This window comes from Arachis hypogaea, chromosome 20, assembly GCF_003086295.3.
Source record: "Arachis hypogaea cultivar Tifrunner chromosome 20, arahy.Tifrunner.gnm2.J5K5, whole genome shotgun sequence".
Classification (NCBI taxonomy): Eukaryota; Viridiplantae; Streptophyta; class Magnoliopsida; order Fabales; family Fabaceae; genus Arachis; species Arachis hypogaea.
In genome coordinates this window covers 138,769,374-138,840,328 of record NC_092055.1, presented here as the reverse complement: position 1 = coordinate 138,840,328, position 70,955 = coordinate 138,769,374, and the positions used below count along the sequence as shown (strand labels likewise).

Genomic DNA, 70,955 nt, shown 5'->3' with positions numbered 1-70,955 from the left:
CATTCTTTCTTCGAAGACCTCCAGTTGCAGCCTCTGCATCGCCAATGCTAGGACAGCCACCTCGTTGCCGCTGTCGTAGCTGCTGTCGTAGCCACTGCTAGGTAGGTGAGTCGCCATCGAAGTTCATCTCCTATCCCCTGTGTTCTCATCTTCTCAAATAAGGTAAAATGACAACGTTTTGTACCTACCAAGCTTGCACAGCATCCGTAAACAGAGGAGACCAGATCCGTTGAGAGAGAAACAGAGAAGACCAGCGAGACAGCTCCGAGATGGTGGTGATGGTGGCGACGTAAACCCAGAGGTGCGCAAACAGCAGCAACAAGCCAACAACGCAACCCTCGAAAAAGACCTGGCGGCGCGATTGTGAACCGTGCGAGACTTGTAGACGCACCTTGTTCGTTCGGAATCTTTGGCGGTACTGTTGACGGCAGGAAAGATTGGAGGATTCTTTCCCTTCTCGGTTAAAATTTTAGGGGAGAGGAGAAAGGGACTGGATTGAGTTAGAATTGCATTTGATTACTGAAAAAAATGAAATTAGATTTGGGTTAAGGTTGTATTTTAAATTTAAAGGTATTTATGTAATTTTAAACATTTTTATTTCTACTTTTATTTCAAATCAAACATAATACTGAGACTTTTCAATCTCTATCTCTTAATTTTAGTCTCTCTTTTAAACACTACCTAAAAAAATATTATCAACAAAATAATTTTTGAATAATTTAAAAATACGACAAATATTTATTTCCTTCTTTAGTTTCCACTTTCCACATCCAGCATGGCGTTGGTTGTTACGTGGATGATGCAATGGATCATTTAAGAACACAAATATTACGATATCAAATACATTTCTTGTGTTGGCAAAAGACTTGGATCAGCATCTGCTAGAGAGAGCTTATTATACAAGCAATTAATTAAGGGACGAAGTTCCTATTGTAGTCGCATACCGAAGATATTCAACGATTTCCTCAATATTAATAGAGATACTGATCCATCTTATAGCGGATATAGTATTAATTATATCTGTCTTTGCATGCCCAGCTTAAAGATAAATACACAAAGGATAAGTGAACAACTGAACATAACATGCATATTATGTAATTCTTTTTAAGTAAATATGTGATATTATTTTAAAAAGTTTTAACCATGCATTAACTATGCATACATGATATATGTATATCATGATTGCTAATTTTCGTTGACTTATAGACACTTTGATGAAGAAAATATTTATAACTAAACTTGATTTATTTACATTTATAATAAATATAAATAGAAAAATAGAATAATGATTAATTATTTGTGATTATTTTCAATGTTCCAGAAAAATTTTGATTTTTTTATTATTTTGTGTCAAAATATTTGATTATTCTATTATAAAAAAAGTTTGATTATTGGTAGTTGATTATGTTATTAGAAAATATATGAAATATGTATAATATATACATAAATATATAATAATTAATTTTTTATTTTTATAAAGTATTTTTAATAAAAATAACTAATTTCAAATTTACGTTATTTCCCAAAGAAGTCTATAATAGTTCTCAATTTTCGCAAAATAAAAATTATATAATCGTTTCAAGATTACTGGGGCCTTCTTTGACTTTGGGATGCAATGCATGTGTGAAAGATGAAAGAACAGATAGCCACATAGAACTTTCATTAAAAGAAAAAAGGAGAGAACAAAAATAATATATATATCAATGCTTTAAGATCAGACCAGTATAATTTTTTTAATTAATAATTAATTATTAATATTTAAAAATATTAGCTAAAAATATAATACTGGACTATTTAGTTAAAGGTATTGAAATGTTAACCACAAATACTAATAACCAATATAATCTAAAATCGTTAATTTTTTCACATATATTTAAATATATATATAAAAAAAATTATTCATACATTAAAATTAGTCACTAATATATTTATATATAAATATATAATTTAATTTATTTTTAATGTATATTATATTTTAACATATATTTTATACTAGTGAGTAGTGACTGATTTTAATATATACACGCCTTATAATTGCATATAGAGATAACCCCTAATGATGAAGAAACTTCCAAGAGAGGCGAGGATGCCCGGGATATGATGCTTCAAAACACACGAAAGAATATATTATTTATGGACGAGTTCAAGCATTAGCCTATGTTATCCAAAGAAACGAATAACAACAACAAAAATTCCATTCATCACAATTTCAACATAAGTGGGTCCATTAATGTGGATGTAAGTCACCTTATGATTCAATAATTCATATATAAATAAATAAATCCCTTCTTCTATGCCATATCCCAATAACACGACTACAAGTAACTAAAACCCATCCTCAAAGCAAAGCAAAGGAGCACTAAAATTATATGCTCTTTAATAAAATAAATTCATATAATTGAGGTCTTTAATTGCAATTTGCAAGAAATTAAAGTACTCCGTAATGGATGCAGCAGGAGGAGGTGCAACAAATTTGAGAAACGTTTCATCTCCAACTCCGTACCTGTTTGGTGGCTTAGCATTCATGTTTGGACTCATTGCAATGGCATTGATGCTTCTAGCTTGTTCTTATCACAATCAACAACATTCTTCATCATCTACCGATAATACCTCGCCGGCAAAGACAACAACGGGAATGGAAGTGGAAGATTCGGAGCCTAAGATTGTTGTTATAATGGCTGGAGATAGCAACCCTACATACTTGGCCAAGCCTATGTCATCGTCCACATGTCACACTCAAGAATCCGTTTAGAGCAACATGTTTTCATCGATTGCAATTTGGATTGTCCCTGTGTGGCCGATAATCCGATACGAAAATTGCACAAATTACAGTATCGTGGCTACATGAAGATGTCTTTATACATCATTGCTATAGTACAACGATTCTCTTAGGAAATTAATTAGTAGGTGTAGCTAACTTAGAGTCAATTAATTGAAAAATAAGTTTATTAAAAAAAAATTATTATCTTAATTTTTTGAATTTTAAAATTAAAAATAAAAATTATTTTTTAATTAGTTAGCTCCAAATTGGTTACACCTTAGTTAGTTTTTTAGATTTTTTTATAATATAAATAATGAGTTATTGTATATACAAAGACGAATTCGAATCCTTATATTTATTTAAGTGGATGAGTGAACGGATTACATTTTCCTTTAAAATATACCGATGACAAAAACTATCTAACACACGGCCAAAGAAGTAGAATACAAAAGATGAAAAAATTGTATTGGACATATATTATTTTTTTATGTAAATTTTTTGTTATTTTTTAATTTAAATGTGATTTTTTAATTTGTATTATAAAATCAATGTGATTTTCGTACACACATGTAAATTAAATAATTGAAATGATTAGGAATGACAAAAGAAATTCATATTTGTAAATACCTATAAAGATTACCTGCAATGAAAATACTAACAGGATCATAAAATTCTCATAGAGACAAAAATTTGCCCCGCGAATAAATGGGGACGAGGTAGACATTAAGGTATTCGTCCTATGAAAATCAGCGAAATTTTAGTGAAAGTAAATTTATTGAAATACTCTTATATATATAAGTTATGTTAGTAATTCTAATTTATTTCATTTTAATTATATATTGAAATTTTTATGTGTAGTTATTATGTTAATTTGTGTTTATTTTAATATATTTGTTTGAATTGTATTAGATTTTATTATGGTTGTGTTAATTTTGTTTTAAAAAACTTAAAATTTAATATCCATGAATATCTGCAAGTATCCCTATCTCTCACGGAGATAAATAAACGACATTTTTTTTAATAAAAGAGCTCAACACAATAAAGTGGAGCGACAAACAAGGAATATTACGACATGAACAAATATGAAAAAAACTTACTTAATGTCATCTCCAACATAGTCATCAACAACAAAAAGGATCTAAATTACTCCATTCTCTAACACTGTTTAAAGATTTCTAAATAAACGACATTTTATTAAACGAAAACAAAAATAAAGAAAAATCCCATCTTTATAAAAACCCATGGCCATTCCTAGAAATAATAGCCTTTAGATGTTTTGGTTATGCTGGATACGGTGTAAAACATAATTGGTATATCACAAAATAAAACAGTAATAAAGATGAAGGGTTGAAATTTTTTTTTGTCGCCAACCCATTTTTACTTACAAAATCGTCCATAAGATTTAACTTAGTTTTAAAATCGTCTATTTTTACCAAATTTTAAATTTTTATTCCTAAAATACCCCTAACTAAAAAAAATAAAAAGAAAAAAGAAAAAAAAATGGGTTAAGGGGGAAAGGAATCACACTGTGGGGGGAGGGTTGGTTTAGGAAAGAAGAGCGGGAAGGGAAGGGGAAAGGTCATCGCCGCTGTTGCCGCTGCCGTTTCTTGTCGTTCGATCCTTGCCGCCGTCCCTGCTCCTCATCGTTCAGTCCTTGCCGCTGGATCTCCCGCGAGAGTGGACGTCGCGCGCCGCTCGCTGTTTCTGCTCCTTCTCCTCGTTCGGTCGTCGGTCATCGCTGCTCCTCGCCGGTCGCCGCTCTCCTCATCCTCCTCGCCGGTCACTCGCCGCTGTACTTCCTAGGGTTCCAATTCTTCTGTTTCTTCTATTAATTATATTGTTGAATTTTTTTATTTGTGGATTTGTTGATTTGTTGATGCTTCTGGTTGTTTCTACTTCTGGATCTTTTGTTGTTGTTGTTCTACTGATTCTATTATTCATTGTTGTTGTTATTCTTCTATTTCTGGTTGTTTTTATTGTTGTTCTTCTTCTGATTCTATTATTCATTGTTGTTGTTGTTCTTCTGCTTTTGGTTGTTGTTTCATTGTTGTTGTTTCTGCTTCTGTTTTAGGCTTTTAGCTTCTACTTAAGCTTTAGCTTCAACTTCAGCTTCTGGTTGATTTTGGAAAAGAAAGGGGAATGATATTTTCGTCCGAAACACGATTTTAAAACTAAATTAAATCTTAGAGATGATTTTGTAAGAAAAAAAGGTTGGGAATGAAAACTTTTCAGCCTCTACCTTATATACCAAAATCGTACTTAACCTTAAAGATGAACGAGGGTGAATGAAAAAAGAGGTTTTTTTCTTCGAAGTAAATAGTTTTTTATTTTTGATATATTAAGTTAATTCTATTCGACCTTTTTTAATTTTAAAAAGTAAATTATTCTTGTAATATGTCACATTATTATTAAATGAAATAGATTGACTTATAATGATCAACTTAAATTACTCAAACTCAATCCAACCGGAACATCAAAATCTCACTCATTATGCTTGAAGATAATGAACCGTAGCGCAGATGCACAGCGTACGGACCTCACGACCATAACATGGTTCGTGCTGGACAAACAATCAGAACACCCTGAATCGCGCGGTGACTTCACCATCTTACTCGATCACATTGTTCTTGGTTGCAATTTCCTCTGCTCTTTTGTTAACAAGGAAGTTTAATTTATTTTCTAATTCGCTCTCATTTCATTTCATGTAATTCCGTTTCATTTATTCTATTATATGATGATACTTTACACTTTGCACGCTGATCTTGCCAAACTGATTGGACTTGCTAGAGAGACTAATGTTTAGGCAATTATATATAAATTTTGTTGGATTTGCATTTTATTTTCATTTCAATTTTAATTTCATTTTATTTATGTTCTTTTGATGCCTTGAACACGAAAAAGTGAAGAGTATAAAAAACTTGATGTGATTTTCAACGAAGTCTTTATCAAGACATGATAAACAAACTAACTTTTTTTAATAATCCTAAGACATTTCATTATTCGAACTCGGAACACTTATTTAAGAAATCTAATGAGTTAACCACTAAACCAACTTAACTTAATTATATACTTATATTATAATATATAAATATTTTTTGTTGTGGTTTTTTTTTTTGTTGCCTTGTAGATAGGCCCAAACTAAAGACCAAACAAACCATATTCAACTACATTATTAACCCAAAAAACTACCTTCTCAACCCTGACAAAAAAAAACGTCTAAACCAAGTATTCCAAAAGCCCCAAAAAGATCAGAAATTTCATTTGCTTTTTTTTTTTCTTTTGAGCAGGTTTCCAGTTTTTGTTATTTATACATAATTTCTATACTTATCATCCAAAACTTTCTATATATTTTCAGAAAATATCTATTATTTAAAAGAACAAAAAGATAATAACTTTTAGAAAAATTAGTTTAAACTTCTTTATAGAAATATTTGTTGACCCAATATTTCTCCATGTTTTGACCTTTGCCCTTAAGTTTTAGGTGTATATGAAAAGCATATTTAAAGAAAAGTTATTCTCCATTTCTATTTTTCCCCCTTTAAACTAAAAAAAGAAATAGAAGATATTAGAACAGAAGTAAAGACAAACGCGGAATCCTGAGAAAACACAAAAAAGCAGAGGCTCCTTCTTCGTAACATCATCATCTCTTGCCGCCTCTACTTTCCGGAGAAGGCTAAGGCAAGTAAGCAACAAAAAGAAAGAAAAAACAAAATAAAGCAACTTAACAACGAGCATTCATATTCTCATTTTCGATCGACGTTCCTTCCTTCTTAATCAATAATTAGTTAATTACTACGAAGTTTCCCTAGCACTCACCATGTAACCATGTACCATACCGTACTTGGAATCCAAACATTTTTCTTTTGTTTTTTTGGTGACAAACATTTTTCTTTTGTTGCATACGGTATCTTTAAGTCGGACAGATAAAAAATTATTGGTTATAAATTTAAGTTTTATTAAGAGTTTGTTGTTAGTTAATAGATTATTATTTATAAAAAATAATATTTAAATTTTTGACATTTATTTAAATAGACGAATGAATTGTTTAAATTCAAATTACTTGAAAAAAATTTGTTCTTAAATTACAATAAAAAAAGTATCACCAATTAATTTAACACTCGATTAAGACTATCTAACTATCTGTGTCAAAATGATTCTTGTCAATATAAACAAATGGTATATATATTACAAAAAATTAATTATTGAATCAATAATTATATATTTATATATAAATATATATTTTTAATTTATTTTTAATATATATCATATATTTTAAATATATTCAAATAACTAATTAAATTACTTATTTTTTACCTACATATAACATAATTGGTCAAGATAATTGAATGTTGGATCTCTCTTGAGACTACTTGTTTCCAACCTTGCAACTAACTGCCTGGATAATTTTATGTGATGATCTGGCTAATAATAATATCTTGGGACATCATCATCATCAAAGTTTTGGTTGGGTGCGACACCAATAATAGCCTCCCAAAAGAGCACTTTTTATTTTTAATATGGAGAAAAGTATAAGGTGATACAATGTTATGGAGAATAAAAGTACTTTTTCTGCATGTGGTATTAGAGAGTTGAAATTGAATCGAAAAATTTAAAATAAGGAATTTGGACGATCCAATTAGAGAAAATCTACAAAAGAATATTTTTTTAATAAATTCGGGTCCGTTTTGATTAAAAAAAAATCTAACAACGGAAGATTCGTTTTCATTTTAAGAAAAAATTAAGAAAACAAAAATTGTAAACGAAAAATCCGTTTTCAGTTTAAGAAAAAAAAATGTAAATAGAGTCCGATTTAATTTTAAGAAAAAAAAAATCGGACGGCTCATGTACTTTTTAAACACGTTTTGAGTTTTGAGTCTTTATCACTTGTACTTGCCAATTCTCTTTTTAAGAATTTGTCGTACAATTTTGTGATAGAAATAGTGAAAAGACTAGGAAAGTAAAAGGAATAAATTTACATATCTACCAAGTGAAAAGATAAAATATTTTTTTGTCTTTTAAATTTGATAAAAATTTTAAAAACATTTATTAGTTTTATTTTATTTTAATTTTATTTTAAAAAATTTTAATTTACATTAAATATATCTTAACGACTAATTGTTCAAAAAATTTAAGATAAATTTAACAATAATTTTATAAAAACAACTCTCAATACAAGTAAATCAAATATAATTTTTATATATTATTATTATATTGATCTTAAATTTTTTAAAAATATAACTGTTCGAAATATATTTGATGTAAATAAAAAATTGTTTGTACAAAATTAAAACCAAATAAAATTTAGAAATATTTTTAAATTTTTTAACAAATTTTAGAACAAAAAAAATATACTTTATCCTTAAAAAAACAATGTTGTCAAATTTCTTAGATGTTCTATCTAATTTTGCATGTATTCATATATTCCGAAAGTAGCTACGTTAATTCATGAATTTATTTACAATTTTCGGAGTGATTGGAAATTCCCCTCGAAGAAAATAACAAGAAAAATAGATAGTCATATTAAAAATATTATTTTAATAATTATTATTGTGAAAGGAGGAGTACAGTTATTAATATCCACAGAAGTGATAAATATAAATATAATACACTATAGAAGAGTAGTAAAATATTACAAATTAAGCGTTTAGTTTAGAGTGTAATCCTTATATGGTATCTAATTTTCCTTGCAACAAGTTCAGTCTAAAGAGGAATTCTTAGTCGAACAGAAACCGAGAGCATATATAATTATATATACACACATGTATTTCATAATTCATAGTAATATAAACATCATAGCAACAGATTAAGCTTCGGCTATATAGTTCGTTTTTCATAATCGCTTAATGGTTAAGAAAATATAAAACATAATCTTCGTTTAAAGAAGACGTGTACGTGACGGTAGATGGTCAAACACAGAAAGAACACGCCATTGCATCTGCTTGGAAATGAGTCATCAGGTGACATATCTATAAAACCCAATTGTTTATGATCCAAATTTCATTAGCCATCACACACTAAACAAGTAAGCATTGGTAACAATAGTTTCATTCTTCAATTAATTCCTTGCCTTCTAGTATATACTGTATAGCCTTTGTTCTTTCGATTTCTCGTTGTTCTTGAATTTTACGGATTTGAATGAGTTTACTCACAAACATGGAGCGCATTGAGTCATTATTCAACGCACCAAACACCAAGAAAAAGTGGCACTCTGCTTTCTTAGTCATATATTGTTCTCGAGCCCTCGCGTCACACTTCACTCTCAACAACAAAACCAAACAAAGGAAAATCAATCCTTCTCCATCATTCACCGTCATTGATTTGAATCCGCAACAACCCTTCGCAATTGATCAAACCACCCTAACCACCATCGTCAAAGAAAAAGACCATGCTACCCTCAAGAAACACGGCGGCATTGAAGGCATAGCTAAATCCCTTGAAACCGACATCGAACATGGCATCAAAGGCGATGAAGACATGTCACGCAGACGCCACATATTCGGCTCCAACACTTACCCAAAGCCACGTTCTAAAAGCTTCGTTCATTTCGTATTGGAAGCTTTCAAAGATGTCACCATTCTCATCCTTTTGTGCTGCGCAGCGCTTTCTCTCGGCTTCGGAATCAAGCAACATGGACTCAAAGAAGGTTGGTACGACGGTGGAAGCATCTTCCTTGCTGTGTTCATTGTCATTTCTCTCTCTTCCATAAGCAATTTCAGACAGAATAGGCAGTTTGACAAATTGTCTCAGCTCAGCAACGATATACAAATCGATGTGGTGAGACTCGGAAGGCGGCAACAGGTTTCGATCTATGATATCGTCGTCGGCGACGTTGTTTGCTTGAAGATCGGCGATCAAGTCCCCGCCGACGGGCTATTCGTCGACGGACACTCGCTGCGAATCGACGAATCAAGCATGACTGGGGAGAGCGACCATGTGGAAGTTGGAAAGGTTCATAATCCGTTCTTGTTCTCCGGAACGAAAGTGGTTGACGGTTACGCGAAAATGATGGTTACTTCCGTTGGAATGAAGACTACATGGGGTCAAATGATGAGCTCGATTAGCCGCGACGTTAACGAGGAAACGCCGTTACAAGCTCGCCTTAACAAACTAACTTCATCAATCGGAAAGGTTGGTTTGGCAGTTGCTTTTCTTGTTCTTGTTGTTCTTCTTATCCGTTACTTCACGGGGAACACAAAAGATGAAAATGGAGTGAAAGAGTTCAACGGGAGCAAGACTAAGTTCAGTGATATAATGAACTCTGTCGTCGGAATTGTGGCTGATGCAGTCACCATTGTGGTTGTTGCAATCCCTGAAGGGTTGCCGTTGGCGGTTACGTTGACTTTGGCTTATTCCATGAAGAAAATGATGGCGGATAAAGCTATGGTGAGGAAGCTCTCAGCGTGTGAGACTATGGGTTCTGCTACAACTATTTGCACAGATAAAACAGGAACACTCACACTCAACGAAATGAGAGTCACAAAGTTTTGGATGGGATTAGAACCTGTGTTGGAGAATGCGTATTCATCGGTTGCGCCTTTTGTTCTTCAATTGATCCAGGAAGGAGTGGCTTTGAACACAACTGGTAGCGTTCACAAGTCGAAATCTGAATCCGATTTCGAGTTTTCCGGTAGTCCTACCGAGAAAGCGATCCTCTCTTGGGCGGTTTTGCAGTTGGATATGAAGATGGATGAATTGACGAAAGGATGCTCCATAATTCAGGTTGAGACCTTCAACTCGAAGAAGAAACGGAGCGGAGTTTTGTTGCGAAGGAAATCGGACAACACGGTGAATGTGCACTGGAAAGGCGCTGCTGAAATGGTACTGAAAATGTGTTCAAAATACTACGATGCTTCTGGAATTTTGAAAGATCTTGACAGCGAAATCATGATGAAATTCGAGAACATCATTCAAGGAATGGCAGCTAGTAGTCTTCGCTGTATCGCTTTTGCTCAAACGGAGGTTTCAGATTCAGAGATAGAGGTTGAAGACGGAGAGGGAAAAGCTATGGTGAAAGAAAATGGATTGACTCTACTAGGACTAGTCGGAATCAAGGATCCGTGCCGGCAGGGGGTGAAGAAGGCGGTGGAGTCTTGCCAGAACGCCGGAGTAAATGTGAAGATGATCACAGGGGACAATGTTTTCACTGCAAGAGCAATAGCAACAGAATGCGGCATACTGAGACAAAATCAAGACATGGCTGGCGCGGTGGTGGAAGGCGAGGAGTTTCGCAACTACACGCCGGAGGAAAGGTTAGAGAAAGTGGACAAAATATGCGTGATGGCGAGATCCTCGCCGTTCGACAAGCTCCTGATGGTAGAGTGCCTAAAACAGAAAGGTCACGTGGTTGCCGTGACAGGGGACGGCACGAACGACGCGCCGGCACTGAAGGAAGCTGACATTGGACTCTCCATGGGGATCCAAGGCACAGAGGTGGCGAAAGAGAGCTCTGATATTGTGATTTTAGACGACAATTTCGCCTCCGTCGTAACGGTTTTGAGGTGGGGAAGGTGTGTTTATAACAACATTCAGAAGTTCATACAGTTCCAATTGACCGTGAATGTTGCTGCACTTGCAATAAACTTCGTGGCGGCGGTGTCGGCCGGCGAAGTTCCTCTCACGGCAGTGCAACTTTTATGGGTGAATTTGATCATGGACACGTTGGGAGCATTGGCACTTGCAACGGAAAAGCCTACTTTGGAGTTAATGGAGAAACCGCCGGTTGGGAGAACAAAACCTCTCATAACAAACGTGATGTGGAGGAATCTTATGGCACAAGCTTTGTACCAAATTGCGGTTTTGTTGACTCTTCAGTTCAGAGGTGAGTCTATCTTTGGTGTTACTAAAGGGGTTAATGACACTCTGATTTTCAACACTTTTGTTATGTGTCAAGTTTTCAATGAGTTCAATGCAAGGAAATTGGAGAAGAGGAATGTTTTTAAGGGGTTACATAGGAGCAAGTTGTTCTTGGGGATTATTGGTGTGACAGTGGTACTCCAAGTTGTGATGGTTGAGTTTTTGAAGAAGTTTGCTGATACTGAGAGGCTGAATTGGGGGCAATGGGGTCTTTGCATTCTTCTTGGTGCTGCTTCTTGGCCAATTGGTTGGGTTGTGAAGATGATTCCAGTTCCAGAAAAGCCATTTCTTGATTTCCTGAGTATCAAGAAATGAACAAGAGATTTAGAAAGATGAGAACTAAATCATTATATCTATTTATTTATTTCATTTTATTATAGATTCTTTATTCTTTTAAATAAAGATTTCCTTGTATATCATTTGATTCTTTAATTAAAAAATTGGCATTTCATAGCATCAGTTTTGTCCGCCAAAATAATTTGCTTCGATAAATGGGTTGCAAAATGGTTTAATTTAACTCATTTTAGGATATATAACTCCTTGGAGCACGTTTTCTTCCTAAATAAAATAAAATTCATTTTCTATCATTCAGAAATTCTGACAAAAATTATGTAACGTTACTTTAACTAGTTTGAATAAAATATTCACATCGTACGCAAAGGAAAAAAATGGTTCTGTTCACAAAATAAACACCCATGCCTTAACTACATGTTCCATGGTAAGATCAAAGTATTAGAAATGTAAAAATAACTCGCAAATCACACCTCTCAAAGGTATTAAACAATATGATTCCATAAGCAGAGTTTCTCAACATTAGAACAGTCTACCGCTTATGGTGGGTGCATAAGTGGTGCATGGATCACATGGTGAAAGAGATTTTGCAAGCTACCTCAACTTGCAAATCTCAATTCTGTTGCATAACATAACCGAAAGATATTTTGGTTTCGTCTCTCAACTTCTCAAGAGATTATTAATTCCTCGTGGCAAATTACAAACTGCACAAGTTACTGAGAAAGGTTGATATCTATTATTTCCAATCACCTTACTCCTGTTCATCAGATTACATTTTCCTTATTCTGTTAATTCATATGCAAATATTTTGGTTAGGGAAACTGTTGCTTTATGCATAGCATCTAGTTTTAACCAAATAATCAAATACAGTTGCCTTTCATGTTTGCTAAATTGATGGAATATTCTAACCATGTTACGAGTATATAAAAAATCAACTACTAAATTAGTTATTGATATAAAAAATAAATTAAAATATTAAATAATATATATTTATATATAGATACATAATGAATAATTTGGTGATTTATTTTTTATTTACACATAGCATTAAAAAGTATTTGTCATAAGGCCTTTTATGTTTGATGCCCAATAAACACTTTGACATAAATTTAGCATTCTTTTAATTTTACTAGGTAAAGTAAATTTTTTATTCTAAAATTTGTCAAAAATTTTAAAAATATTCATAAATTTTATTTTATTTTAATTTTGTCTCTAAAATTTTTAATTTATATCAAATGTATTCTTGGCAGTTAATTTTTTAAGAAACTTAAAACCAATTCAATAATTCTACAAAAACAACCTTTAGCACAAGTTAAATACAAAATTTTATCACTAACTTGTAATTGTCAAGCATTGTTGTTATACTACCAAATTTGTCTTAAACTTTTTGAAAATTTAGTTGTCAGCAGAGATATATTTAAAGCAAAATAAAATTTAAAAGTATTTTTAAAATTTTACTTTATTCTTTTGTTAAAAAGAAATGTAGCAACAATAGTACAATACAGGTTCTTATGGTGTGTTTGTTTGAGGTGAAATTGAGAAGAAGGAAAAGGGAGAGAAAGAAATAGGAAGGAAAATAGTTATTTTCCCTTGTTTGGTTGAGGAGAGAAATGGGAGAAAAAGGAAAATGAATGGAAAATTATTTGTGGGACCCACCAATTTTTTTTCCTTCCAACAATGGAGAGAAAATGGAGAGAAAACTAAATCTCTCTCTCTACTTCCAATATTATCCTTTTACTTTTTCTATATAATTTATAATATAAGGGTAAAATTGTCTTTTTATAGCATTTCTTTCCTTCTTATTTTCCTTTCATCCAAACACATCTAAAAAAAATAAAAATTCACTCAATTTCTTTCCTTTCTTTTCTTTCCTCTCTATTTCTTTTCTTCCAACCAAACATAGCCTTATTGCCTATATAATCTTACAACTTTTGATACAGAAATCATTAATACTTTTGACATGCGCATGCAGCATCTGCGCAAGCATAAAAGGAATCTTCCGTCAATAGCCAAAGGGTACTTATGTAAATAAACATGTTCAAGTTTTGCTATAAATTGCAGCTCCACGACCTCACTTCATGTCAAATATAATTGTACCAACCAAAGTACACAACTCACTCATACAGAGAGAATTAAAGAAAATGAAGCACATAAAAAATGCATCATTAGCAAGTGAAATTAATATATGGAGGTCTCCAATTCCGTACCTCTTTGGAGGCATAGCTCTTCTTTTTCTTCTTATTTCTGTGGCATTGGTGATCCTTATTTGCTACCACAGAAAGCATGTTGCTTCTTCTGTACATTCATCATCTGAGGGTGAAGAAGGAATGAAAGGAACAATAATGCCTAGTAAGGTAGTTATTGATAATAATGAGCCCAAGATTCTTGTGATTATGGCAGGGGATGAAAACCCTTCCTACTTAGCTGAACCAATTGCTTCTTTGAATCGTTGCACTTGTGATTGTGAAGCTAATCCAACAACATCTTCATCAAGTTTAATCAATGGAAAAATAACAGAGAAACAATGATTTTTGTTATGATGCTTCTTCTTTCCCTTTCATATTCGAGTGGTTTTTAGGTCCCCTGAATATGTCAGGCAATTAAGAGTATCTATGTAATTTTGTCTTATAATGAAGGATCAAGGCCTATAGATATTACTGAGAAATACTAGGTGAATGAGTAACTTAGTATAAAAATAAATGCAGAAGAAACAAAAAAAATGCAAAAAAAAAAAAAAAAGCAAGTCAGCAACAGTTTGATGAGTTTGATTGCATTGCAGAGAGGGATTTTGCTGAATAATGCTCAAAACATTTTGTTTGCGGCAGCTCAGAAAGACATGGATATCATTTTCTGAATATAGAGCATTGGTTTTGCTTGGTTTTCATTGTTCTGAATGCAAACATGGCTATGAATGCTACCTATGTTGTAATTAACTTTGATTTGCATTCAAAGTATGTTACATGCTGAAGCATGGTTTATGGAACATGTGGAAGAACAAATTTATATTTATTGGAACATGTGCACTTAAATTTATTAGAACATGTTGAGGACTAAGTCTATCTGAAACATATCTGTATCTGAACTTTGGCAATGAATATTGCATCATATATAGAATGTGCTCTTGTGCAAAGAGAAAAAGTGCACTATAATTCAAACATCAGATAGCCAATTTTTTTTTTTAACCAAAAATAGGAAGATTCGAACTCGCAACCTCTTAGTTGAATATGGAAAGATTATGTCATTTAAACTATAACTCATTAGCAAATTGTTTGAATAAATTAGGGAAGTGACAAAGTAAAAATTTAATTATTCCTAAATTTAGAATTAAAGACGAATATTTTTAAAATTATAAATTTAATAATAATAATTAATATTTTGTTTTTTATTTTCATATCACAAATGGGTATCCAATGATAACTGTATTAGATAAATTATTCTTTAAAAAGAATATTAATAAATTAATTGTTAATTTTAGAATATTATACAAATTAATCTCAAATTTCTAAAAATAATATAAGTAAGAAATTAAATTATTTATTTAAAATTCTTAAAGATTAAAAAGTCAATTTATCAAACTTTTTTATTTAAATACTAATGTATACGAGTTTGGGGTTTCATTCTATTTTCGCAAAGCAAGGGTACGAAATGTGATTCTTCAAACTAGAGGGGCCAAAATGTAGATATGAAAGAACTCAGGGGTGGTAAATACGTAAATGAAATTTGTACTATTGTTTTGATCTTTTCTCTTTTATTATTCTGGCTGTCATTTTCTTTTTCCCGTGTCACTCAGATTTCCCTTCCTTTTTGGAATCTCCTTCCATGTTGTCACCAATAATAAAAATAGATAAAAATATTTTTAAATTCAAATGGCTCTCACTCCCACGAAGCTTCGCCACCCTCCGGAATTGAATGGTAGGTACTTTGAAAATTAAGAAAAAGCAAAATTTAATTTAATAAAGTACCATAATATTCCATTCCCGAAAACTTTATTTCCGTTTTTAGGCCGTGAGTCAAATTTGATGTAATTTTTTTTCCCCTTTCTGTTAACGATTTATTTATCGGAAGTGTTTGGAACGGTGTAGAATTGAAGGAAGTAATTGGTATCCAGAGGAAGAGAAAGAAGAGGAAAGAGGATAAGTTATTATTTTGCAGCATGAAGCAGCAGCTACCTGGCGTTGATGCTAAATTGCAGAAGATTGCAGATTCTAACATGGATGAAGCACCCGCTAGAAGACGTGCCCGTGAAGCCTTCAAAGATATTCAGCTTAATATTGACCATATACTCTTTAAGGTACCCCTATCTTTTGTTTTCTTATGAATCCAATAATTTCTTTGTTAAAAAAAAAAAATTGTTTCTTGTTAGGTATTTGTAATAAATCTTGTGTGTGTGTGTGTGTGTGTGTTTGTTTTTATTGAGAGGGTATTAATTGGGGGTGGCACAGGAGTAGTTGGGATCTGCTTCAATTCAACAGTTTTGGTTGAGGTGGATATAAAAACATTTTGTGATTGGTACTAGTAACAGTATCATGTGGCAGTTTGGCCACTCCATTAATGGTTTAAAGTGTGAGAAGGAATTAGCCAAGGTCTAACTTTTTTAGGTATTTGAGAGAAACTGTGGTGTCCCCTATAATGACCTTGTGATGATTAAGACAGTGGAAGTACTAGGTAGTTAGAGGTTCATTCATACATATAAATATATATAACTCTTAATGGAGCTCTAGTATTTTGGCCTGCTTATTTTTTTCGTTACTCTTTTTGACATTTACATAATCTTGGCTTTTGGTATGAACATCTTTGTGAAGTGATCACCTCATCCAAAGTGCCATGTCATGCGAAAGTTAGTTAAATTTTACTTCCAATTGCGCTAAAGGCACTTGTTAAGGTGTTAAATGTAGAATATATTTATTTTTGTTTTGAAAGCCTAAAAGTTTTGAGTTTATTTATTGTATGATTTTTTTTAGAAAAACTTTTTAAACTAGTTATCAAAACCATAATCTAATTCCTTTATTTTCTATTTTGCAGACTCCATGTGATGGACTAAAAATGAAAGAGGTGAGAAAAACGGCTTAATACTATTCATTGCTTGTTGTCTTTATCGTGTTTAGTTGTTGTCATACGATGATTGATGGGTATCTGATATGCAATGTAACAGTCATACGAGGTGAATTCAAGGGGCATTGAAATATTCTGTAAGAGTTGGCTTCCTGAGGCATCCAAGCCAAAAGCAACAGTGTTTTTCTGTCATGGATATGGAGACACCTGCACTTTTTTCTTTGAAGGCATGTTCCTGGTATTAATAACATGTATCTGCAATTAACTAGAGCAGTAATGCTGTGAATTAGCAACTCAAACGTGTCATGGAATTATTTTCAGGCATAGCTAGGAAGATAGCATTAGCTGGATACGGAGTCTTTGCTATGGATTATCCTGGATTTGGCCTTTCACAAGGCCTCCATGGCTATATCCCTAGTTTTGATGGTCTTGTTGACAATGTCATTGAACATTACTCCAAAATCAAAGGTAATTAAATTCTCACCATCTGCTCTGTCTTGAATTTCAGTCGGTGTTAATTTTGCTGTCATAAATCTGTTGAGATGCCATTAGTTTCTCCTCAGAAAGTAGATCAAATATGATATCTCCTGGTTGGTGGTTTTTGTACTTTAGATAAAGTGATTAGAATGGCATAATATTTACTTCTGTTCTATCATTATAAATTAGTTTGTATGAAGTAATGCTTAATAGTAGAAAGTTCAAAGAGGATATCAGAAGGAATGAGTGTCAACTAATGGTTCATTTCATGCAGCGGTCTTAGGCAATAGCATAACTAGAATTAAAGCATCAAACGGTCCAAAGTGAATGTGAAAATTTAGAGTCCCGGAACTTTAGATTTCTTTTTTTCTATAATTGAGGGTCTGAGAAGGAGGAGCTAGTTCTGGTGTCTCACCTGTGTTTGAAGTGGAACGAGAAAAATTCTTGAGCTTCGTGAAAACCTAATTCATCAGGTTGAAGTTTTTCATTCATCTTTATTAGTTGACTGAAGCTTCTATACCATGTCTTCCAATTCATGCAGTAGCTTAAGTGTATTTGTCAGTTTGAAGTTCTCTAAACTGAATCACTAGGAATTAATAGTGAACCGGTAAACTTTGATTTGTGTTTCTAATAAGAAAACTTATAAGCCTCTTCAATAGTTTCATTTTCAGTTCAAAGGGATGTATGTAACTTTTTCAAATGTGTCTTGTTGGAAACAGGTTGCCTTAACATGGAAATAATGAAAGTTCATTATTTATGAAATTGCAAATTTATTGTTATATGTATTTTATGCTGGAAACAAGTTAAAAACATTGAGACTGAGAGTTTTGATCCTTCTGTGACTGCATTCATTCAAAAGATTTGATTTATTATTTTGCAGAAAATCCAGAGTTTCATTCTCTTCGTACCTTCATATTTGGACAATCAATGGGTGGTGCTGTTGCACTAAAGATGCACCTGAAACAACCTAAGGCTTGGGACGGTGCTGTTCTTGTTGCACCTATGTGTAAAGTAAATTATTATTATTACTATTGAGTGCTTAATCAATTAGGTGAACTCTGGTCCTCTTTGTTATGATCTCTCTTTGACCAGATGCTCTGTGTAGATTGCAGACGATATGGTTCCATCAAAGTTGGTCACTCAAATGTTGATTGCTATGGCCAATGTTTTTCCGAAGAGGAAGTTAGTTCCGCAAAAGGATTTAGCAGAGGCAGCTTTCAGAGAGTTGAAAAAGAAAGAACAGGTTTGTATGTTGCAATTTAGCATAATTTATTAGTGTCATCTTTCCTTCTGCTCCTAGTTTTGACTGTTATTGTCCAACTTTGTAGTTTAATTCTCTTCATAATACATGTGTTAATATCTTCTGACACCTTTTTAATGTCACTACAGACAGCGTATAATGTTATTGCGTACAAGGATAAACCACGTTTGTGGACTGCTTTAGAAATGCTCAGAACTACTCAAGAAATAGACGATCGTTTGGAAGAAGTAAGTTTCAACTTTCAAACCAGTCTAGCCTTTGTTGTTTAAGTGTCTCAAAAAATCTATCCTTAGCTTGTAGACTATTTGGAAAAAAATTATTCTAGTGTTGAAAATAAATGACATGCTTGAACCCTACTTTGTTGGAGTAATGTTGACCTAGGAGTCTTGTTATATAATCAAATAAAAATGTTTCTATTTCTAATATGACTTTTATTATCTATGGCAATGGAAATTCCTGCCAGGCTCTGATACCTGTTTTCTAAAAGCAATAGTTACTCTGTAGAAAGCAAGCTTTTTTACTTTACTTGAATTTGTATTGTCTTCTTAACTCCAATTCATATCCTCTTCACTATGTTCTACCTAACTATCTTAATATTAATTTTTTACGTTTAACAGTCATGGCAATTGATCTCAGTTTCTTGCCTGTATATTTTGACTTAGTTTATCTCTTGTTCTTCTTCACCTTTTTTTTTTAATTTCATAACAGAAATTTATGCTTTATCTGGTGGTTTCGTTTTGAATATGGTTTAAGATAATTGTCCAAAGTAGGATTATTTTTCCTTGATATACCAAAAACAGAAGCTTGAGCATTTGTGGCAGTGAGATGTAGCGAGTAGCAAAAAATCATATTTAAAAAACTTAGATGGTTGAAACTAATGTGAAGCAATTCTAACCTAGGTATTCAAAACACCCTTTGATTTCTTAGAGTAGCTGAATATAGATATAGGTTCTTCTAAGGAAACTTTAGTTTCTCGGGTTATTTACTCTGATCACATGTTTAAATTGATCTAAAATAAAAGGAAAGATGGCAAATGAATTCATTTCCATGTTTTTTACAACTCAACAATCTCCTTTTTAATCCTTCGTCTCACTAGATAAGAGCTAACTGTAGTTTTGCATGTAAAGTTTTGAACCACTACATCGGTCCACATGAGTCAATAATGAAATCCCCTTACTCTGTAGCTAGCAGCCTCACACGAGTCAATAAGCTTGATTACAACATTTTCTTTCCTGTTTGGTTAGTGTCTCGGTATATAAAATTTAAATATAAGATTGAAAAATTGTGTATTTGTCTCTGATTTTACCTTTTCTAGTTTTGGGTGAATAAAATATTAGGCAAATTTTGTCTCAAGACATACATTCTATCTGATTTTGTATCTGTATTCTTTTTCAAACTGGTATGTCTCCCAGTGTTCTTTTATAAGACAATTACCAAACAGGGCCTTATTATCCTAATATTTGATCATCAAGACTATATTACTGAGAATGATCTTAGATCCACTGAATCTCTGCTTAGATATGAAATTTCATTCTCTCCCTCCTCTTTTCCGTATACTATTTTGAGCATTAAAGACTTGCATGGTCCTCGAGCACATTTAATTTGTTCTTCAGGAGTAACCATAACCACTCATTATCATTTATATTAGTTAAAAGTTATATTAAAAATAAGAATGCATGGTTGTTATTACTCCAGAAGCATGCATTAAATGTGCTTCACGAGCATGCGGGAATTACTCATGTTGAGAGCACTGCAATGAAATTAATTCATCTTCACCTCTAATGGCTGTAATTTACAGGTCTCTTTGCCAATATTAATCCTTCATGGGGAGAATGATACTGTGACTGATCCATCAGTGAGCAAAGCTTTGTTTGAGAAAGCAAAAAGTTCAGACAAGACACTTAAACTTTACAAGGATGCTTACCATTCTCTTCTTGAGGGAGAGCCTGATGAACTAATAAATCAGGTCTTTGGTGACATCATTTCTTGGCTTGATGACCACTCTTCAAAACGTACATAGTCCTCCTCTTGTTAATTTATACTGATTATTTTCCTCTCTCTCTTAAATTCAAACGAATAATGATGTTCAGATTGTTTAAGAAAAAGAAATAAAATAGAAAATTGGTATTGCTTCTCTATGGTTAGCCACAATTTTAATCAATTTTCCATGCTTGATGTGAATACAACCATATTACCAAGACACACAAAATTTCAGCCACCAAATTAATTACTTATATAGAATACATATTGAAATACAAAATATACATTAAAAACAAGTTAAATAATATATGTATTTATACATAAATACGAATATTTATGTAGGAGACGGGATAGGAGTACGATTAGAATAATTTCCTATTCATACATAAAACCATTTAAACATTAATATTTTGTTAACAAATAACACGGGTTATCTCTGTATTTTGTTAATAAAAAAAAGATAATTTAAATATACAATTAATTAATAGCTATTATGTTTTTTATGCGAGGTTTAGAGAGTAATGGTCAAATTAGTTCCTGAAAGATCACTTGTTCTTCAAATTGGTCTCCAAAAATTGTTTTTAATCAAATTTATCTTTTAAAGATTTTAAATTAGTCATGTTAGTCTTTCCATCACTTTATTTATTGATAGTGTCAAAATTTGCTAATGTGACACGTTAAGTGACACTCCAAGTCTTCAACACACACTTAGGAGTTTTAATTGACTATTAACATAATAAGTTTATGAAATTAGATCAAATTAAAACTTAATTGAGGGGAGAACTTGAATCATTGAAATCCCTTAATTTAAAATTGATTTGATTTAATTTCATAAATTAATCATGTTAATAGTCAATTAAGACTCCTAGGTGTGTGTTGGGGTGTCGCTTAACGTGTCACATTAGCAAATTTTGACATCATCTACAAACAAAGTGACGGAAGAACTAACATGACTAAGTTAAAATCTTTAAAGGACGAATTTGATTAAAAAAAAATTTTCGGGGACCAATTTAAAAAACGAGTGATTTTTCAGGGACTAATTTGACCATTTACTCAGTATTCAGTGTACTAATAATGTTTTGGGATTAAAAAATTTCCTAGAAATATGGAAGAATTTCTGTTTTCATAGATTACATACTAACAATCCTATCTAAGATGTGGTGGTGGAGACCCTTCAACCAGTTTGTTTGGGAAAGTTGTTGAAGTATATTTGTATAGGAAGAGAAGTGTTTAGATTTGTCAGGGATGAACAACTTGAAAGTGGAGGGATGCAGCATCATTTCAACTTGGAAATGACAAAGATTATATTTCAAAGGAGATTCACTGTTTGAACTTTGAATGTTGACAGCTGAGAACCAAATCACAAGCCAAACAGAAATTCAATTTTGTCATTTGCTCTACAAGTTTTTGTTACCCCAAACAGTTTGCACCTAGCTAATTATCACTAATGGAGGGGTGAAAAACATCAATTAGAAAAAGATAATTATTTCCTGACAACTAAAAAGACTTTAGTCAACGGGGACAAATCATAAACATTCAGAAGAAGGATCACCAAATCATACAACACCCAAGCAATTAACATAGACAAAGTGAAATTGAAGTGCTTCTTCAATTCAATTCAATTCAATTATTCATGATGAACTCAGCACAAAGCATTGCATTACATTACATTACAAGCACCAGAAATCTAGCTTCTTGACTGTTTAGCAAGCTTGAACCACTCGGTATGGAAAGATCCCTCAATGTCAGTCCTTTCGTATGTATGTGCACCAAAATAGTCCCTCTGAGCTTGCACTAAATTAGCAGGCAATCTCTCTCTTCTGTAGGAGTCAAAATAAGCAAGACTAGCAGACATACCGGGCGTGCTGATGCCCGAGTTGATAGCAAGACACACGACTCTGCGCCAGGCCGATTGGCGATCGATGATCTCCTTCGCAAACTCCGGATCCACGAGGAGGTTAGCGAGGTTAGCATTCCTGTCATATGCCTTTTTTATTCTGTCTAAGAATATGGCTCTTATGATGCAACCACCTTTCCAGATCCTGGCAAGTTCACCCAACTTCAAATCCCAACTCTTTTCGATACTCTTGGCACGGATCAGATTCATTCCCTGTGCATAACTACAGATTTTTGCAGCATAAAGAGCCTTCCTAACATCATCAATCAGCTTCTGCTTGTCTACTGGTTGATCACTCAAGATATCGCCAAAACCACCGGATTTGAACACCTTTGCAGCTTCAACTCTTTCCTCCTTCAATCCGCTAAGGAACCTAGCATCCAAAGAAGCTTCGATCGTGGGTGCAGCAACTGATAACTCAGCAGCTTGCTGGACAGTCCACTTACCGGTACCTTTCATGCCGGTTTTGTCGAGAACCTTGTCGACCAGATATCCATCTCCTTTATCATCCTTAATTCCAAATATATCTGCAGTGATTTCAATCAGGAAGCTCAGGAGTTCTCCCCTGTTCCATTCTGCAAAGACATTTTGTAGTTCCTCATTTGATAACTTCCCGACGGATTTTAGCACATCATAAGCCTCGGCGATTAGTTGCATATCACCATATTCAATTCCATTATGGATCATCTTAACAAAGTTACCGGATCCACCTTTACCAACATATGTCACACATGGGCCGCTGTCGGGGACTTGAGCTGCCACTTTGAGAAGAATGTCTTCTATGTATTTGTAGGCCTCAAAGGAACCACCAGGCATCAAAGAGGGACCATTGCGAGCACCCTCCTCGCCACCCGAAACTCCCATCCCAAGGTAGAGAAGGCCTAATTCAGCCATAGCTTTCTCTCTTCTCTCAGTGTTCTCATACCATTCATTACCACCATCAATGATGCAGTCCCCTTTCTCCAAGTATCCTGAAAGGGTCTTAATGGTTTGGTCCACGGGTGCACCGGCCTTAACAAGCATTATTATGACCCTAGGCTTCTGAATGGACTGAACAAAGGATTCGGGGTCATGGTAGCCGTAAACGGGAAGATTTCCTTCCTGCTTCGATGCGTTCCACAGTCTCATCAACCTTGGATGTGGTTCTGTTGTATACTGAAATGGGAAAGCCCTTCTCAGCTATGTTGAGAGCAAGATTTTGCCCCATTACAGCAAGCCCTGCAAGCCCTATTCTCGTCTTCGGTGGAGCCATTTTTTGTTTCCTGCTCAATGATGGTTAATAATTCACTCCAGAAAAGAATCATAAAAGAAGAAAGAAAACAGCATGAGGTTCTTCTAATTTCTGAAGAACATGAGCTGTAAAGTGTAAACAGATTAAGCATATTCCAAGAATAAATATGTATGGAGAAAGAGGAATCTTCTAGTTCCAAGAATCACAACAGATTACTTTATCCCCAGAAAAGGTACTTGTTTCCTTAAATTTGTACATATATGTGAATAACAGTCCTGCAATTTTTTTTTTGTTTCTCAAATATTTCTAATTCTTTACAAAAATTATTCAGCAACCAAGTTGAAAAAGCTGCATGCAAAAATGCAAACTAGTACCACAAAAAAAAATGATCCAACGTCATTAATAATGATGGCATGATCAGCGAGAAACTAGAAGTAAAGCCCAGATCATCAACAACACTATCTTATAGATTTCTCAGAAAACCACAACACAAACTAAAGAAGATAGATTCATGAATCATGATCACTCATTTGTACCATCAATCGATCATACACTAACTAAAGTGCACATAAAATACAAAAACAAAAACAAAAAAAGAAAGAAAAATAGTAGGTTTAATGCAAACCTGGTTTTATTGAAATTCGAATAGAATCAGCGAAAATCTAAGGTGTGGTGTATGTGGGAGAAAATGAGAAAGTAGAAAGATATTAAATAGAGGTGAATTTGGTATGCCAAGACAGAGAGGTGAGTGAGTACCAACTACACCAAGAAACGTTTTTGGAAAAAAGAAAGAAAAAAGAACCACTTTCTTAGTTATGAATAATAATATGAATTATTATGAATTTTTTATATAAGCTGGGGTCAAAATTGTCCGACCAATCAACAAGTTGGGGTAGGTTGGTGGAGATGCTCAAATGAATAGCATGATCATTTGATTCCATTCAACCTCAACTTTCATAAATCTAAGTTGCAAATCCAATCGATTAAGAATGATTTATTTAGCTTCAGCATCAGCATGTGTTACAAAAAGTCAATTTTTTTAAGATGGTTGTGTTTTATATTTTTACCTTTTTTTTAAATAAAATTATTTTAACATTTGGTTAAAAATAGCTTTTTGCCATTATGATTTGTCTTTCCGGAGATACGTAATAGTAAAAATGGTAATTATAGTGATCATAACAATAAATGTAGTGATTTAAAAGTTAATTTTGATTAAAAACTAAATAAAATTTTGTAACAAATATATAATTTTAAACAATAGAAAAAAATTAGAATTTAACCAAAACTAAAATAATATTTGTCTAATTATTTATGATAAAATTATGGTCAAAATTCACATGCAGTTATTTTTATATAAAATTAATAGTTAAAAATTGATAATTTAATATGTTTGACTCAAATGATATAGTCTTTTCATATTCACCTAATAAGTCGTGAGTTCGAGTTTCTCTATCTATGATAAAAAAAATTTCATAAAAAATAATTGAATGTAAATCTTCACATAAAACTATTTTTACACCAAATTACCATTACATCCGTATAAAACTGCAGATATTGTTAATTAATTACGTATTTTTAATCATTTTAAAAACCAAAAAAAAAAAGAAAAATAAGGTTTATATTATATTTTTTGTGTTTAAATCTTTTATTTTGTGTCATTGACCAAAAAATAAAGCAAATCTCATAATGTATTTATTTTGTTTTTTTTTTTTCCACGGTAAAAAATATTAGTCTTGACCCTGCATGACCGAAAAATCAAATTGAGACGTGAAGAGCAAACAGAGGCAGCCATGGAAAAAGAAGAAGAGGAGCGAAGAAGAGAGGCAGCAATCGCATCATCACCATGCCTGCGACCCAATTTCAGCGCCAAAGGTGTCACCCAAGATCAGCTATCCAAGTTTCGTGTGGGTATTCACTTTAATTTTCTGTTTGATTTTTTTTTTTCTGAGATTTTTCAACATTCGAAAACCATTGCGAAAATTTGACGTTTTCCAACGGTCTAGGATCTGGGTCGTTTTTCTTCCATTTGCATTGATATTAACAGTGTATTTGCTTTCAAATGGTATAGGAACTGCACAAGAAGCGCTTACAATTGAAGTCCAAATCAAAGTTCAAAACGAAACTGAAAGGTTCCTATTGTGATTTTTCATGTGCATGGTGTTGTGCTGTTGTGTTAGTTATTTTCAATTGAGAGGGACTTATGAGTAATTAATTTTAGTTAGTAACTTGCGAAAAATAGTTAATCCTTCACTCTCTTATTTTGAATTTTCTGTTATTTTTAACTTCACTTTTGGGTTTTGTAGATGATGCTAAGACTTCTCAAGGCAATGATCATGCAAGAAGCCAAAAAAGTGGAACTGAAGATTTACAAGTTGATGTCAAAGAATCATCATGCCCCTTGAAATGTGATGCTTTTGCTGCCAGAAAGAATGATAAGGACTCAAAAGATAATAGTAATACCTCTCTGGTTTCTGCACCAAAGAAACAAAAGTTGCATTGGGGGTATAACTCTAACTCCACTTTGGTTAATTGAGCTTCATTGGTACTTAGTAATACTCATTCAGTTCTTTGGTTTCAATTTGCCCCTTTTTATCCTTAAGAGTTAGTACTTAGTAATAGGTATACCCACTAGTTATTTTGGTCCTTTAAATTTTGATAAATCAAAATAGTTTCTGTAGGTAGCAAATGTGGGTCAAATCAGTCCTTTGAGGGAGTCTCTTGAGGGATTAACTTGTGTTACTCATAAGGACTGTTTTGACCTATCAAAATCTACAAAGACCAAAATGATTCACATGTGTACCTACAAGGACCAAAGTGAGCATTAACTGTAATGTAGGGAATAATTCTATTATTGATACTCTTAAAAATCTGTCATATCAAATTAAGATAACAGATTCATGTAGTCTAATATTAATCAAATCAGGTTACTGAGTGACTGTTAATTTCTGTAAAACAATCTTCAGAAGCATCAGATTTAAGAGAAAGAGACACAAATTACGTTTTTATTTTGTTCGGTAGTAGTGTGGGACAGTTTCAGAAAACACAAGAAATTTTTGTCATAGTGTTCTGTCTTCAACTCTTCATCATCTCTTCTTTTTTGGAGATACAGAAAGCACAAGAATTTTTTGTCTAGTGACACACTATCTCTGCCTTTGTTTCTCATTTCAAACAAAACGTTAAAGACAATTTTTGTTTGTGTTTATGGGTTGTTTCAAACCAAAAAAAACTGCTATAATTGTGTTCAGAACATGTAGTTTTATTTGTGATACTTCATGTGAACAGTTCAGAATCTTAGTTGATGTCTGTTATTGATATTTGTAGGCTTGACACCAAGGAAAGGTGGGAGAGGAAGTCCAACATGTAGATATCACCATGGAACTGCTGTGAGGAGGATTCATGGAATTTCTTCAAAATATTTAAACATGGGTTGAGTATTTGGTAAAAAGACCTGTAAGTGCTCATGTTGCGCTACGCATGCAGAATAGTAGGATAAAGGGAAAATCAAAATTTCATGTTTGGAGGCTTGACAAGTTGACAAAGCTGGATTCATTATAGCTTGTAAAGAAGATAGATGACAGAGCTAATTACCTTATAAGGAATTATAACTAGTTATATTAGCATATGATCAGACATTGTATAATGTAGCCATGAAACACATCAATGTCATGCTGAAGTTCTGTAAAAAATTTTACAACTAAGAATTCACTGTGTCTCTCTGCTAATCTTGCATAACCTGTTTACTCCAAAATCCATACTACTAGATTATCCTGGTGCAGGAGCATTGTCCCCTAAGGGATTGTTTGTCAGATGAATTTTGATAAAAGGAGACCGGAAGAGAAAACTTGTGCAAATTTTATACCTCCAAAAATTCAGATACTTGAATGATGAATCTAACAACCCCTACAGATTCAGATGCTTTATGATTAATCTGAAATGAGAAATTGTAAACCTTGAAAATACCTTGATGGCTAAATCTTGGGAAAACAGTAGTATAAGCTAGTTAACTGAATCCCTTTATCAAGTGGAGTGGATCTCACACTACAGATTAAATTGCTATTTGGCAACTTTAGGTTTATTTGATTGATCAAACACTACAATCTTTTGGCATATCACTTTTGTTTCTTTGATCTGTTACTATTATTTTGTGCACATTCTTATATCAATATATTCAAATGGAGTATATACTCAAATAGGTCCTTAAGAAATTTTGAATTAGACGTTTTTATTCCCAAAAAAAATTTATTACATTGAGGTTCCTGAACTTTATAAAAGTAAGATATAAGAGTTCTTCGGTCACATTTTTGAAGATCTATTTGTCTAAGTGAAAACAACGGAATTGACTAAAGTAGGAACTTATATGTCTATTTTTGTAAAGTTCAAGGACCTCGACGTAATAAAATTTTCTAAGGGACAAAATGTAACACCTTACCACACAGAGTCTTATGCTTAAGTCATAAAACAGAGGTGGCGAGGCATTACGACCTCTAAAAATAAAATTTAGTACGTATAGTATTGCAAGGATGTTCATAACTAGGAGCCTTTGAAGAAAAATGGGTAAATTAAAACCGATAAATCAAAACGCGCAACACTCCAATTGGTAACGTAGATTAACAGATAGAGAGTAAGATGACGCTAAGAGATATACCAAAGAGTGCCAAAATACATATATCAAGACTCGGGACTCGGCTTGCGAAGATAACCGATCCGAGCATATAAGTATACATACATATATATAAGAGAATTACCTAAACAACCCCAAAAGACAAAATACAAAACCTGCTTCTCCAAAATAACCTCTAAGAAGAGTAAATACAAAATACATATACAGTGGAGAATATAGTATCTAAATAGGTATATAATAACCAAAATAAAAATCCAAGATACTAAAGATCTCCGCCAAAAGGAAGTCTCCAGCATGCCTCAGCGAGGAGCCTCACGTCCTACATCTGAAAACCACAAAATTCGCATGGGTGAGAACCGGAGGTTCTCAGCATGGTAACGGTGCCCAAATATCTAACATGTAATGTCCTGGGAAAGCCGAAGGCAATCCTAGAACTTCCAGATTATAATCAAAGCGTGTAAACAAGTCCAGACCATAAAAATCAAACACAGGTAACTAACTAAGGTCTTCATCCTAACTACAATTTCCCATTCCAATCCAGCAAACCTCCCAACTGCCAACAACAATTGAAAAGCAAACACAAGTATATCAAATATGAGATGCACAAGTAGGAAGCAAATAAGTCAATCAAGCAATTAGCAAATAATGATGCAGTCAATTAGGCAATCCAGATAAATCACACATAATGCATATGATGCATGCCTGTCCTAATGGCTGATGAGTCTCATCTGTCGGTTATCTAGCCAACCCGACATGTTCGGTAGCTAACCCGGCCGCAGTCTCTCTATTGCGCGTCAATACCATTAGAGGGAATACGTGCCCTGTCACCGTTAGATAGTATATGTCCCTGTCGCCATTAGAGGGTATCTGTGCCCTATCACCAATTTACCATTAGAGGGTATCTGTGTCCTGTCACCGTTAGAGTATATCTGCGCCCTGTCGCCCATTTACCATCAGAGGGTATCTGTGCCCTGTCGCCCATGGTATAGGGTATCGGTGCCCTGTCACCCTTACAACCAGAGAGAAGCATTTCAAACGTACTCACACCCAACCTTTCCATTTATTATTCATCTATTATATCACATCATGAATTTACATATACAATTATCCTCAGCCATAACTCAACATTCATCTCAGCCATCCGACTTAAATTCATAATTCATTTACATTCATAAACTGTCATCACACACAGCTATTCGGCTCACATCATACTCGGCCTTTCAGCTCATATCATACTCAGCCATTCGGCCCATATCATATACAGCACTCCATCATCCTCCCCAACAACTCATATCATCATAATCCATCATACTCAACATAACATCCCCTTTCTTCCTCCACAAGTTACCCTCTTCCCTAGCTCACTATCATTCACTAGGCATTTTACATCAATTTAAGATTAAGGGATGAAATTTGGGGTTTATAAGCCTGAAATAACATCTCGGAAGATTACGAGTTTGTTGGGAATGTGAAGAGTTTGAAAACAAAAGGTTTAGAAAAGAATTGGGTCACGTGCGTACGCACAGGGGTGTGCGTGCGCACGCCCAGAAGTATTTTTAAACGTGTGCGTATGCACGGGCCTGTGCGTACGCACAGAAAGTAAAATCTCCAGGGTTGACGCGCGCACAAGGTGTGCTAGCGCCACCACCAGCATGCCATTCCCAACGTGTGCGTGCGCACAGGCCTGTGCGTACGCACAGCTCGCAATCCTTCATTGATTTCGCGTACGCACAGGGCGTGCTGGCGCTGCCACCAGCAGCCCTGTCTCCGCGTGTGCGTACGCACAAGGCTGTGCGTGGGCACAAGACCAAATTCTCGCCAAATGTGCGTGCGCATAGGGCTATGCGTCCGCACACAAACCAGAAATCACAAATTCTGCAGAAGTTGCAGAATTCAGATTTTTTGCCCAAACTTCCAACGATCATATCTCCTTCCACAAAATTCAGATTTCAACCAAATTTTAACCATTTTAAAGCTTATGAAATTATATTTTCATTGATATAAAAATCATCAAATTTCGAAAACAAAAGCTCAAGATATGATCCGTTAAAATTCATCAAAATCCCGATTTTACCAAAACTTATAAACTCCCCATTTTTAAACATACATTTACCAATTCCATATAAAATCAACCCAAAACTCATCCATTCCGACATCAAACATTTCCAAACCTTTTCCAATCAACAATCCACCAATTTCACCATATTTAACAAAACTTCAATTTAACAAGTTTCACCTCATAATCAACATTTCATAATTCAAGTTCCAAACAAATGTTCAATCCATCAATTATCATATATACGTACATATTTCAATATCACCCTTCAACACATGCTCACCAACAAAAGTCTCAACATAATCATCAATTAAACACATTAATGCACATCACATACGACATCACATACTTGCCCACCATTATCATCATAATTCACATATCCAAATCCAAATCCAAATCACCCCACAATTACATCAAATATATCAACATGTCACAACCCACCAATGTTCATACATAACAACACAATTTATATCATCCATCAACTAACTCATTATTTCAAAACCCTATGCTAAGGTCACTAGCCTACGTTTTCACACAACATTACATTTTAGATACAGGAAACCGAAACCATACTTTGGCCGATTCTCGTTCTACCCGGAACACTCTCAAATTCAACTTTCAAGCTTTCCAAAGCCTCACCAACAGATTTCCCACACAAGGCTCCTTTCCAAACTTTCCAAAATCACCAATCAAGCTCCAAAACACACATATATAATGCCTAAGCCACAATATCACATAAAAACACAATACTCAATCATTAAATACCTCAAATTCAACACTTTCACTAGGGTTTGAGATTCCTTATCTTACCCAAGGATCAAGGGAGTTAGAACAAGCCTTCCCTTCAAGCTAATTTGATCCTATAACACAAGGAGCTCACAAATTTTAATATTTTTGCCTAATAAACTCGAAATCAAGGGCTGGAAATCGAAGGAGAAAACGTGGCTTACCTCGAGATTGATTATATGGGTTTTGTAGAGCTCGACGCCGTGGTCGCAAACAGTGCGTCAATCGGAGCTCCGAATCAAAAGTTATGATCCATGGAAGTTTGAGGTGGATAGTAGCAAGGGTTTATGTTTTCTTCTCCCCGTTTCCCTTTGTGTTCAGCGTGTGTGTGTTTATGGAGGAGGGAGAGTGCTCAGCTCTTTTATTAAATGAGAGCTTGGTTGGGCCTAAAGGCCCAACTTAAGTCCGGTTAGCCCAGTTTAGCCCATTTAGCCCAATTTTAGGCCGATTTTTTTAAAATTTGTGTCGAAATTCTCGTCTTTAATTTCTCTATCACATTACACCATAAAAACCTCATTTCTCACTTTCTAGAAGATATTTTAACTTATTGATTAATTATCCACTAATTAACCGGATTTTACACAAAATCGTCTAATACGAAATTCCTTAGGGACCTATTTGAAAATATACTCATTCAAATGCAAAGGGAAAGGAGGAGTAGTTTCTTATCTAACTTGAAAGTTTACCTGAAGTTATGGATTTTCGGTAAATTTGAATTTAACACGTAAACTTGATTCAGGGTCTGAACTTGAGAGTTTGATAAACTTGGAAATCCAAGAAACCTCTAAACTTATTGCTTCCAGAAACAGAAGTGTACAATTAGTGCCAACCTCATGGTTTATTACATCAAAGGAAACTCTAAGGCTAGAGGAATCTTATTCAACCCTGATAAATTGAAGCGAGAAACTGAGAATGTTCTTGACAATATCTACCAAACATACATTCTAGGCAAAATTTGTCAGTTCCAAAATAGATACAAAGTACAGACGCTTGACAATAGCTCTCACACATATCATTCTCATATTTTCACAACTGAAACTTGGCAACAATAAACTACTAGCTGCCGACCAGCTCACTAGGCAAGATGATGACCATTGAGTAAAGAAAGCTAGCATCAGTTCTAAAGGCAAAACAATTCCATGAGCAGCATTGTAATTATGACCACATGCACCTTATGGAAGATTTTCAATTCGTGGGACTGAGGGCACGTTCTATTTCCTCCAAAGATCGACCCTTTGTTTCCACCACGTTACCTGCTATGTACAAGACAGCGAGAATGCAAACGCCCGAGAACCCCAAGTAAACAGAGCTGATGCCAAACTTGTTCACCACACTCAAAAAGTAGAGGCCGATGACAAAGTTGGAGATCTGATAGGACAAGGAAATAATCCAAGTTTCGTTATCAGAAAAATATTTAGGCAACCAAGAAAGGCTGTATAGCAATAAAATTCAATGCAAAATAAGTCATACCAATCTGGGTATCACATAGAAAGAAATAGATCCAAAATTTTTGAGGTAGAATAATCAACCTATTTCCTAAGTAAGTTTCTTCATTATAGTATCAGGCAAATCAATATGAATATGTACAGACATAAAATGATAGCAAGATGTATACAGTAGTTACGCGTAAAACATTAGAGTTTAGACTGCTATGCAAAATCACTCACCCAGTGTGTGCCTAATGACAAAGAAACTGCTTTGGCTCTGATTCTAGAAGCAAATATCTCTGGTAGAAGCAAGGCAGGCACAGGACCAGCACCAAGGGAGAAGGATAGGACATAGCTGGTTAAATTCGTAGATCGCAGAGTCAACAGAAATGGAAAGACTAGATTATAGAGAGAACAATAGGACATAGCCATATGTTAATTGAGGTTTAAATCTTTCAGATATTCAAATGACTTACAGAACAGTCCCAAGGACTGCAAGTGTGCCTGAGTATGGCGCAAGGACCTTCCAAGTAAAAGACAGGGAAAGAAGCAACATAGAAGCAGCCTGTGAGAAAGAAAAATTGGTTAATTAGTAAAGCCAGTAGTAACGGACACATGGTTAATTGGAATAGAAGATACACCTTCCCCTTAACCAGTGCTCTTGGGTATAAAAAAATCGGTGCTGGGAGAACCATGTCCCCTATGGGATACCAAATGCTCAAATAGGATTGCCTCCAATAGGAGGATACCTATAGTTTAAACCCAAAAGTATCGGCATGCTAATGTAGATGAAGACTAGGGAAAAACTATTCATATATAGAAAACGGAAAATTGGCATTCAAATAATTTAAAGTATTATGGAAACACTGATGTACCCAGTGCTACTTACATCCATAATTTGGCATGCAGGCCTTTGGGATATCATGGCTGAGTTGAAAGCCAAAAGGAGATGGGTTTTAACTAATCATGGTAATTTAAAGTGTAAAGTATATAAGCCCTATTGTCGCACACAACAAAAGTGCAAGAAATGTCTTTTAACCCAAGGAAGTTTAGCCAGAGAGCATTAGGGCTACGAAAATCACATTATACATTCAAGCTTGTGATATTCCAGAATATCACCAATCTATAGTTAATATATTATGTTTTTATGCTTTAGGTCTGGATGCATGCAGAAAATAACTAGTACCATCCCAGTAAAACTTGTGATAAGGAGACTTTTCCTTCCTTGTTTGTCCATCAAGGAGGAAGCAATAGCAGTTCCTACAACAAAATAAAACATCAATCATAAAAAGTATCATGCCATGCATATTGCACAAAGCTAACTAATATTAAAAATACTAACCGAAAACATTTGATGCACCAACTAGGGCACTTGCTGCAACATCAGAAGCGATTCCGGCACTGCGAAACACAGAAGTTGAATAATAGACGACAGCATTTATTCCAGCCATCTGCTGGAACAAGAAAAGTGCGGCCCCAACGCTCACAACTGGGATAAGACATTTTAGGGAATTACAACACCATTTTATGTAAGAAAGCATTCATCAACACCAGACTCCAGAGTAAACCAAAGAAAATTCAGCAGTGAAAGAAAAAACATAAACTGTTGGATGATTATCATTAAGATATAACACTTCACAGTTCACACAAATATTTTATGTATAACGGGCATGCCTCAGTGAAGTCAGAACATTAAAGGTAGTCTCTTGGGTTATAAAATCTGACAATGCTATGGGCTTATATCGGAACAAGAGAATTGGCTTTCAAAAAACATATTCAAGATAAAATTATCACAAATCACAATAATTATGTTATGTATATAGGACTATATGGACCCCCCTTGAAATAAGGAATATGTTTGAAAAAGCCTTCAAATGATGAAGCTTAGCACAAATGATAACAAGCAGATAAAATTAACTGAAGTAGGGATGATATGATAGCAATTCTTTAAATGACATTGAAAGAAGTTTTTTAATGGGGTTATTAAAACTAGATTAGTCATCATTCATCAACATAAGTTTTTTGGTACCTTTCCAATATCTGCTACTAAACAGATCAAACCACCCTGCTTCAGGTTCAGAAGAACCTTGAGTTGCTGCTGTTAAGTCACGCATAACTGCAGCAACTCTTTCTTTCCCATATAGTGTTTTAATAGCCTTTTCAGCTTCAGCTATTTTTCCTTGCTGTAAAATAATAAATGGAATTTTCTCAAAAAAACTACCATAAAATCATTGCATCAAATCTTAACTGACAAATATCATAAAGAGTAAAATATTCATGTTCTGATGAATTAAACGAGTAGAATACTTGACAAAACTCATTGATAGATCCAAAAGCAGCAGCTTCTTTTTTTTTTTCAATGGCTATTTGTCAGATAAACTTATTACTCCCACGAGGCCACGACATAAGATAACACTTAATTGCAGGACAACCTGAAAAAGCCATCGGGGACTCTCTGGAGAAATTGCCATTCCAAGTGCTAACAGAACTGATGGAACAATTGCAATGCCAAACATAGTCCTCCACCTAGAAAAAAAAAAAAAAACAATAAAATTGAGTCAGTTGGAGAAGGTAGAAAAACTTGCCAATAAGTGACTGTGTATCGAAGTTTGTCTATTAACTCAAGTTGAAAATAACAAATTGAAAACATCCTCGAAGATTTCTCTTTGAAAAGGAAAAGAACAGTAGGAAAATCACAAAGGAAAGAGGGTCTTGTTAATCTATTTGTTTCTCAATTCAAAAAAAGCCACAAGTTTTCCCACTCGTCACATGGAATACAAGAAAATAATAGAACTAAGAATTTTGCTTCCAAAGTTATTTACACTGAATACATTAATTTGCATCTCCAACATACATGCTACAACATCTGAACGATATGATTCATCAGGAGAAATAAACAGCTCACAAAATGGTAATGGTGAAAAATTCCCAAATAAATAAATAAAAAGCTTTATGATGAAACAACTCAATACCATATAGGGTTTCCTGCTAGAGGTAACCCAGCCACCAGAGCCAGAAGAATCCCAATACAAATAAAAAGTTGATTAACAGATCCAAGAGCTCCACGAATTTCTGTTGGTGAAATCTGCCCAGTATATATATATATATGTAAACATTGTCACAAGGATCACATAAATACATAAAAATTTAAAAATGTTGACAAATGTAAGAGTAATTTTAAAGGTCACAACCTCAGATATGTATAGTGGTACAATAGCAGATGTGACCCCAATTCCAATACCAGCAAGCAACCGACCAATGATCATTGTCTGAACACTTTGGGCTGTAGCACTGTAAGTATAGCATAGCTCAAAACATCAGATATATAGCACATTATACAAAAGATAAAACCTTGTCCTAAAGAACAATTAACATACCAAAGAAATGCTCCAATTGCTAGTGGGATTGCATCTAACTGAAAAGTCCTAGTTCTACCAAATTTGTCAGCCAATGTTCCACCGGTAAAGGAACCAACAGTTGCACCAGCTAGGAGAGTGCTGACAATCCAACCTGCTCAAGGATTTTCCAGCCATGAAAATCAAGAGAAAACTACTATCGGGCCTATACAATAATACAGGCAAAGCTAATATACTTTATAATCAGAAGATGTAAACATAAGGCATACAAATTCACATGCTAACAAAAATAATAAACCTTTTTTTACTTATGTTTCTGCACCCTTTCATTTTGTTTATATAACAGGGTCATAACATGGACAGAAAGTAATCTGAGAACTTTGTTGGCTACACACACTAACATAAAAATATAAGAGCAGAGTTAAAAAATAGGAGAAACTATTCTCCTTTCTTTTATGTAAATATATGGTATTTTCATAGAAATGTACAGTTTTCATTGGGGAGTGGATAAAACCACTCCCAAATTGATAATGTCACTCCAATTTGATAAGTTTTAGGTATAGATGTACTTTGCATTGAGGGTAGTATCTCCCAAATTCGGAGTGACACTGTTAGTTGCAATATCCACTCCCTTTTCATTGCTCATAAAATAAACATTTCAAAGTAGTTTAAAACTATATATAAAAAGAACTAAAATGTACCTTGTAAAACAGTATTTTCAACTATTCCAAGATCCTTTGCCATGTATTCTAGAGCACCATTCACCACCCTACCCAAACAAGGCATTGTTAGAAGTTTGCAACATAAAGATACTATCTAATGAAAAACAGTGATATAACAATAGAATCCAACAATGTATTGCAGGCACAACATTGTTGACATAACTTAGATGGTTATAAACATGAACAGATACTGTAAAGAGGCAATCCATACCCAAGATGATAACCAAATAAAATGGCTCCGAGGCAAGCAACACCAACATAGGGCAGAACAGTTCCAGAAGATTTCCCCTGAGGAACGGTGGGGACAACATCTTCGACACCTCCATCTGCAACTCAATTTTACTTACTATTATGAGCATATTAATATATCAGAAAGCCCAAAGCGCCAGATTCACACAGAAAGCTGCTGAACCTTGGAAAGCGGCCTAAGATTTTGAAAATATTAGACATGTAAAAGAAACTTCCAACACTAAAAGGAGTGTTTTCAGAATTAACTCAATTAATTAATGCCTATGCAACTGCACATTGGGCAATGTAAGCATATTCAAATGATACACATTCATGAATCATGAGATGACACCAGGACTTGAGAGCCACCAAGAGCTAAAAACAATAATAAGGATGAATGGATACTATAATATACACTTTCAAAACCTAGATTTTTCAAAAGAAAATTAATTCTTCAAAACCAATGTTCCTAACAGACCAGTTGATACGTGTTTGAGACATGCAAAAAGCATGGCAGATTTCAAGCCTCACAAATGGTGCCCATCCCAATTTAACATCACCTATCTCCCACTCCATCTCCTACGCCACAACCTCATTAAGAGGTCATCAAGATCTTGACAAGGAAACTCTACAGCCACACACACATAACCTGTATCCAGCCTTAACCAAAAAAGAGTATAGACTTGCCTAGCTACAAAAATTTACAACCACATTGAAATTCACCACCTATTTGACGAATCAATGCTTTACTTCATACATTATGACCCCCAACCACTTATCAAAATAATTTCATTCCCACACACACACCCACACACACACACACACACAGAGAGACTAACACGGATAACATGTACACAGAGAGAAGCAGAGAATTGTCAGAGAACAACATTGCAGTTCAAATGTTCAATACAAAACAACAATAAAATGATAAGCAAACAATCTCACCATGAAAGCAGGCATCAAGCAAATAAATCATGGCTCCATACATGACTCAAATCATATTTCAAATCTTTGGTAAATGTAGTTAATAAAAAAAATCACAATAATCAATAAATCCAACAAATTAAAGCCACTAGAAACAGCATACAAACCAGAAGCATGAACTCTGAGGGATCTAGTCTTAGCAGGATACCCAAACATGTGATTAAAACCAAGTGAAGCTCTATCCAGGTGAGTTTCCACAGTAACAGAACCAAGCCTTAAGCCAAAGCAATTACTACTATTAGGCATGCATACTCTTCTAAATCTCACACCACTCCCATTTCTCAAGCTTCCAAAATCCACCAAAGAATTCTGCTTTTGAACCCTTATAGTGGCACTGGTTCCTTTAAAGGCAAAACTTGATGCTTGCATGGTAACTGATCAAAATTCCAATAAACAGAAAATTAAACCAAAATAATACACATTAAATATATTAATAGAAAAAAGAGAATGGCTCGAGATGAATTATTACCGTGTGAAAGAGAGTGCAGATTAAAAGGGTGCGGAAGATTTTTGTGTTGTTAGTGTGGGTTGTGTTCCACAAAGTAAGAAACAGAGAGAAAGAGACTAAGCTCTCCTTCGATGGAAGATTGGAGCTTCGGAAGGACCGCATAAACAATGACGAAGATTGTGAATTAATTATTATTATTAATAATTTTGGTGTACTTTAAAATGTTTTTAGATGATTATTTTGATATGCTAATTATTATATCTTAATTCAATCACGTTTTTATTCATGTGCAGAAAGTGAAACATTGAAACGTAAAATATTTTTATATTGATATATGCAAATTAAGATATTTAAATAGTAAGATATTCATTCCGAATACTGAAAACCATGAAGAAAATTATAAAATCTTATGTTGGAGTATCATCATATTTATTAAAAGAATAATGACATATATATTTTAAAGTATAACTTATGTTCTCTTTTCCTTTATTTTTTTCTAATTATAGACGGTATTGGAAAAAAAGGGATGGAATCAACATAAAAATTTTAAATTTAAATGAGACATACAAGGAAAAATTACAATTTTTATAAATATTTTTTATATACTTTACTAGATATTTTTGATACAAATTATGTGATGGATCAGAAACTTACGAGGTCTTTAATATGAATTATGTGATGTATCGAAGACTTGTGAGTTGAGACGGTAGCCGGATTATCTGACTGAAGTAATGGAAATAGATACCTGAAAAGACACTACTATATCCCCTTTATATAGTCGATAGTTGTTATCTTATCTTATCTTATTTGGTTAAGATAAAGGAGATATTTGAATTTAAATATTGAACCGTAATATTAGAAGTTATTAGTAGACTAGAGACCGATCCGGAGTAGATACCAACTAATTTCCTAATTATGTTTCTTTATTGGCATTATTTTACACTAGTGAAATAATAATCACACTGGTATTGTTAAACAACTTTTTGGATACAAGTTTTTATGATAATATAGAAAATAATACATCAAAAATTTCACTGAGTGTTATTTAATGTTTTGCTAAGTGTTGCAAAATTAATAAAATTATTGAGCAAACAATATCTTATTTTTCAATTAGGGAAATTTTTGAGGAGCAGCAATTTTTAGTATTTTTAGTCATTATTTGGTCAGCACAAATATTAAATTATCTTTAACAAATAAATTTTACTAATTTATGCGTGCAAATTTTAAAAAATTTAAATGTAAATTGTATTGATTTATGTGTGTAAAATTCTGATAAATATAAATGTAAATTATATACTTATTGTATACAAAATATTTATAAATATAAACATAAATTATTGCTGGTCAAAAATAATAATATTTGCTGGACATATAGCATTCTTCTTTCAATTATTTGAAAAAGTCTATAGATTTATGAAACTCACCTTAAAAGACATTCGATTTATTTCTTAAAATAATATACTTACGATTGGAAAAAATAAAAAATAAATCAATTTTAGAAACTTAAAAACTAAAACTAAAAGCTGGAGTTGTTAAAGTCAACTAACGTAAATAAAAAAAAAAAAAAAAAACAACACTCAGTTGACACCTTAACTGGACTGACTCACTTTGTACATCAGCTACGTTAAGAAAATAATATTTGAGAATGCTAAGGTCTAAGTGACAATATGGTAACAACTAACAAATAAAAGAAATTTGAGAAAGCTTTGACTAAAAACATCTTGCAGTTGGTAAAAGTAAAATGAATAATTTTAAAGGTTATTAAGTATTGGATCTGAACCAATATAAGCCAAATCAGTAAAGATTCTGTGTTGAATTTTCTCATCCTTAACTCTCTTTTAAGTTTTGTCAATTAAATTTAAATTTTCTATTTTGAAGAAAGAACACAAAATATAATCATCATCATCATCATCAAGAGTGCTTTGAACAAAATGAAAGTAGATAAGAGAGAAAGTGGACGTAAGTGACGTGGGAAGTGTGGATTAGATCATATTATGGAATTAAGGAATGAGGTTGCGTTTTGATGTCGCCACTCGCGACATTGGATTGGATCCTCTGCCCTTACTGTCCTTTTCTATACCATTCTCACATGTACTTGTCCCCATTTTTCAACAGGTCAGCTATAAGCCTATAACTATTACTCTTTTTATTATTATTATTAGAGAAAAGGATAAATAAGTCCCTAACTTTTTGTCCCGCAGACATTTTTGTTCATGACCATTAAAAAATACTTTTAAGTCCCTGACCTTCACAAAATCTGGACGGATCAGTCTCTCCATCCAAATGCCTCCGTCAGAACTAATCCGTCCAAATTTTGTGAAAGTCAGGGACTTAAAAGTATTTTTCATTGGTCAGGACGAAAATGTCCGCAGGACAAAAGATTAGGAATCTATTTGTCCTTTTCTCTTATTATTATTATTAATATTCTGTTATTCTTTATAATTTTATTAAATTTATAATTAAATTTTTATATTTTATAATTAAATTTTTACACTATTTTTTAATTTTATAATTAGATCTTTTTATATTAAAAACGTTAAAATTACTAAAATATTTTTTTTAAAAATATGTAGACAGATTTAATTAAATTCTTAATTATAGATACATTTAATATACAGAAAAATATTTAATTAATTCTAATATTTTCTATCCTAAAAAAGACATTATTATAAAATTAAAAACAATATAAAAACTCAATTAAAAAAAGAATATAAAGAATTAATTGCAAATTTTATAAAAATATAATGACCAACAAAATAATTAATTTTTTTTTTCATTCTATATATTTCTAAAAAATCTTTTCATTCGTTTCTTCTCCATTTCCTCTTTTACTCTTCTCTATATTTCTAATTTGTTATAGATCTGTTACACAAAGTTATTTATTTTTCAGAATATAATGTCTGATACTTTTACCTGATTTTATTTCAATAATATTAAAAACATAGAAAGCAAAGAACAAAAAAAAAGTGATACAATTCCCCTTATAACTTTTTTAATAATAAAACACTATTAAAATATTTGACAATACATCATAGTCTTTGTAAATGCCACTAATAACATTGTCTTGGAAATGAATTACCGATTCTACCTTAATAAATTACATCAAATTTTCTCTTCAACTTGATATTTTATTTCTTTCTATCCATAAAATTCACCAAGTTACCCAAGCAAGGATTAGAGCCATTACAGGAAGATATAATCAACGGGATCATTGACCTCGCCATCTCCGCCACCACGAAGAAGTTCTTGCTACCTGAGAAGGAGGCGGTGTAAGAACATCAAGCATGGTTTCCTTCTCCCTTGGAGTCAATGGAATGCCTCTAACAAGATTCAAAGCCATGATATGAACATTAGTCTTTTGTCTATGCTTACTGTAAGCCCATACCCCAGCAGCTGCACCTGCAAATAGCACCTGTTTGAAAGCAAACATTTCTGGACTCAGCACAAATTCAACTACATTATCGTGAAAAACTAAAAATTAAATCAAGAAGTTCAAGTGTTTTTCATCATCTGAAAATATTTTTCTTACCGGTGATAACCACAAAGCTGCTGTTTGCATATCAAACTTTGGTGCATAAAGTACAGTCTCGCCAAAATCATCCTCGAGTTTCTTGTAGATCTCCTTGTCAGACTTTCCGGACCGAATTTCATCTCGAATTAACTACAAAATAGTTCCAGTGTTTACATCATAGCACAACAATTTGTTTCCTAAGGCTTCTAGCAAGCATGTTTATTTTATATTATACAGCATAAATGTATGGAAGGACAATGATCTTCCGAAACATGTTACAGAAACAGTTATTTCAAACACGAGAAATCTCATAGGAAGCAGTCTGGTATACGCTGTTTGATTTCCTTAACTTCCCTTAGACAGTAGTTTGAATAATTGGCAAGGAAGGAAACAAAATTAAGGGGGATGAAAGGCTCTTGTGTATTTCGACACGAAGTTTCAAAATTGTTTATTTGCTTAAAGACGCTATTAAGCATACATGCATAGGGAAGTTTTTTTAAAATTAGAAACAAAGCCGAAATAAGAATTAAAAAGATTAACTATATCCATAACTCACAAATAGTGCATTCATAAGCAATATAGTCAAATTGAGCATTGATAACTCACCAGATGAGATAATATCATAACAATTAACAAAGTTTGGCCATTAGGCTTGTTTAGAGACATATTTTTAGTCTCCTGAAACCAAAAAATCATCTCAATCCTAATAATTCATGTTCCCTTTTTCTAATTATTTCAACTTTGGAGACTTTTAGAACTTAGAAGTTTGTTAGGATCACATTTCAATTAAATTTCTCAAGCAAAAGAGTACATGGGTTTATTTATACTGGTAGGGGAGCTGGGGAGGGAGAATCTTTGTAAACTAGATAACGTGGAACTTCTTATAATAGATAGAAAAACCAACTTATTCTATTACACATAACAAACAATGCAAACACAACTCATATCTGCTCCTGCACCATGATGTGTGTCTAATTCTATTGTTGTAATTCATTCATTCTGCGTTCATCAATAAACGGTATCTTTTTAACCAAATTCAAAATAAACTGTTTAGACTATAAAAGGACATTCAAATCAAATATTCTTTGAAAGAAGAAAAAAGTTGAAATGGTAAGGGACTTAGAAGAAACAATAGAGTAGAGGTACCTTTCTGAGCAGAATTGCAACGTCTGCTTGAGATTCTTCAATGGATTGACTCCCACACTCTGTACACCTTACATTGTGGCTGATGTTTCTTGCTCTCGCCTCTACTATTTGGTTCTTCTTCAGTGGATCCTCCTCACTCGCCATTCAAAGCTACCCGACAAAGCTAGTAATATTAATGTGAAAATGCAGCTGCAAAATCCGTTAAAACTTAGTAACCATACCCCATCTACTTAGTGTGTTAAATAGTTGCAATTCACTACTGCTAGCATATTGAGCTTTGCAATTCACTTTTATAAAGCCATATTTCGACCCGAGATGTTTTCGAAATGCCTCTCATTTACTGACAAACGGCATGAGTTTTTCCCAATATGGATCCTATTTCAATTGGAAGTAATGAGTTGATCCTTCATGCAAATATCAGAAAGTTCATCTTCTTCATTCAATTCACCCTTGTTTAAACCAAGGTTCTGAAACTGGACCATTCAGACTAGCAACAGCAACCATACCATACCAAATCAAATCAATAAGCTCATAACATAACATCATCATCATCATCATCATCAACAACAACAACAACAAAACTTTAACATACCAAATCAAGAATATCATAAGCCACAGCAGAAACAACAAATTAAATTAACAGAACTACAGAGGCAACATAAGAAAAAATTACAGAAACATTTGAAGGAAGTGACAATGGAATCCAAAATTCGCAAGGAGGGGACAAAAATTTCCAGAAGCAACTAGATTCGGTGGGAAAAACAGGAGAAAAAAAAAAACAAGAAGAATACTAACCAGTGAAGGGACGGCGCCAGCTGAAGAAAGAGAAGCGACGTATGGCGGAGTGACGAGATGCGACGGAGGGCGAAGTATAGGGACGCGGCGGCTGGAGGAGGGAGGGAAGAACGGCGGCGGCGGGAGACTGAGAAGAGGAATGGGAGAGTGAGGAGTGAGGAGAAAAAGTGGAGACTGGAGAGCTTGGAGGGCTAGGGTTCCGGTTTTACTGAACCGTTTTTCCGGTCTAACCAGTTTTCAGTTTGGACTTTGAAGGGTCCTGCCATCTGATTGAACCGACCGAGCTTTGGTTTCTGGTTTGACCAGAAGGTCCGGTTTGAGATGCATATGCCGTTGGAGTTTGTTTGATGCATTGAAAATTTCTTCATTGCCATGGTATGTGTGTGATCGGTTACATTACCTGAGGTGTAACTCTGTGATTACTCACGATAACTTGTAATTGAGGATCTTAATAATTAAATAGAAATAATATCAATGTCATTTTATAATCTATAATCTAATTGCTATACAAATCATGTTTTATCTCTCAACAAATGATAAACTCTAAATTATTTTAATTATTTTACTGGTATAATACATTTCTCATATTGACTTGAATATTAGAAAGCCTCTTACAGATTCCTCATCCAGTGAATAGTAGAAAAGTCCCTGTTAACTTCATATGGAATGAGCTATACACGACCAGTGTTATCAAAACACAAACAATAGTAAGTATTCTGTTGTGCTCTGTACTATCTTTTTATTTCTGTCATGAGATGGTTGACAACAATATCTAAATTCCAAGCCAAACCCAAAAAAAAAAAAAACATTATACAATTTTCACCAAAAAAAGAATATATGCCCAGAAACATGAAAAAGAACAGAATACAGTGGTATATAGATAAAACAGTAATATCTTCTAGTTAATCATAGTCATTACATTACCATCAGCAATTGAACAAATACTAAATATGCTCCAAACTATAGAAGAAAAGAGAGAAAGGGGGTGTGACTACGTGTACATTTTCCAATTCAAAATTATTGGTTACCATCTGAAAACTATCAACAACAAATTCTCAGACAGAATTCCCATTAGAATATAAACTTGATGACAACACAGAACTTCTCTGTGAAAAGGGTATATTTAACTTGATAACCCCAATACAATGAACACTTGGTTTCAAGTATATCATATAATAACAGCACCAATGCACTGTTGCAGTGTTGATCTCAATTACAGGCCAAAATTACACATCTGCACAAACTCCATGTCATTGTCAACATATTTAGTCCAGAGATTCTTGTATTGATTCAAAGCAATGTCGAGCCATGGTTTCATGTTTCCATTGTAATGGATGACAGCCGCATTGTTGATCTCGTCCATGCTGATACTAGGATTGTATCCTAGCCCTAGCACATGCCAGGATTTGTCCAATGACTTGGTTGTGGAGTAGAAGGTGATCAAACCAGGCGCAAGGGTCCCTGATTTCCATAAAGTTTGGTCCTCATTCTGATGACAGATTTAGACCAAAAAATTAAATACAATAGTCAGCACCACAGTTATAGTAACCTATTAGTATTGTACAATGTTGGACAAATACGAATACGAGTATTAAATGATGCACCGAAAAATACGGAAATTTTATAAAAGATAAAAATTAATCACAGGTTAAAGAAATTTAAGGCAGCATGCATATGTGACTAAAAGTGAAGTATTTGTGCATCATATGTATTGTATAAAGGGAAGCTCAAGCATTGTTCGGGGAATTTTTTCAGCTGAAAACATTAACCCATGTATTTGTCAAAGTATTGACATAGAATCCTATAGCAGCAAAAAGTAATAGCACATATTAGAGAAGTTAAAAGTTGCACAGATAACTAAAGGCAGAAGAAATTTACCATGCTTTGCCAGTGATGGTAATTATCCGTGCATTTTTCACGCCTCCAAGTATCAAGATTGAATATATTCACACCATAGGACCAAGCACAAGCTTTTGGATTGAAGTTATCCTTGATTGAAGGATGAGAGAAATTTAAGTAATGAGAGAATCGGTGGAAAGAGCCAAAACAGATCTCTACGGCACCATTCACCTTCCCATCCAAATCGATCTTCCACAAACCTGTCAAGTCTTTTTGAACCACAACATCATCATCCAAAAGTAAGATTTTATGCAATTTAGGGTACATCTCCGGCAAATAAAACCGAAGGTAATCCAACATGGACAGGTACTTATTGCTAGTTTTCATGTCATTTGTTGTGTTTTCAGCTTGATTAGACTTCTGCAAGTTTGCTAAGTCTCGCTGCTTCAACACAGGGACATATGATGAATTTAAGAAAGTGAATTCTTCTACGGCTTTCACCTCCAAATATGCTCCTCCTTCTACTGGCCTCATCTTAAACCACACCTTCATCGCCGCAACATTCATCCTGTTCGATACTACATGAAAAACATGCTTCCATGGCTCTGCTGCATTCTTCACCACCGATCTCACCACCACTGAGACAGCTATCACATTATCTGAAAATATTGCATAATGATACAAACTGGGATCTTCAAACTCCGGCTTAGGACCCTCATCCCGATATTTCTCCGGATTTGAAATCTGCTCTCCCATTAATCTCATTGCCAAACAATGCAAGCTCTTGGGAACCGATCTGGCAGATATCAAGCTGGCCAAGGCCCCATTCTTCTTGGCCTTGTTAAGCGACTCGTGAACCGCAAATATAGTATCCTTCAACTTCTGAATCTTCAACTGATTATCATAATTCTCCTTCGCCTCAACAATCATCATCCGTGCAATCTTCACTCTATCCTTAACCTCTTTCTCAAACTGCCTCAACACATCCTCATCAATAGGACCATCCGTATCAAACAGCGAAGCTCGGTATGTCGGCCTCAAGGAAATATCCGAGAAATTCTGCGCCAATTCATCGAACATCTTCAACTGCTTAGAAATGTCAAGCTTGAGCTTCCTTGCATAAGCAGCATAGGCATTCACTAGGGTTATGTGATCTCTAGCTTGCTGGTGTATCAAATCCACTCTGGTCCTAAGAGGGTCAGATTTCAATGCCAAAAACGTTCTATGCACATATGCATTACCAGTCGTGGGAAGAGTCTGTAACACAAAAATAAACAAAAGGAACACAAATTTTAAATCCTTACATCATGTAATTAACTTACCAATTCAACTACGCTGCACAGAAACCAATTCGAGTATTCAATACAACACACAAATACGGCAATTTCATGATTAAAAAAAAAAAATCAGTCACATATATAAGAACTTTCAGACAGCACTATATGAAGCAAATACAGTATTTGTACATCATAAAATGTCGATTATGCTTTTATATGATCAAAATCCTTTTTTTTTTGGTACACATAAAATCCAATGAAGAAAGCATAAGGGGAACTTACAGACTCATCAGGTGTTGTGGAGGGATTGGTGGTGAAGAGAACTGAAAGAGTTGCAACGAAGAGGAGAAAGAACATTGCAGAGATGAAGATCCGGAAGGAGAAGAAGCTTCGGAAGCTAGATCCACCTCTGGTTCCTCTCACCGCAACCGCCATTGGATCAGGAACAGAGCCCTCTTTGGATCTTGAGGTTTTATCAATCGAAGGAAAGGAGGCTTCTTATGCCGCAGAAAATTTTGTTAATTTCACTGTCAGTGTCAGATCCAAAGAAGAAGAAGAAGAAGAAGAAGAAGAAAAAGAATCTGCGTGAGTGTGTTAGAAGAATTCTTCTCAACTATTTCTGTTGAATTTTGGTAGCAAAATTAATTGCGGGGAATGGAAGTGTGTTATGTGATTTTGTGGAGTTAGTAATGATTATGAATGTGAATGTGTGTTGTGAGTGCTACTTCCAAAAACTGGGTATTTCACTTCCAAAATGTTTCATAATAAAAAAATTAATCAAAAACAAATAAATTTATTTTATTTAACATTTATTAATTATAATTAATAAATATTAAATAAAATAAATTTAGATTTTTTTTTTATCTTCCTGATATTATCCTTTTGACTTATGAATCTAAATCCTGGCTCAACCACATACCTTGTTAGAGATCATGGATTATTTCCTAATTTTGACTTTCCTATTTATTTATTTGGGACTTAGCTTTGGGGTTTATTTCTTCCATATTTCTTTAGTTAGTGCTATTACAAAAAATCAATTATTAATATTATTATTATTTATATATTATGCATATATACATCTAGTATAGTTTATTTAGTTATTTAAATTGCTTTTGGTGGTTTGATCCGGAACAATAAACCTTTGACGTTGATTCATCCGTGTCGGTGATAATAATAATCAATTATTTTCCAAAATCAAATTGGTTCCGTAGATTTGATGGCGCTGAGTGAGTGCCATAAGAACGGAAGATAAGTTGGGTTTAGACTTTAGACACTTTTTGTTCTTGGTTAAATACCTTGTAGGGTTTTTTTTTATTCCTGGTATCTCTTAGTCCGACAAATCAAAGATTAATCTACTGTGGTACTGAGTTCTATTTAAGAGTTTATCGTTAGTCAATGAAGTTGTTGCATATACAAAGCGCAATTTAAACTCTCGACACTTGTTTAAGCAGACTAATGAGCTAATCACTAAACCAAATCAATTTGGTTATATACCTTTTAGGTTTTTTTTTGGGGTCTTTTTTAGGCTTTTGTTAAAAAGAAGTATTACTATCTCTTTCTAAATATAAGGTTTGCTTGAAACAAAAAGGGAGGTAATTTATAAATATGATGTTGCAAGAATTTGGAGAAATAGTACTGTAGGTTGGGAGTTTGTGGAATCTGTTGGAGCGGCCGGGAGACTCTTGTTGATGTGGGATGACATGATGTTTCAGAGAAGTAATTGCTATAAAGGTGAGAGGTGGTTGTGCATTGAAGGAGTGTTAACAAAGAATAATTTTCATTGTGCTTACTGCTTGGTATATGGGGCGCATGGGAGGGATGAAAAGCGGGTGGTGTGGGAAGAGTTGAGTTATATTGCGGGCCTGTGCCAGATTCTTTTCTGCTTGCTGGGAACTTCAATGTGATTTTGCAAGTCGAGGATCGCAAAGAGGTGACGAGTTTGCCGGCATCAGCGGAAGAGTTTAAGGGTTGGGTCCAAGACATGCAATTGATAGATCTACTACTTACCGATAGGAAGTTCACGTGGTTCAGGGGTCGATCATGTAGTCGTATTGATAGGGTACTGGTTAATATTGAATGGGTTGAGGAGTTCCCTGACATTCGATTAAAGGGTGGCCCAAGGGGATTGTCAGATCACTGCCCGTTGATTGTGGAGGATACGAGAGTAAGAGGGGGCCCTCGACCTTTCAGAAGTCTAGATTCCTGGTTTACGCATGAAGGCTTTCTGAGAAAGGTCAAAGATGAATGGAGAAAATTGGGAGATGCGCCGTTCATTGGTAAACTGAAGGCCTTGACGGTACCTTTGCGGCAATGGCACAAGAATAACTTTAGTGATATGAAAAACAGACTGATGAGGTTTGAGGATGAGATCAAGAAACTTGACAATTAGGTTAGTGATGGGATCTATGATAGTACGACGGAGGCTCGAAGGAAGGCGTTGGTGAGCTTTTGTGAAAAGTGGTACTTTAGGAAGGAAATCCACTGGAAGCAGCTATCTCGGTCAAAACATGCTAGGGACATGGACAAGAATACCAGATACTTTCATACCATTGCCTCGGCTAGAAGGTAGAATAACAAGATTGATGCTCTGATGATTCATGGACGGCTTGTGCGGAATCAGGCAAGAATAAGGCATGCAATTACGGGGTTCTACAAGGAGTTGTATCGCCAGGAGTATGCTCCGAGGATTGGTGTTCGGGATGGGTTGGTGAAGCAAATTGATAGAGCTGAGGCTGAAGCCTTGGAGGTGTTGCCGTCTGCGGAGGAGATCAGAGAAGCAGTATGGGATTGTGAATCTTCTAAGGCCCCAGGTAGTGATAGGTACAATATGAACTTCATCAAGAAATGCTGGAAAGAGATTGGTCAGGAGTTCACTGCAACGGTGATGGAGTTCTTCCAAAGAGCTGAGTTACCATCTGATGTGAATATAACATGGGTGATGCTGGCCCCAAAATTTGTGGGTGCTAAGGAGATCAAGGACTTTCGGCCGATTAGTATGGTGGGATGTGTGTATAAGGTGATTTCAAAGGTTTTGGTGAGAAGGATGAGATCAGTTATGCCGGGCTTGGTAGGAGAGACTCAGACTGCATTTGTGAAGGGTAGAAAAATTCATGACGGTGCACTCATCGCCTGTGAGACGGTCCATTGGCTCAAGGCGCGGAGAAACAAAGCGACAATTATCAAGCTGGATTTTCAAAAAGCTCATGATAGAGTTAGATGGAGTTTTGTGGATATTGTGTTATAGAAAATGGGTTTTGGACAGAGATGGAGGAATTGGGTAAAGGAGTGTGTCAATACGGCCACTATGTCAGTCCTGGTTAATGGATCACCATCCAAGCCGTTCAACATGGAGAGGGGACTCAGACAAGGAGATCCTCTTTCTCCACTTCTGTTTGTGCTTGTGGTCGATGTGTTGCATCGGATGTTGGGGGAAGCCATCAAGAACGGGCGCATTGATCCACTACTGGTCGGAGGTGAGCATATAGAATTGTCGCACCTACAATTTGCAGACGATACGATCTTGTTTTGTCCCCCAAAAACAGAGACAGTTGTGAATTATAAGAGACTGTTGTGGTGTTTTGAGTTGATGTCAGGGCTGAGAATCAATTTTGATAAGTCGAATATGATATCTGTGAACTGCAAGTAGGAATGGGTAGATCATGCATCTGGCCTACTGGGGTGTAAGCAAGCTGTCTTACCGGTTAGGTACCTCGGGATTTCTTTAGGTGCAAATCCGCGGCTGGTGAAGACTTGGAAACCAATCATAGATAAGGTGAAGAGAAGCTCAGCCTATGGAAAGCTAAGATTCTAAACAAAGCAGGTAAGCATGTCCTCATTAAATCGGTGCTGAATAGCCTACCGATATATTACCTAAGTCTGTACAAGATGCCAAAGGCGGTTGCGGAAAAGCTGATTGCTTTGCAAAGGAGATTTATGTGGTGTAAGGAGGACGGTAATGATGGTATCCCATTAGTTAAGTGGGAGATGGTTCAAGCACCGAAAAAGGCTGGGGGCCTGGGGGTTGGGGATGCAATGCTACGAAACACAACGCTCTTGTTTAAGTGGTGGTGGCGATTTTCAAAAGAGGATTGTCCCTTGTAGAAGAAGATTGTGTGTTCGTGTAACAATTTGAACCCTGATGTAATGCTAGTAAATCAGCAGTTACCGGTTAAAAAGGGTTTTGGAAAGACATCTGTCAGTTAAATATAAAAGAACAAAGGATAAAAGAGAAAATGGTTACTGGTTTGGCGATGGAAGTAGGGAATGGAAGGAGCACCCTGTTTTGGGGAGATAACTGGTTGCAAGGAGGGCCGCTGAAAGCGACTTTTCTAAGACTCTTCTCTATTTCAAACCAACAAGGATCTATGATAGGGGATTGTAGGTTTTGGGATGGGTTTGAGTGGATATGAAATTTCCAGTGGAGAAGAGAGTTATTCCAATGGGAGCTGGAACTTGTCCACCAGCTTCATGAGAGGCTACGGTTAGTGAAGTTATCAAATGGTAGAGAGGATAATGTGGTTTGGAAGTTTGATAGCAAAGGTATTTTTTTTACTAACTCTTTCATGCAGGTCCTACAATCGGAGATTCTATCAGACGAGATAACGAGCTATAGTTTCACAAGTTCAATTTGGAGAGGATTGGTGCCGCCGAGAGTTGAGCTTTTTGGTTGGTTTGTGCTTGTTGGTAGAGTTAATACCAAAGAGAGGTTGAGTCGGTTAGGCGTTATTATTCACACTGACAATATTTGTGTACTATGTAAGAAGGAGATAGAATCTGTCCAGCATTTATTTCTTCTATGTGAACTGACATGGCAGGTGTGGTGCAGTTGGTTGAGGTCTTTTGGTAGAGATTGGATTATTCCTGGAACCATAAGACAATTGTTTGAGAGTTGGACTGGTGTGCACAAACAAAAACAGGAGCAGAAGATGTGGCTAACTGGGTTCTTTGCAGTGATTTGGAACATCTGGTTGGAACGTAATGCTAGGATTTTCAATAATAAGGAAGCGGGTGTTGAGATCATACAAAGGAGGACGTTTTTGAGCTACAAGAAATGGACTGGCAATGATCTTTTTAGTTGTTAATGACAATGCCAGAGATCACAGAAAATTTATGAATTTGTTTGCTGTACTGTGATGTCTAGTCTGTTTGCTCCACTCTAATGTGTTGAGCTTCCTTTATTTCAAAAAATCTATCTCTTTTTTGGCACGGGATTATTAAATTGATCCATTGTAACTTGTAAGCAACTGAGATTGCGCTCAACATTTTCAAGTTTATATTTCGGCCCTTTTCAACTTCAATAGTCCCAAGCTTGGACTTTGGGAATTTATAATTATGTTTGCAAACTTGGGCTAGAGCCCAATGGGTTACCACTTCAAAACGGAACACAATTTGGCAATATAATGACCAAAAAGACAAAAAACATAAGACAAAAAAAAAAACATATGGCAACATTGGATGTGACTATGCGAGGACCAAAATTGCAGCCTATTGGGTAAAAAACCCTACTCACTCTCCTGGTCCGAGTACATAATGACCAATAAGAGTTGGTACTCCAGACCAGAAAAAAAATAACTAAGAGTTGATACTCAACTGGGTTGATATCTCACGGTAACAATCAATTATTTTATAATACGTGACATTAATATATTATATCTTTGTGCCACGTAGCACCTAATACTTAATATAACATATCATCATTTTTTTTTTTTGAATTAAAGGGAGCTCAACACAATAGAGTGGAGCAGGTACAATGCCACATGGTTCATGAAAACATAAATTACAAACAAACCTTATTAACTTCGACATTATGTCAACAACCAAAGGGTTCACCGCCAATCCATTCCTCTGCAGACGCAAATGACTTGTTTATAATTTCCCGCATACTTGAGCTGTGATTTCGAAACAGCCTGCTATTCCTTTCTAACCAGATTGTCCAGATAACAGCAAAGAATCCAAGGAACCACCTCTTTCTCTCCACCTTCCATATTGCCATGTTTATCCAGCTTTCGAAGTGCTCCTTAAGATTACCGGGAGGGCACCAACTCCTACCAAACGCATGCAGCCAAGCACACCACACCTGCCAGGTGATATCACAGCCAAGAAACAAATGGAACACAGTTTCCTCAGACTTGGAGCACAGCACACACAGCGTATCATGCTGATCAATAACACGTAGTCTACGCAACCGGTTCTTAGTGTTCACCCTTCCAATCAACACAAACCAAGACAAGAGCTCGATCCTTGGAGGGACGAACCCTTTCCAAATGGCCCGCGTGAAACTATAACTTGTAACTTCAGCCGGAAGGGCTTCCGCTTGCATCATCTGTGTAAAAGAGTTCGTTGAATAGACACCTGTGTTATCAAATTTCCAAATCACCGTATCCTCTCTTTCATTTGTAGGCTTAGCTGACTGTAATGTCTTATATCATCATTTAAATAACAAAAAGATCAATTGACTTATAGTTGTATTTTTTAAAAATTAATATAGTTAACAAAATTTTTTAGACTAATTTAAATAACAGACTATTTTTTATGGACAAATTTGAATAATAATAATAATAATAATAATAATAATAATAATAATAATAATAATAATAATAATAATAATAATAATAATAATAATAATAATAACACGGTGAATTGGTGATGACCACAACAATAACACCAAGTTTAGTTTCAAAGGGGAGGTCATCTGAAGGAGTAGTTAAACGATATTATAATATAATGCAATGCCACAGAGCATGTTTTTGTCTAGATGGAGAAAAACAAATAAAGAACATAGAATCCGAATTTTGGACGTATAATCATGGAGGATATTAAGGCTGATAATTTTAATTATAATATATATAAACTAATTCAATATCCTTCAAAGATGGGATTAATTCAATAAAACAATAAAAAAATTATGTAACTTATTTGATACTTTATCAAATATTTTGAACAGTTTTATCTAACCAATCAAACCTTTGATAAGTATTGAATTAATTTACATATTTTATAATTAGAATCGTCAATGCTCAAAATTTTCATAGTAAAAAGTGATAGTTTATTCGCCTAAATATGAACCTTTGCATTTGCTATAGCTAGGATGTGGGAAATAGTATATAAAATGTGTCGGTTCAAATATTATGGATTATATATGAAAAATGATATTGTCATTTTTTTTATAATGATATTTTACACATAATTCTTTTATATTATATATTTGTATGAATTTATAAAAAAGAGTAACATTATATTATTAAAGATAGAAATGACAATATTATTTTTTATATATATAATAAATTTAAAATACACAGTGGTTATTATTGTTGTTATTATTGTGTAATTTTTACATATAATTTTCAAAAGAGGTAATTAAGGCTCAATTTGATTGATAAGTTTTTACTATTTAACTTTTAATTATGTTTATTATGATTCATGTGTTTTATAATTGTAAATTAAGATGGACTTTTTTCACCAATTTAGTTAACAAAATACTTTTGTGTACAGTTAATTTTGTTTTTTCTAATTAAACCAATTATTTTAATTTGGTTTTAATCTCAGGAGCCATATACTGTCAAAACTACTTGGGGTAGGTAATAAATAATCAAATATGCATTTATTTTCCAATAATATGTAGTCAAGGTAGCTCCTAAAATAAAAGGGGTATAAAGATAAATTAGTACTAAGAATTCTAGGGGATGGCTTGTCTAAATGTTTTTCTTTTTGTGGAAACTTTTCTATCATCAACCAATGACCACTATAGACTCCCTTTTATTTTATCACTCTCTGTCTTGTCCAATTCTCCCCACAATGCAATTCCACTAGAATAATTAATTACTACTTAAATATTATTAGTTTATTGAAACGAAAGATTTTATTATTTCCTCCTCACAGTCACATTTCTTTTGGCAAGATATTTTCACTAAGGCATGGTGTGTAATTTTTTTATTCATACATTTAAAATAGATGAGAAGGAGATCAATATAATGGAAAGTTTATCATATATTTTTTTGAGTAACTTATTAAAATGATATCCGAAAATTTATATTGTTGATAAAAAAATTTTAAAAAATACTAACGACAAATAAGTTCTTCAAATGATTTAAAAATGCGACAAAAAGAACTAGATATTAAATATCATATCTAAAAAATGATTTTAGAGATAAGATTTTTTTGCAAATTTTTGCAATAATTATTAGAAAAATAAAATCTTTTTATCTTTAAAATTTGATAATTTTATGTCAAATAAATTTTTTTAAAAAAGTTTTTTAATGACCATATTTTTTGAAAATAAAAAGAAAAAAATTAAAGATTAAATTTTGCTTTGAATTTTTTTTGTACACCTTCTAAATATGTATTCAAATGTTGCCACAAAAATTCAGATCAAATAAATAAATCGTTTGTTAATACAAAAGTTTTTTTGTCACATTCAAAAATATAATAATTATTGATTATTTTTTGTTGTATTTTCAAATCATTCAGAATGTTATTTTGTCAATAACATCTTTTAAGTATCTTTTTATCAGCTATTGAATCTTTTAGATATCAAATTGGTAGTTAATTCTTTTTTTTTTTTTTTACTATTTTATCATGTTTTAAATAAGTTATTAGAATGAGTATATTTTGTAACAGTATTATAATAATTTATTTGGATGAAAAGACAAATTAAATTAGAATTTGATGAGAACTTCTCCAATTCGGAAAAAAGTAGAAAAGAAAGTATTTGAAAGGTCATCATGGAGAGTTTAATCAATTCTAAATGAGGTGTTTAAAAGTAAGAATATTATTTAAATATGTAAACAACATTAATGATGATTTTTTTTTTTTTACCAAAGATATAAAGACTCGAACCTGCAACCTCTTAGATAAGTATGGGGAGATTATGCCATTTGAACTATTATTCATTGGCAACAACATTAATGATGATTATTAATTTAAAAGTGGGAAATTTAATCTATAACAAAATTTAAAAGAGTGGGGGAAAAAATGTTTATAAGATATTGAAATGAAAGCCACATCAATTCAACAACAATAATTTTCCTTTTCTTTATAACATGATATTATTATCATCTTTATGCAATCCTTTTTCTTTTTCCTTTCTCTCTCTTTCCTTTATTTAATTTATTTATTTTTCCCTCAATTCTCTGTTAATTACTGGAAGATGAGGTCAAGAGAGCTTTGTACATTGTTTTCCGGGCCAGAGAATCATGATGGTGTTTCTGACTCTGATTATTATTAGTGACCAACAACTTAGTACTGCTAACCATTAAACCAGCATGTTTATGGATTACACCATTTTTAGAAATTACTAAATACTCAAACTCAATAACATGCTGTCAACAAGAAGTTTAATCAAAGAAGAAAATCAAAAAAAAAAAAAAAAACTACTATTGAGACTACAATATTATTGATACTTTCTAAAATAAGTGTCTGACGATACAAGTTTATAATTTTTTTTATTAATTTAAATTTTTAAGATGAATAATTTTATAATATATATGATATTAGAATTCTACTTTTGAAAAATCTAAAATTCAATTCTTGGTAAACTTTAAAAATAAAAAAATAACATAAGATAAATAAAAAAAAAGGATCTATACAAAAATTAAACTGTTAATATAATGATTTAGTGACAATTTAACTTTCTTGAGTTCGTTAAAAAATTAATATATCTAAATAAAAAGGCACTTGTTTTAAAATTGGAGGAGTATAATTTGTGTTGCAATTTTTTGCAAAACAAGCATTATCTCTATGAGTCCTGCTAGAGAGATAATGGGCTATATGAGTTATAAAATGAACATTTTTCATATTATCTAGAATCTCCATACTATCTAGAATAACCATCCTAAAAGGTTAAACTGATTTTCGGATTCACTAAGGATCAAACTCTTGATCTTTTGGATCTAGAGCTCTAATACCATGTCATGATACCACTCATTCCAAAAACTTCAGCTGATGGAAAAAGATAACACTAATAGTTATATCTTTAATACTCTCTAAACATCTATTGTACACATTGTACAAATATTCCATTAACTCCTCATACTTTCCCTATCTCTATTTCACAAGGATACTTACTTTAATTTTGGATACAAGATCTAATTAAAGCAAAATAAATTAATTATAAACTAGGATTATGAGAGCGGAGGAGTAATTAATTAACAATCGCAATGTGACTATGATATTATAGAAGTCACAAATTGGAAGGTAGTGAATCAAATCAAGCAACAAGGTCCATAGAACTCGAAAGAGATTGGTTTGAGGCACAAGAATTAGGAACATCTTGTTCCAGTAATGGAGGAGGAGGAGGAGGAAGATGATTAGGGCTATGAATCTTCATGTCACTAAGCATCTGTCGAAGCTCGGAAGCTTCTTCTTTGAGCTGAGCATTCTGTTGAAGAACTTGTTCATGGCACTCCGAGACATGGTTGAGCTTGTCCATCAGCTGGTGGTTCTCGTTCCTCAGCCAAACAACTTGTGACCACAGCTCATCAAGGTGCCTTTGCTTTCTCATCCTCGATCTTCGAGCCGACTCGCGGTTCGATATCATCCTCCGGTGCTTCCTCTCGTTGATGAGGCTCAGTTGCTGCTCCTCCGCTTCGTCCGAAGTCGAATTACTACTCATGCTTATGTATGAGTAGGACGACTGAGGACTGAAATCGGAGGAGAACATTTGTTGGTGGTGGTGAGGGTAATTTGGGAAATTCGCGTATATTTGGTTGCAAAATCTTGTTGTGGGAGTGTAGTTGTTATTGTTTTGAATTGTAGTGTAGTTATTAAGAGGGTATGGAGATGGGTTTGTGTTATTAATATTATTATTTGGGAGTAAATAATTGAAGCTTGTAACAACTTCTCTGGGTTCTTCTTGCATGGTTTTAATTTAGGGATTTGAATAATGAGTAGTTTTAGCAATGAGAGAAAATGAAAGGGATTTATTTGGAAGAAACCAAGGAAGGGATTTAATTTGTGGAGAAAGAAAGAGTGGGAAGGTTAGGTATTATATAGGGAGAGAAAATGTGGTACATTATTGGACCTACTTAGCTCTACTGTGTTGTAACAAATTGTTGGTGTTTTGTATCTTAAAAGGTTATTATTTATTATTATTTAGATTATAATTATTGATTGGATGCCATGCAGATGATGATGATGATGATATTTACAATTTTATATGCCGGAAAATAGTGTTGAATAAAGTAGGTATAATTAATAAGAAAGTTAATTTTGATGTATTCACAGTGTAATAGTCAATCAATCGAGCAATTATATCCGTTTTTTTATGATCATTCACGTCATTAATATAAAAAATAGTTATTTTTATTGATTTGATATTACGTAATTAAATACACATCTAAAATTATTTTACACTAACAGTGCATTAAAATTAAATTTATTAATAAGATCCTATAAATAAATTAAATAAGAATGTGTTGAATAAAGTTGGTGGAATTTATATTTACGGTATAAATTTATATTTGTGTAAGAATATCTTTTAAAAATGTTTTTTTTATTGAACTCATTTTTTTCGTGGGGTACCAAATTATAAACACTAAAAGGAGAAATAAAGTGTAATGTGTAGTGTATGGTGTCTAGTAAAAAAAAGCAATGTTTAGGTGACACTTTTCATTACATTTTTTTTAGTGATAAAATTAAACAATAACAACAAGTGAGAGTTAAAAAACGAAAATGATAGTTTATATAATTAAAAAAAATATTTAGAAAAATACAAATATCATTTGTCCTTAAAAAAAATGGAGAATGCTAAGAACAATATTTTTAGTAGAGAAAATGTAGAATTGGCTCATTTTAACTTAAATCCATATCAAATATAAAAACAAATATTGATCACCTAATAATTATTTAAAAAAAATTAATAATAAAGATCAAAAGACATATAGTTCCCCATGCATGCATGTGCACATATAACATACATGCTTTATGATGTAACATGTCATGTGTGAATGACATGATGATAGCACACAAGTGAGTGAGTGAGTGACACAAAGGTGGAGAGCAACTTGGGTTTGTGGATAATCATTTTGGAGAAAATTATGCTTACATCATTTAGAGATATACAAAGGCATTTCATATCATGGAGAGCATATAATAATTAATAAAACTATTGTAGGACTGTTTCTTTGAAAGCAAGCACAAGAAGAAAAATAATTTGGAGTTCAACACTTAGTTTTTTTTTTTTCATTATATTATTAAATTGAAAGGATGTTTAGTGTCCATGGACAAATCCATCTGTTATGTTAATGGGATAAATAATACTCCACTAGAATTTAAAATTTTTTTTAGGAGTACACGATAATTTTATTTATTTATCTCAGTTATGTTATTAAATTAGACTCATTAGATTAAATTATTATAAAAAATATTTTATTATTATATTATACACATTTTGATTTTTGTGTCAAAATTTTTTAAATTCCTCACTTTGTATGTCCAAAATGATTATCTTTTGGACAGTATTCATTATTTCAATGACGTAAGAAATTGGAGGAAGAAAAATACGAGGATGTGAAAGGGAATTGTCATTTGTAAATTCATAACTTAAGAGAAAAAAAGAAAGAAAGGTTAAAAATTTTGATGACTCAAGAGTCACTTGTTATGGGACCTCCAAAAATACAATAATAATATTACTACTAATAATAATAATAATATGTATATAAGGGGTTAAAAATAGAGAAGACAAATCTTTCATCAGCAATCACTTCTTAGGTTTTATTTTTTTATTTTTTATTTTTTTTTTGGTTCCTTTTTGAAGGGTTAGGTACTTGAGTACTAATCAGAGTCTGTTTAGGATGTGGGAATGACTGCTTTTAGTGTGGGAAAAAAATTCAACATCTAAATTAATTAATTAAATATTTAATTAGTCTCCATGTCAGGCCAATCATGTATGCGTCAGAAATGCTTAATGCTTCAAGCAATGTACTGCGTGTTTATTTTACAGATATGCTGAAAAGTGAAATGAGTTTAATTAATGATACATATTTTAATAAAGATGTTAATAATATTTTTTTATAAAAATATTTATTTAAGATATAACTTATTTGTTTAATTATATTTTAAATAAAAATAATATTTTTATAATATATTAAAATTAATTTATAATTTACTATCTAATAACTAAAAAAATATTTTTATATAAAAATAATTATATAATCTTTATTAGAACATCACCTAATTAATTGCATTGTTTCATCATCCTCTATAGTATGGTTTTTCCACACAAATAAAAATTGACCTTTATTCATTATTATTAATAAAACGATACAATAAGTTATGACTGAAAAGATAGTAAATTGTGATATAGCTTTTCTTTATTTTCAAAAGAAAAAAGAAAAAATATTAGGTGTTTCGAAAATAAGTTAGTGCTACGAAATTTTTTTTTAGAAGAGAACTCTTAGGTTATATATATATATATATATATAATAAGATTAAGTACGATTTTAGTCCTTAAAATATAGATCAAACATTTTTTTTTTTTAATTTTTTTTGCATACAAAAATCGTCATTTTTATTTAAATATTAAAATTTTGGATTAAATTATTCATAAAAAAATATAAAATAAAAAAAGATAAAATAAGAGAAAGAAAGTATTTTTGCTCCTACGAAGAGAAAAGGAAAGAAGAAAAAGGAAAAAAAAAAAAGTTGTCCATCATCCACTTCTGCCTCCGCTTTTGCCAACACTTGCCGCCACTTTCGTACGATTTTGGTCTCTAAGGTACAGACGATTTTAAAACCAAGTTAAATCTTACGGACATTTAGAGACCAAAATCGTACTTAGTCCTATACAATACTATTCCAACATTTGAGATTGTTACAGAATTCGATTCTTTCCGTATCATTTTTTCATACCCAAAATTTAAATTTGAAATTATTATTCATTCAACAAAGAGAAATAATATATTTGTGGCTCTTACTTCTAATGGATGGTGATATAGCTATTAGCTTCTGTTTTTGTTTTCGTGACATATTTGTCATCTAAATGAACAAATAAAATAGAGGCATGATTATGATTTATTACTGTGATAATTTGTATGATTGTTGTAATAATTTGTAAAATATTTTGACAGTAACGCCTCTTCAAACAACAAAAGAGTCACCTCATCACCACCTAATGATTAAATTGCACGAATTTTCAAAATCTATATTTTCCTCTTCAATTTGGCTCATCCTATTGAATATCGTTATTTTTTAAAAATCTTTTAATTAGGAGTGTGATATTGTCACTTGTTTTTTGTTTATTATATGTTATTCCTAAATTACTCTCGCAATCTCTTCATTATGAAAAATAAAATAATAATGATAAAAGTTAATTTTAAAAAATCAAACAAAAAGAGAATAGCATTATAATAATTATAAGAATGGTAATATATCACTCTCTTTTAATTAAATTGGTGGAGGTGGTCTACAAGACGGATTTAAGGGGGACAAGCATATATAGGTCTTTGTCCTCCAATTTTTTTAAACAAAAATTAATAATTTTAAGTATATAAAATTATTATATATAATATAATTTTATTTTTTATTTAAAAATAAAATAAATAATTATCTTATATAAATAATTAAATTATTAAATTCAAAAACAAATAATCATTCTTAAATTGAAAAAATATTATTATTAATCAATTTTTGATTAAACAGATTTTTAAATTTTTAAAATTTAAACATTTTTTAAAATATTTTTTCTTAATTTTTATATATATTATCATATAAAAATACTTCAATATATATATATATAGTACATATATAAAAGTAAATTATTTTAAAATTTATTTTTTTTATGATATTAAAATAATAACATATTAAGTGATTATTTAAAAAAAAAATTCATGATATTAAAATTATAAAATATTAAGTGATTCATTAAAACGATTATATTTTATATATTTTATTTACGAATATATTTTAAATGCATATAACAAAATTATTAGAACTTATTTATATTATTTTATAGCATATCTTTATAATATGGAATATAAAAATATAATTTACTGTCATAATAATACTCAACAAAATAAACTAATTAAAAAATTATAAAAATTAAAATAACTTTTTATATAACAAGTAATTTTTAGTATTTTTTTATTAAAAAATAAATAATTATGATTATATATATTATTAAATATATTATATTATATTTAATTACATAATATTTTAATTTTTAGTCCCTTCAAATTTCTGGATCCGTCTAAATGTAAAAAATTTGAATGTGGACAAGTCTTTTTACACTAAAGCAAAGAAGAGGAAAAAAAAAAGAAAGAGTTGTCCTTAGCTTTTGTTTATTTTGATCTTTGATGTATGTATAACTCAAGACTTAACACTCAAGACTACTTGAGCATTACAGCGATATATTATTTAAATTCTTAAAAATTCTATGTCAACGCCCTTTGATTAATGATTTTATCTTTTAACACACTCCTTTAAATAATAATTTTTTTAAAATTTATTTAAATTTTTGCATCAATTTTTTTTATTTATCCTATGTTATTTTTTTTCAAGAATAACAATGATCGAATTCTAGACTTTTTTTATTTTTTTTTTTATCATAGAAACTTCCTATGATACCATAGTATGATACCAGTTTTTTCAAAAACTTAAACTGATAAGAGGAGATATGTAACAAATATTCTCTACATACAAGTTATTTTTCGATACAAATCCATATAAGTTTCTTTAATCTAATTCACCACACGCACCACTATCTAACTAACCTTTCAATTAACACGGGAATATATAATTGCCTTTTTTTTTAAAGGATTTCGTTTTTGTTTTCGAATTTTCTCAGCGTTTTTGATCTACGTTCTCTTCCATCTTTGTGTTTTCTGCGTTTCTCTTCGTTCGTTCTCTGCGTTTTCTTTCTTAGTTTTTCGTGATTTTCTTCGTTTTTTACGTTTTTCAAATCAAGTTCTGAAATCATTTTTGAATAATTATCTCATTGTTGAAGATAATGAATGATTCAAGTTCAGATTGTCAATTGAATCAGAGCGAAGTGGATTATTGTTTTGAATCCAATCAAGTGATTGAAATGTGGTTCGATTCTAGTTAATGTTTTCGTTAGTAGTTTGTGATTCTGTAGGTGAATAATGTTGTTTTTGTTTGTGAAAATTGATGTTCATCGTTGACGGTTTGAATTGAATATAATGTAGGAGTTCTGTATTAAAAAAATATTTGTGTGTATTTGCATTAAATTTCGGTGTAAAACTAAGATATTTATGTGTATTATTTAAGAATTTTCGGTATCTGTGTACGGATAAGTTTTGCATAATTCAAAACTCTTATTCTCCCTCCTCTACCCTTTTGCTGCTTCTTCTTCTTCTTTTTCATTATCATCATCATCATCATCTTCTTTTTTTTTTCCTTATTCATCTTTTTTTTTCTTGTTTTACCTTCTCAAGTTTCTTCTTATTTTACTATCTTAACAAGAATAAAAACAAAACAAAAAATCAAATAAAGAAAAAGAAGAAGAAACACATAATGCTACAAAATTACTTGGAAGATGATGAACATACATTCATTCAACTAAAAGAAAGAAATAAATAAGAAAAAATATAGTATTAAAGAAAACATTTTTGTGTATTTGCAACAAATTTTCGTGTAAAACTAAGATATTTATGTGTATTATTAAGAATTTTCGGTGTATGTGTACTGATAAGTTCTGCATAATTTAAAAATCTTTCTCTTCCTCATCTTCTGCTGCTTCTTCTTCTTTTTTTTCATCATCATCACCTACCATCTTTTTTTTCTTATTCATCTTTTCTTTCTTGTTTTATCTTCTCAAGTTTCTTCTTATTTTACTATCTTAACAAAAAAAAAAAAAAAAAAACTCAAACAAAGAAGAAGAAGAAACATATAATGCTGTAAAATTACTTGGAAGATGATGAACTTACATTCATTCAACTAAAAGAAAGAAAAAAATAAGAAAAAAAATAAGAAAAAAAATACAACATTAAAGGAAATATTTTTGTATATTTGCAGCCAATTTCGGTATAAAACTAAGATATTTTTATATATTGTTTACGAATTTTCAATATTTTTGTATTGATAAGTTTTGCATAATTCAAAACTCTTCCTCTTCTTCCTTCTCATCTTCTGCTACTTCTTCTTCTTTTTCTCCATCATCATCACCATCTTCTTCTTCTTCTTCTTCTTCTTTTTTTAAATTTTTTCCTTCTTGTTTTACCTTCTCAAGTTCTTCTTGTTTTGCTCTCTTAACAAGAATAAAAGCAAAAAAAATCAAACAAAGAAGAAGAAAAAACACATAATGCTGCAAAATTATTTGGAAGAGCATGAATTTACATTCATTCAACCAAAAGAAAGAAAGAAATAAAGAAAAAAAAAGAAGAAGAGAAAAAATGTAGCATTAAAGAAAATATTTTTGTGTATTTGCAGCAAAAAATTTCTGTGTAAAACTAAGATATTTATATGTATTATTTAAGAATTTTCAGTATTTTTGTACTGATAAGTTCTACATAATTTAAAACTCTTCCTTCTCCTCATCTTCTGTTGTTTCTTCTTCCTCATCTTCTTATTTCATTTTCTCATAATTCTTTTCGAATTCAGTTTCGAAACTTCCTTCATTTTTCGTGACGATTTTGAGAGATTTTGATCATTGTTTGAATTTTGAGTGTTGCGATTTTGATTGAGTGAGAAGAACCGTTTGTCATAATAGTTTTGCGCTATTCAAGAGTTGGGAAAACGCATATTTACAGGCAATCTAAACTGAAGGTTGTTTTTGTTAAGTTTGAACCAACTTATATGAACTTATATACCAGAAAGACTTCTATGTATAGCTGTCCTTATTATATCTCTAACAATAAGAGTATTTTTTTAAAATAATTATTTAAGAAAATCATTAATGGATTCCTTGAATATTAATCATAGTTATCAAATTCGGACCAGATCGACCGGTTTGATTGGAAAACTGATGAACCGAATCTTAAACCGATTCGAATTAACATTTTAATTGGATAAGTAAACAAATCGGTCAAATTAGGTTTAAACCGAGACTCGAATCGAACTGGTTGACCCGCTGATGTCAGCATCACTCAATAGGCACTGCCTACTGGGGTCGAACTTGAGTTATTCAAGTTGCAAAAGAGTCTGCAAGCACTGGGACAAGTTTTCTCTTTGTATTACATAGTATTTTTTAATAAATATATTACTAACTATTAGACATATTCTAATTAATAACTTGTGTATTAATTCTTTTAGTCATGTAAATTTAAGATATTTTTTATTTTTTTATTCTAATGAATAGTATTCATATTAATTTAATTTATTTTTTATTTTATACTTACTTTTTTTAAAAAAGAATTATTTTTTAATTATATATAATTATTAAAATAAAAATTAAACTTTGTTAAATATCTTTAAATAAAAAAAGATAAGCAAAAAATTTTTATTAATCAATGACATATTTTTGTTATTGATAATTATATAACATCTATTAATATTAATATTTTTTAACATATATTTGAATAATGTAATAGATACTAATTAATGAATTAGAAAATAAGTTAATTTAATATAAAAAATTAAATTTTTATATAATTATTTAAATATGATCGAATCAACTGGTTGAACCAGTTCTTCAGTAATCTGGCCGAGTCAATTGTCGGGTCAATTCTGATAACTATGATATCAATAAATTAAAATATTATTTTTAATTAATTTTAAGAAGTCACTGACATTTATAAATTTTTACTAAAACTCCAAAATTTGGATTTTGTTTTTCGATATTAATTTTGGACTTTTTTATTTTATTTATCTAAACATAAATATTCTTTTATTTATATTTATATAAATTAATTGTCGAATTATTACTTGTTAAGTTGTATTATTGTTAGAACTTGTTTAGCTGCACTAGTGTACTCCTTTTACAATCGGAAACAATATATAGTCTCAGTTTAATTTGTAGGTCATTTTGTGTTCACCATGCTTAGAGTGGAGTGCAAATTCATTTAGTAAATGCGGTAGCTACGTACAAAATGACCCATAAATATTTTTGAAAGTATTTTTTTCGCATATTTTGAAAATTAACTTATTTTTATATTTATTTAATTTGAATAAAAGAAACATATTTTATATATCTAACCACAAATTAAACCTATCTTGTCTAACATTTTCTTTTGTGAGTTCATGCATCATTTATTTTCTTTTTTCCACACACAGTCTTCGAAATAGTGTTAGGTCAACTTTAAATAATAAATTTTTTTTACGGTTTTTTTTAGCCCAACAGACAAAAAATTAATCTGTCACGAATCTGAGTGCAATTAAAGATTTGTTGTTGGCTAATAGGTTGCTATATGTACAAAACAAAATTCGAACCCTCGACATTTGCTTAAACAACGACCACTCGACCAACCTAAATTAATTAATTTTAAATAAAAAATTATGCTTAGCATTTGACAATAATTAATTTGGCTAAATTTCTTGACTCTAGGGTGACTCAAGTTTTGATGGTAAGAAACTAAGAAGTTGCATATACTAACCTTAAAGGCTTAAATAGCATATCCAAAATTAATGTACATTCTGAGTTGGGTTTTCTTTTCCCACCAAAGGAATCCATACTACCAAATCATTGGAGTGGGAATTGATCTTAACCACTCATAAAAGAGTGGAGAGTGAACACAACATATGGTGGAAAATAATAATAATAATAATAATGATAATAATAATAATAATGGTACTTTCTATTGCATCGTCCACTAAACCAAAAATCTAAAAATTCATTCACAAGAAATTAAATGAGAATCAAAATCCTTGGTTAGAGAAGAAGAAAATGCTTTCTACCTTCACTTCAATTTCCGTATGTGAGTTGGACTGAATGGTCAACAATGTCATTAGACAGTGTTGGACTCTTTTCTTTTCTTGTCTTTCTATTGTTCTTTACTTTATCTCTCACTTTCTCTTTATTTTTTTTTATCCTGTGGAAACTTGCATCAATCATAAAGCTAGTTTGTAAAATAATGAATTAATATATTTTTTTATTAATTAAATATGTATAACAAGTTAACAACAAAATATAAAAATAGTTAAAATAATAAATATTTTATTAACAAATAGTATTAAATTTAAACTCTAGAAATAGGCACATAGATTAATATCCTTCTTTATATTATATAGGAGGAGACTTTGACCATTAGTATATGTCTCTCATTATTGACCAATTAATTTGTACTATATAGTACTCTACAATATATACATGTACATACTATACACATTAGTTTTGTCAAATCAAAATGCTACATGAGCCACTAAGACAAAGTGGACAGCCTCAGCAAATTGACTTTTTCATTTGATTAAAAATATTATAATATTGTTCTATGAATTACCTCATTTGAGATTTAATTTATTAGCAAACATGGATGAATATATGAATATAGACATATTAGGTGAGAGTGTTTATATATAGAAAACTGTAAAAAATTTCAACTTATTAAAATAGGGACATTATCTAGATCTTATATATAAACTACTCAATTTCACTTTTTACTTAAAACATTGGAATATTTGTAAGCCTTCCTTTATCAGCTAACATGAACCACTCCACTTTATTTTACATGCAAGAAAGAACAAGTTATGTGTCATTAACTTCTAACCTAAATTGTTTTGGTCAAGTTAATATTCTTCTCATGGTTTTAAATTATGGTTTCACTACATATCCAAACGTTTTTGTCAATTAAGTTTAATTAAATTGATTTAAATCTAACAAAAATCATTCACGCAACGTGCGTGAATAATACACTTTTTTTTCTTTATGTATTTTCTTCTCGCGTCGTTCTTTTGTTATTGTTGTTGTTATTTTATTTTTTTATTTCTTCCCTTCCTCCTCCTCTTCATGGTTTGTTATTGCAGTATTTTTTTTCTTTGTTTAATTTTTCTTCTTCTTTTCTTATTTTTATTCCTGTTAAGAGAGTGAAACAAGAAAAATTATGAATAGGTGAAACAAAGAAGAATAATAATTTTGAATTATGCAGAATTTATCCAAAAAAGTAGCACCGAAAATTTTTTAACCATAACACAGAAAATTTTTTATTTTTGACGCCGAAATTTTTTAACTGTGAGACAGATTCTTATTAGGATAGTGAAATAAGAAAAATTATAAAAAAGAATCAGAAGAATTTAGTAGGAGAGTTTTAAAGTGTGCAAAATTTATTAGAAATAGTACCGAAATTTTTTATCCGTAACACAAAAATTTTTTTAATTTTGACACACGAAAATTTTTTACCGTGACACAGTTCTTGTTAAGAGGGTGAAATTAAGAAGAATTATGAGAATGTGAAATAAGAAGTAAAAGAAGAAATAGCACCAAAACATTTTAACCATAACATACAAAGAAAGTTTATTTCTTAATTTTGACATTAAAATTTTTTAACTGTGACACATTCTTTTTAACGGAGTAAAACAAAAAGAATTATAAAAATGTGAAACAAGAAGCAAAAGAAAAAAAATGATGATGAAGAAGAAAAGGAAGAGAAATGTTTTAAATTGTGTAGAATTTATTAGAAAAACAAAATAAAAATTTTTTAACTGTGATACATAAATTTTTTTATTTTAATATTGAAATTTTTTAACCATGATACAAGAAAATTTTTTTTATCATTGAACTAATTGGGTGGTATTGAACTCATATATAAGAGGTTTAGTTATTTCTGTGTCGTTTGTAATAAATTATTGTATTTTTTTTATTCCAAAATGCGTTTAAATGTATTCTGCTGGTTGAGTGAGTTAAGATTTTATTTGGATCATTTATTTAAAATTTTTTTATGTCATTTATAAAAATGTTGGTGTCATTTTTAATGGATTTTTTGTGTTATTAATAACAAATTTTTGTGTCTCTTTTATTATCGTTAAACTAATTATGTGATATTAAACTAAAAAGAATAAGGAGATAATGATAATGATGATGATAGTAATGATATTGATAAAAAAAAAAAAGAAAAGAAATCAAATAAAAAAATGATAAAAAAAAAAGAAGAAAGAGAAAGAAAAAAGAGAAGGAGAAAATATAGTGATAATAATGATATTAAAAATGAAGGAGAAGGAGAAAAAGAAAAAGAACAAAAATAAAAATATAAATATAAATATAAATTGTGCGTATATAAATTTAATTTAATTAGTTGAATTCCGTTAAAAAAAAAAGTTTGATTATTTAATTATGATTACACTGAGATACAACTGTGTGATTGCAATTATTGCAATTTTGAGCATTGATTTTTTTATGATGTAAATTATTATTTTATATGATTAATTGCAAATTACTTTGAATTTATATTGCATATGTGATTGTCTATTGTCTATGTATTGAGTTATTAAATGACTGTACATATGCTTTGGTCTTATTTAAACTCTGTATCATATTCTTTTTTATTTTGAGCTTGATATTTTACTTATTGAAAAGAAATCAATTAGGGAGCTAATTTTTCTAATTAATTATCAGTTATTTTTTAAAATCTTAAATATTAAATTTTAAATTTTCAAAAAAATCAAGAATAATTTTATAATAAAAAATTAATTAATATTAATTAATTAAAAATTAACTTTCTATAGTTATTAAAAGAAAAAATTCTATTGTATGTAGTCTTGATATCATATTATGCGGACCATTACATATCGAATAATGCGGTTTAGTTTAATTTGTGGGGTTACATTAATTAGAGAAGGACTCAAGAGTCAATAATTTTATTTTATATTAGTTAGTATTTTTAGTTAACAGTTTAATATTTTTAATTCATCAACATAATAATATATTTTTAAGGGATAAGTATTGTTTTGGTCCCTAACGTTGGGGATCAGAATCGAAACCGTCCCATCGTAATTATCGATTTAAAATCATTCTTAATGTTTTTTTCGTATTAAAATCGTCATTTTTAATAAGATTTTTAATTTTATTCTTAAAATACCCCTACTTTAAAAAAATTATAAAATAAAAAAAAAAAGAAGAAAAGAACGCGTTTTGGGGAGGGGGAAGGAAACGCGTTTTGGTGGGGGGGGGGGAGGGAGCCGAAAGGAAACGCGAAGGGAGGAGGGGAGAGAGAGGGGAAAGGGTAAAGGGAAGGGGAAGGGGAAGGGGAAGGGGGGAGGGGAAGGGGAAGGGGAAGGGGGGGCTTGGAGCTGCCGTCACCGTCGCCGAAAGAAAGAAGAAAGGAGAGGGGCTGCAACGGGGGAGAAGAAAAGAGGGGAAAGAGAGAGGGAGCGCCGGTAGGGGGAGGGCCGTTCATGCATGCTTCTGCTGCCGTGGAGTGCGTCACCGGGAAGAGGATCTCGACGCGAGAAGGGCGGCGCGCGAAGGAGAGAGAGAGGGATCCGAGGCTGAGCTAGTCCGCGCACGCTCCGTCGCTGGTCCGTGGGTGATGGGTGGCCGAGGAGAGAGAGGGATCCGAGGGTGGAGTGCGTCACCGATCCTCGCATGCTCCGTCGCCGCCGCTGGTGATGGGTGGCCAAGCGCCGGTGGTTCTGCATCTGCTTCTTCTTCTGCTTCGCTTCTGCATCTGCTTCTTCTTCTTCTGCATCTGCTTTTGCTTGAGTTTTTGCTTTTGTTTCTGTGACTGTTTCTGCTTCTGTGACCGCTTCTGCTTCCGATTTTGATTTGTTGTTTTTTTATTTTATTTTTATCTTTCTTTGATTTAGTTATTGAATTTGTTGAATTTGTGTTGATTTGTTGAATTTCTGATTCCTTGATTTGTTGAATTTGTGTTCATTTCATTGATGATGTTATTTTTTGTGGTGTCGGTGTTGGAGGTAAAGGTGCTGGTAGTGGTGATGGTAGTGGTGAGGGTATTTTTGTTTGGAAAAAATTAAAAGAACGATTTTAATACGAAAAAAACATTAAGGATGATTTTAAATCGACAATTACGATGGGGACGGTTTCGATTCTGACACCCAACGTTAGGGACCAAAACAATACTTATCCCTATTTTTAACTAATATTTTAAACAATATTAATTAAATTATTGACTAA

At 32.4% G+C, this 70,955-nt stretch overlaps 8 protein-coding genes, 1 long non-coding RNA gene and 1 pseudogene across 10 annotated transcripts; 3 read left to right on the top strand and 7 right to left on the bottom strand.

The window, feature by feature from the left end:
- The first annotated feature begins 8,463 nt into the window (after positions 1-8,463).
- On the top strand, positions 8,464-12,070 carry LOC112782728 (putative calcium-transporting ATPase 13, plasma membrane-type). Its single transcript, XM_025825278.3, has one exon. It carries the CDS (start codon positions 8,897-8,899, stop codon positions 11,927-11,929), a length of 3,033 nt encoding a protein of 1,010 aa, XP_025681063.1. The 5' UTR covers positions 8,464-8,896; the 3' UTR covers positions 11,930-12,070.
- A 3,451-nt stretch (positions 12,071-15,521) lies between these two features.
- Positions 15,522-20,831, top strand: LOC112782336 (caffeoylshikimate esterase). The gene is made up of 9 exons (XM_025824689.3): positions 15,522-15,817; positions 15,988-16,196; positions 16,928-16,957; positions 17,058-17,184; positions 17,279-17,425; positions 18,315-18,445; positions 18,540-18,677; positions 18,824-18,922; positions 20,494-20,831. Exons 1-9 carry the CDS (start codon positions 15,772-15,774, stop codon positions 20,713-20,715), a joined length of 1,149 nt encoding a protein of 382 aa, XP_025680474.1. The 5' UTR covers positions 15,522-15,771; the 3' UTR covers positions 20,716-20,831.
- Positions 20,832-22,256: 1,425 nt separating this feature from the next.
- On the bottom strand, positions 22,257-23,824 carry LOC112782335 (6-phosphogluconate dehydrogenase, decarboxylating 2-like; annotated as a pseudogene).
- A 65-nt stretch (positions 23,825-23,889) lies between these two features.
- LOC112782337 (uncharacterized) lies at positions 23,890-27,525 on the top strand. Its single transcript, XM_025824692.3, has 5 exons — positions 23,890-24,035; positions 25,535-25,707; positions 25,872-25,932; positions 26,107-26,305; positions 27,125-27,525. The coding sequence occupies exons 2-5, from the start codon at positions 25,594-25,596 to the stop codon at positions 27,165-27,167; spliced, it is 417 nt and encodes a 138-aa protein (XP_025680477.1). The 5' UTR covers positions 23,890-24,035; positions 25,535-25,593; the 3' UTR covers positions 27,168-27,525.
- Positions 27,526-28,443: 918 nt separating this feature from the next.
- On the bottom strand, positions 28,444-31,596 carry LOC140183328 (uncharacterized). Of its 2 annotated transcripts, none has more exons than XR_011879327.1 (3): positions 31,431-31,596; positions 31,291-31,340; positions 28,444-31,198 (listed from the first exon to the last, which is right to left on the bottom strand). It is a non-coding gene; the product is annotated as an uncharacterized lncRNA (long non-coding RNA). The 2 variants fall into 2 exon arrangements; XR_011879328.1 differs by having other exon boundaries at positions 28,444-28,749; positions 31,431-31,590.
- Positions 31,597-32,021: 425 nt separating this feature from the next.
- Positions 32,022-38,856, bottom strand: LOC112783207 (plastidic glucose transporter 4). The gene is made up of 14 exons (XM_025826019.3): positions 38,453-38,856; positions 38,091-38,357; positions 36,983-37,097; positions 36,751-36,818; positions 36,071-36,203; positions 35,885-35,984; positions 35,666-35,778; positions 35,126-35,219; positions 34,723-34,876; positions 34,036-34,182; positions 33,880-33,953; positions 33,170-33,258; positions 32,934-33,048; positions 32,022-32,634 (listed from the first exon to the last, which is right to left on the bottom strand). The coding sequence occupies exons 2-14, from the start codon at positions 38,350-38,352 to the stop codon at positions 32,452-32,454; spliced, it is 1,647 nt and encodes a 548-aa protein (XP_025681804.1). The 5' UTR covers positions 38,353-38,357; positions 38,453-38,856; the 3' UTR covers positions 32,022-32,451.
- Positions 38,857-41,398: 2,542 nt separating this feature from the next.
- Positions 41,399-44,313, bottom strand: LOC112785147 (cytochrome c-type biogenesis CcmH-like mitochondrial protein). Its single transcript, XM_025828590.2, has 4 exons — positions 43,884-44,313; positions 43,089-43,277; positions 41,961-42,092; positions 41,399-41,843 (listed from the first exon to the last, which is right to left on the bottom strand). Exons 2-4 carry the CDS (start codon positions 43,230-43,232, stop codon positions 41,640-41,642), a joined length of 480 nt encoding a protein of 159 aa, XP_025684375.1. The 5' UTR covers positions 43,233-43,277; positions 43,884-44,313; the 3' UTR covers positions 41,399-41,639.
- Positions 44,314-44,733: 420 nt separating this feature from the next.
- Positions 44,734-47,979, bottom strand: LOC112785146 (probable galacturonosyltransferase 9). The gene is made up of 3 exons (XM_025828589.3): positions 47,282-47,979; positions 45,762-46,979; positions 44,734-45,372 (listed from the first exon to the last, which is right to left on the bottom strand). The coding sequence occupies exons 1-3, from the start codon at positions 47,432-47,434 to the stop codon at positions 45,097-45,099; spliced, it is 1,647 nt and encodes a 548-aa protein (XP_025684374.1). The 5' UTR covers positions 47,435-47,979; the 3' UTR covers positions 44,734-45,096.
- A 4,829-nt stretch (positions 47,980-52,808) lies between these two features.
- LOC112786509 (uncharacterized) lies at positions 52,809-53,321 on the bottom strand. The gene has a single exon (XM_025829881.1). The coding sequence runs from the start codon at positions 53,319-53,321 to the stop codon at positions 52,809-52,811; it is 513 nt and encodes a 170-aa protein (XP_025685666.1).
- A 3,615-nt stretch (positions 53,322-56,936) lies between these two features.
- Positions 56,937-57,966, bottom strand: LOC112786827 (uncharacterized). Its single transcript, XM_025830192.3, has one exon. It carries the CDS (start codon positions 57,852-57,854, stop codon positions 57,204-57,206), a length of 651 nt encoding a protein of 216 aa, XP_025685977.1. The 5' UTR covers positions 57,855-57,966; the 3' UTR covers positions 56,937-57,203.
- Positions 57,967-70,955: the final 12,989 nt, after the last annotated feature.

Bases quoted from the DNA above. Each gene is read 5' to 3' on its own strand.
- LOC112782337 (XM_025824692.3), top strand. From the start codon at position 25,594: ATGGAAAAAGAAGAAGAGGAGCGAAGAAGAGAGGCAGCAATCGCATCA. The intron at 25,708-25,871 runs GTGGGTATTCAC...CAAATGGTATAG, and splicing joins ATCAGCTATCCAAGTTTCGT to GAACTGCACAAGAAGCGCTT. The intron at 25,933-26,106 runs GTTCCTATTGTG...TGGGTTTTGTAG, and splicing joins GTTCAAAACGAAACTGAAAG to ATGATGCTAAGACTTCTCAA.
- LOC112782728 (XM_025825278.3), top strand. From the start codon at position 8,897: ATGAGTTTACTCACAAACATGGAGCGCATTGAGTCATTATTCAACGCA.
- LOC112786827 (XM_025830192.3), bottom strand. From the start codon at position 57,854: ATGCAAGAAGAACCCAGAGAAGTTGTTACAAGCTTCAATTATTTACTC.
- LOC112785147 (XM_025828590.2), bottom strand. From the start codon at position 43,232: ATGGCGAGTGAGGAGGATCCACTGAAGAAGAACCAAATAGTAGAGGCG. The intron at 42,093-43,088 runs GTACCTCTACTC...ACTATTTTGTAG, and splicing joins TTGCAATTCTGCTCAGAAAG to TTAATTCGAGATGAAATTCG. The intron at 41,844-41,960 runs GTAAGAAAAATA...GCTTTCAAACAG, and splicing joins CAGCTTTGTGGTTATCACCG to GTGCTATTTGCAGGTGCAGC.
- LOC112783207 (XM_025826019.3), bottom strand. From the start codon at position 38,352: ATGCAAGCATCAAGTTTTGCCTTTAAAGGAACCAGTGCCACTATAAGG. The intron at 37,098-38,090 runs GTTTGTATGCTG...ATTGAGTTGCAG, and splicing joins CCTCAGAGTTCATGCTTCTG to ATGGAGGTGTCGAAGATGTT. The intron at 34,877-35,125 runs GTTGTCCTGCAA...ATTATTTTACAG, and splicing joins GTCCCCGATGGCTTTTTCAG to CAAGGAAAAATAGCTGAAGC.
- LOC112785146 (XM_025828589.3), bottom strand. From the start codon at position 47,434: ATGGCGGTTGCGGTGAGAGGAACCAGAGGTGGATCTAGCTTCCGAAGC. The intron at 46,980-47,281 runs GTAAGTTCCCCT...TTTGTGTTACAG, and splicing joins CCACAACACCTGATGAGTCT to ACTCTTCCCACGACTGGTAA. The intron at 45,373-45,761 runs GTAAATTTCTTC...ATCTGTCATCAG, and splicing joins ACCATCACTGGCAAAGCATG to AATGAGGACCAAACTTTATG.
- LOC112786509 (XM_025829881.1), bottom strand. From the start codon at position 53,321: ATGATGCAAGCGGAAGCCCTTCCGGCTGAAGTTACAAGTTATAGTTTC.
- LOC112782336 (XM_025824689.3), top strand. From the start codon at position 15,772: ATGGCTCTCACTCCCACGAAGCTTCGCCACCCTCCGGAATTGAATG. The intron at 17,185-17,278 runs GCATGTTCCTGG...AATTATTTTCAG, and splicing joins CTGCACTTTTTTCTTTGAAG to GCATAGCTAGGAAGATAGCA. The intron at 18,923-20,493 runs GTAAGTTTCAAC...TGTAATTTACAG, and splicing joins TAGACGATCGTTTGGAAGAA to GTCTCTTTGCCAATATTAAT.